Below are 60,948 nucleotides of genomic sequence, written 5' to 3'. Positions count from 1 at the left end.
AATTCTCATTATCAATCTAAAAATATAAATAAATCTTGAATTCATATATTTATATTTATTTATTTCGTATTTAACGGAAGTAAAATTTTTGCCTAATACAAAACATATTTTTTGATTTTTTGTCAAATTTATATATAATTTTAATTAAAATTTTAAATTATATTATTTTTGAATTTTTTTATATTATATCATTATATCATACTTAAAATTGTATGATTAAGTTTTTAAGTAACCCTCTAGCAAGTTATAGACTTATGGGCTCTAAAAGTATAGTATTTCAAACGGGGTTGGGCTAGGGTTTACATTTGGAGACATCTGGGCTCAACTATGCTCTAGGCATTGTAATTACCAGTCCATTTGTAGGGATCCAATTGGAAGCCCAAGCCCTCAAAGTTCGTGATTCATGATTCATTGGACACCGAGGGGCCGTTTCAAAGGCGTCAATCAAACAGTAGCGAGCTCTGCTTCAGGTCAACCTTGGAGCGAAGCAGCGAGTAAGCGGCCGCCTTTGGATGCCTTGCTTACAGTCACAGGTAAACTCGCATTTTTGTTTCTATTGATTTTCAACTGATCAGTCTTTATTATTTCTGGGTTTAGATTCATTTCTCTTTCTATTATCTTCAATTAATTTCTTGTTCTGTTATATGATTTTTTTTTCTGTACATATGAATCTAAAGGAGTAAATTTTTGTATTTATTTTTTCTTAAATTTGTATGGTTAATTTGTTGATTTATGGGGGCATTTTGATTTGTTCACTAACATCAGTTTACCTTAATTTCCAAAACTAATGCATAAATTTTTCATAACATGGTTTTATTTTACTTCAGAGTTCAGATGTATGATTTCCTACATACTATTACTACTTAAATTCTCATTTTGTCTTGTAAATATTGTAGATTAGTTGAATTTGATACCAGTTTTACGCTCATCGGGATTGCGATTGTGAAACATCAAGATGGTATATGAAATAACTGAGAAACAAAGTAAGCATAATTTTTCTTGTGTAAATATGAGCACATATGGACTTTGCACAGATTGGCTTTACCACTTTTGGATATGGATTGTTGAAACATTATATCTCTTGCAGTGATTAGACATTTACCGTAGCACTAACTGCGTAGAAGAAATTTGTTTTGTTAATTGTAATTATCGTTTGATTGGGTATTTGATGTACGTAGGCTTCACCAAAGAGGATTTGTTTGTCTTAAATTATGGTTCTTGTAAAAAATGATCTTAAATTAACACCTAAATTCCATTTTCATAAATTCGAATGTCATGGAAGCCTCTAATTATATTTGCATGGTTCTTGTAATAACCTACCTTTCATCACTGTGTCACTTTCAAGCATTGGTTTTGGGTCATGAGCTTTAGATTTTGAAAGTATGAATAGGTAGTTGGTCCTAAGCACACATGAAATGAAGTTTTATTAAGTGTTAAATTTACCATGCAACTTGAACAAATTTTATATTTTACTGGATTCATTTGACATCAACTATTTCTATATTCTCTTGAGGTCTTTAATTTGGTAATTTAACTTTGGGTTCTAACATGAGAAGGTTTGGCTTTAATTTGCAGAGGTTGGCTTGGGTCTTATCGGCTTCGGCATTTTCTTCTCATTTCTTGGTGTAATTCTCTTCTTTGACAGGGGTCTGCTTGCATTAGGAAATGTAAGGCTTTCTTCAGAAACCACGTACTCTGATGTAGATTATATGACACAATATAATAATTCATTATATTTCAGTATTCTAACTTTCTGGTATTATGCAATCAGATATTGTGGTTAGCAGGGGTGGCAATTTTGATTGGTTGGTATTCTACTTTGCAGCTTTTCACTAACCGAAAAAACTTCAAGGTATCAAATAAAAAACATAGTGCTAATTCACTAGTTCCATAATTCTTAGAATGGTTTTAATTTCTCAATGTTTATTAATTGTAATAAATCATTCTGGGGTTGATCTCTTTCTCCTTTCTTATACAGGGTTCTACTTCTTTTCTTCTGGGGCTCTTTTTCATATTTGTTCGTTGGCCAATAGTTGGTATAATCTTGGAGATATACGGTTGCCTTGTTCTTTTTGGGTTAGTTTCTTGTCTCATTATGAGCTTTAAATAAGAAAGCTTGCTTATGCTGCTTGCTAAACTTTTCTTGCACCATTTTTTTCTTCTTTTAGTGGCTTTTGGCCTTCTGTAAGTGTCTTCCTCGGTCAGATTCCAGTTGTCGGATGGGTTATACGGTATCCTTTCATGGTATGTTTAAGAACCTTTTCTGGCTACGTCATTCTACTGCTTTTCTTACAAGATGGCTTGGTAGAACAGCATATTGCTTTCCCAAAATTTTTTAGGTCACTATTAAATGTGTGGAAAAACATATAGTCCATCTTTGGTTGCAATAAGTTTTTATCACTTTCCATATGAATATTACGAGATTCACTTCTTAGGATCCTTATTATTGTAGTTGTTGGCTGTTGCCCATCTACAATTTATAATAAACTGCTATGACTTTCTAAATGTCTCTTCTTGCTAATCACAAGGAAACTTGTGTGAATAAGTATTTATGCATGCACATGTTAAATGGTGCATCATGTAGATATCTGATCTGACTATTTTCTGTTGGCAAAATAGTTACGTTTGCTATTTGTTAGTGACTACAGTTCCTTAATCGCTTGAGAAGGGGTTCGGATTGAATACATGGTGTGAACTATCTGATGTTAATCTTATCTAAGGTATTATTTGGATTTTGGAGTTCTATATTTCACTGTGGTTTACATTTAATTTCAGAAGCTTATGACGCTTGTACATGAAGACATAAGGGAAGCTTATACTTACAAGGAAATCTAGTTACTAAAGTATCATACATATAAGGTTATGGATACTAGAGGATGATAAGTGATAGAATGATAAACTTTTCCCTTGAATTGAAAGACCTAAACCTAATCATTTGCTTGCTTTTTAACAACAACACAAAGTAACGGTGAAAGTTCTGTTCAACATGTAGGCATGACTTATTTGAAAAGTCAGAGATTTAAAGTTCTACTACAAGGTCCAAGAAGGCAAGAAGTTCAGACAACAATGCATAGGTTGATTTGGCAATTTATATTTTTTGTCTATATCTTGAAAAGGATCGGCGAAAGAGGCTATATTGCAGGTTAAATTGATCTGTGTTGTAAAACTTGTGTCAATGAGATAAGTAGTACCCCAACTGAATATGTAAGTGTTTGATATCTGTTGCCTTTGGAAGTAGGACTGCAAGAATTTATCTTTAGCAAATTACTCAAATCTTGTTTCAAGTTTGATTTTATTTTTCTTACTGAAAACTCCATTTCAAGAATTATAGTATTTTAGTTATCAAATTTGAAGCATCGTCTACATTAGTTTATGTAAGCTAAGCTTCCTGTAAGTTTTCCATGATTGGAAAGGGAGACAGAAAAGAAGCTGAAACAGATTTTCATTAAGGATTCATGATGTTTGACAAAAATTTGAGGAAAACAAAGATGAAAATTTAAGGGAAAAACAAAAGAAAAAACTTGTTGTGTTGCTGCTGAATGGTTGAAAGTAGCATAGTACACAGCTGAAATATTAGAAACAAACAATTGTTCACACACAATAACTTTAGGCTATTATTTCTTGGTTGTAGCTGAATAATTATGAACCATAAGTTTCAACCACATACATTAGATGTAGGGTCTTGATTGAGCCAAAACCTTACATTTTTTTTGGTCCTGGAGCTGGAATCCCATCTTCGCTTGAGGGCACAAACAACACCCATCCGATTCCTATGATATCTGGGTTTTGAATTAAATTTTTGTTCATTCTTAATATGTCACTTACATTAGCAGATAGCAGAGAAGCAATATCCCATAAAGTATCATTTTGCTGAACTGTATATGTCACTATGATTTGAGTGTCACTTGCTGCACACCCGCACAACAGATGCATGGACACTATGTTTCCCACAATAAAATTTTCTTCTCCGAGATCCAAAGCTTGTCCACTGTATATCTGAGTTGAAACATTTATAAACGTATCGTTCTGTTGAACTACATAGGATGTGTCGTAGAAGTATGCATTAGAGCCATTAATATGTATGCAGGAACAAGGCACTGATGATATGAGATAATCTTGCTTGTTTCCACGGAAAATGGGATCGATCTGGCATGAGCTAATATTGTAAAAATTGGAGATTTCATCTTTTGGCAGGGCCATAATCGATGTGGTATAACGAGGCATTACATGTCTTGATGCTTTTGGAGCAAGCAAGAGGGTACATGACAGATGATGATTCCAGGGAGACCTTGGAGGCAAAAGCTATAGAAGATGATTCCAGGGAAGGAGATGATGAGAAGCCATGATGAAAAGAATTTTTGGAAGGTAACAAAGAGAACGAAAATGGATGACTCTTTGCCTTGAGTCGCTTGAACGGATGATATAATGTTGGACTATTGGACTCTTAGTTTCAGTAATCTGAATTCAAATCATGACAACTTCAAATAAAAAACAAAGAAAAAAAATGATGACTTTGTTGTTTGTTCCTATAGAAATGCCCGCCCTTTTTCAAGGTTCCTTCATTCTGGTTTGCTGATGGGTGATGTCTTTATGCATATCAGAAATATCCGCCACTTTCCCAAGTTTTTACAAGAAAAGTTTAAGATTGCCTTTGCCACTTTCCTAAGTTTTTTCAAGAAAAGTTTAAGATTGCCTTTGGAACTTAAGTTTGCAATAATCATAATAATTTGGATTGCAAATTTAATATAAAGTGTATAATAATATTTTAGGGTATAATACTGGCATCTTATATTTTATTCTTCCAATTCATTCATATAAGCATTACGATTTGTTATGGATATGGTTAACAAGTGTTTAAATACTAATTAAGATTTATGGATCTGGTTAATGAGTGTTTATAAATACTAATTAAGGTTAATTAAATTCGTGAGTCTTGCACACATCAACAAATACTAATATGTAAAAAATGGTAATAGGTTTTTTATTTTTTAATTTTTTTTTATTATTTTTTTAAAGTAAATTGATACCATATATCTATAGAGGCTAGTGTATACACATTTGTCATGGTGCTTTTTTTTAAAAAAATAGTTTTAATTTAAATTCATAAATTTAAATTTTATTATAAATTAATTATTAAAAAAATAAATTTATTATAAATAGTTTGTTGAAAAAATATTACAAAATATCCCTCAATTCTTAATCTCTATTTTTATACTTTGTATTGACATACATAAAAAATATAAGAGGTTTTGCAAGTAAAATAAAAAAAAAAAAATTAATTTATTATTAATTATTTATCATATTTTATTTTTATCAATTATGCTGATTTTATTTTTATTTATTTTTATTTTTATTTTATTCTTACTGAATTTAATGAATTATCATATTAAAAAATTTTAAGACTTTCTTGGTAAAGTTAATAAAATCTTTCATACGTTTAAAATTTAATTTTAAAATATTATTTATGTATTTATTTTTTCTTTTAAAATTTTTTAAAAGTTCCTTAATATTTTGGTGGATTCAATAAAATTCTCATCATTTTAAATTTCATTTTAAAAAATTATTATTATTTTTAAATAAACTTTTATCCATAGATGTTCAAATAATTAACATATTTTACATTTCAATATGTTTTTATGAACTTTATTTTTTAAAATATAGTTTAATAAATTAATATAATAGCAAATAATATAAGTAAAATAAATTATTTGATACATTATCAGTAAAATTTTTTAATTTTACAAATGGGTTAACATGGTGATACATATTTCACTTTTTTTATTTAATTTTTTATTTTTTTAAAATATATCTTAAGTACATGTATCAACTTATTATCTATTTATAAACATCCGATTTGATCCGAGCCTAATCCAATTAGGTCTAAACCAATCCAAATTTAGTCCAATCCCAATTATCTAAGTTGTTGTTGTTATTGTTATTATTATTATTATTATCCAAATTTATGTTTTATCTTAAGTATTTATTTATCTATTTATTTATTATTTTTAGTTTCTGTCTTTATCTGATTTTTTATTTTAAGTATTTATTTATTTATAAATTCTATCTTTATCTGATTATTTATTTTAAGTCTAATTTAATTTAATTGTATTTTATTATATTTTTATCTGATTCAGTTATAACAAAAAAAAAAAAAAGAAGAAGAGAAAAAAAGGATAATGGAAAAATTGAAAATTGGTCGGAGAAAAGGATTGGTCATAAGAAGGATTTTACTCTCTTAGAGTGATAATTCATTTAATAAAAACATTTTTTTATAGATAAAATACAATTTTAATTCGATCATAAGAATGAGATTTTGATTTTTGAAGAATTTGATCTTCATCCAAATAAAAATCAAGTTAAAAAACTATTCTATAAATAGGTTACAATCAATAGCAAGTAAACCACAGTTAACATAGAACAATCAAGAGCAAAATAAAGCAAATCATACGGGAAATAAGAGAAAATATAACATATTAGTGCATAAGCGTTTAAGTTTGGAGATTTTGTGGATTATGGATCTTTGCTTTATTTTTAGGAAAAAGATAGATTGAATTTATTTGAAAAGGGTTTTCGGAAGAAAAGTTACTTTGGCAGAGAAGGGTAAAAGAAGAAAAGAAAAATTTTTGGAAAATTTTCATGTTCCGATGATGTTTTTCGATGAAATTCATATTTTTTGGCCCAATTCTAGCCAAGTTTCCAGAATTCCATGTGATTTTTCAGAAATCAATAAAGATTCAATTAGAGTTCTTACTGGCTAGAGAAAGAAATAAAGGAAATGATAAGAGGAGAGAAAGAGTAGGGGAAAATCTAAAGAAAAAACAAAAAAATTTGGGATTTTATAAATGACTTAAATGGTGTCGTTTTGCCTTTAAGCATATCTCAGGATTTGTGTGTTTTCATTTTACTCAACCTAATCTGTTTCGCCTAATTCGACAACCCACCCCTGTTATTAAACTATGAAGTTGAGCCAAGCTGAACTTGGGGCCACACCTCTTGAGCTGTCTTTTATATCTTCAGTCAAGCCTTTTCAGTCGTTGAGCCTAGCCAATTTCTTTGTGGTATTTTTTATTTACTTTTATTCTATTTTTTGTTGGTTTATTTATTTATTTTGTCATTTGTTTTTTTTTTAAATATTTTGCATGATTAAATGTAAGGAAAAATTAGAAGAAACAATAAAAAGTATATAAAATAAAACTTTAATAAAATTTTAAGAATAAATAATAATTATCTAATGATGAAATTTTTAGAAATTACAAATGGCTAATTTTTAGAAAATTTTAAGGTGAGACATTTTTTCTAAATTTGACCTAAATGGAGAAAAAATTTAGATAAAGTTTCAATAACAATAATTAATATTTATTTTTATTTTTTTTAAAAAATTAATATTTATTTTTAATTTAAAAAATAAAATATATAAGGAAATTTAATAAAATTTTGGGATTGAAATTAACAATTATCTAATGATAAGATTTTTAAAAATTTCAAATGATAAATTTTTTATGAAATCTTTAGATTAGGTATTTCTCTAAATTTAACTCAAATGACAAAATGATTTAGACAAAATTTTAATAAAAGTAATTGTATTCCTTCTTAAATTAAAAATTAAAAATATATAACTTAAAAATTTATGTAAAAATATGTGACAATCATCTAAGAATGAAATCTTAATAATAGAATCACAAATGACTGAACTTTTATGAGATTTCTACGTGAAAGTTTTTTTTTTTTTAAATTCAACTCAAAAGGTGGAAGAATTTGGATTAGACTTCCAAAATAATTTTCATATTTTTTTCTTTTTAAAGATTAAGAAACAAATGACAAATAACAAAAGTTTAGATTCTAAGAAAGATATTTTTAAATTTAACCCAGATAATGAAAAATTTAGAAATGGAATTTGTAAGATATTTCTAAATTTAGCCAAAATTGTGAAAAATTTAGAAATGAAACAGTAAAATAAAAGATAAATTTCAAGGATGAAATTTTTAATAATTGCAAATGGATAATTATCGAATAAATTTCTAAGTGAGAAAATATTTTCAATTTTAATCCAAATGGTGAAAGAATTAGATATATTTTTAATAAAATAAAATTTTAACAAAAAAAATCAAATGATTAAGTTTTTCCAATAACAGAGCTTTTTCAAGAAAATAAATGAGATTCTTGAATACTCTTGAAGTAAAGAAGTATTTTTAAAAATTCTGTCATATTAATGGAGAAATCTTAAAAATTATTTTTAATATTTAAATATTAAAATTTAAGACCATTAAGACCATTGACCCTTAGGATAATTTAAAATAAAATGGTACTGTACTTTGGGTGAGTATGTAAGGGCGCTATAACATTTTTCATACATAATTAAACTCTCAAACCCTGTTCTGAAATATAGACCAAAACCTATTATTCTAGGAACCTTGAGTCAAGTTTAAGATTTTCTTAAAATGATAGATTCACTTAGCTGACCAATCACACCTTAATAAAAGATTAATGGTGACTGCTTTAAGTTGTATCTAGCTATAAGTCTACAGATTTATACGTTATGATAGTTTAGTGACTCTACTAGGGACGTATAGAGAGTTAGGCCATAAAATTTTAAATTTATCTTATTGTTTGGTTTAATGATCTTAAAATGTAATGATTATGTTATTCTTTTACTAACATTTTTTCCTTTGTTGTCTTTTATTTGATTTATGAAAATTTGGGTTAAAAACTATATATGTTCCTTTACACACATTATCACATGTATTTGCATTATATGAGCTTTATACCCTGACTTTGTCTCTTTTAGGAGAGAATAAGGTACTTATACTCCGTGAGATGATAATCTCTATAATGGCTAGTGATATACTCTCACTCAAATTGAATCCTTTCTATTGGTAGCTTGTAATGGGTGAGGATTAGAATGTCTTATTAGTCTGTGATGGATAATAATGTAATGAACAATTTGAAAACCTTTAGTAGTCAAAATCACTTAGCCCTACATATAGTCCACATTTAAGATGTCAACTTTAAAATAGAGCCATTCTTACCCGTTGATAGATGTAACATAAAATTAGGACCTAAGAAGGAATAATTTGTGTCATATATTGATTATTTAACCATTTTATTTGTTTAACTTTATGCATCTGTATCATTTGATTTGTTTGCATTATCATATTGTCCGTTTAACTTTATGCATCATTTTCATTGTCATGTTTAACTTTGTGCATATAATTCTCATATAGGAAATACTTACCACATATATGTTATGGGTAAACCAGATCTCATGGCTATATTTATCGAAGGCCAAATACAATCAAAGTTTGCATCAATTCATTATGAATCTTCTCACCAATTAAAAATTAAGTTAGAGAAAGACAAAAAAAAAAGAAGTAATTCTCTGTTCGAGGGTTTTGTCTCATTGTTGCACGAAAGAGTTCATCTCGATCTCTAATGAAATGACTTACTGACTTAAACAATGTTTGAATAAGCATGAGTAGAATAAGACAAGAGGTATTTGAGAATAGATATGGGGATACAACTTTACTGCTATGAGTAGATGTGAACTATAATCTGATCAGAGCCATTCTATAGTTTCGGGATCTTTTTTATAGGTGTTTTGTCTTCAATGAAGTAGATATGGTGCTAACAATTGAAGAGTACATGGTCTTACTTTACCTTGATTTGCCAAACCCAGACAAAATCTATTGGTCAAACAAGGTGAGTTATCATAAGAAGCTTGTGCAAATGTTTGGATTTAGCTTGCTTCAAGTTGACACATATGTTAAGACAAAAAGTGAAAACAAAGGTATTTCATAGAATTTTTTGTGAAACTTAATTCATGAACACTTAGGTGATGATCAAGGAATAACAACGATAGCTATAATTTTATATGGACTGGTGATCTTTTCAAAAGTCTTCAGATATGTTGATATTACAGTGGTAGATTTTATTGATCAGATAGAGCATAAAGTCAATGCGGTACCAACTATTTTGGTAGAAACCATTCGATCTTTTAATTGCTGTTGTAAAAATGGCAAAGGATGATTCAATAGGTGTGTAAAACTGTTTTATGTATGGATGAAAAGTCATATCGAATATCAAGAAAGCAAGTTCCATAAACCGCACCTTCATTTCAGCATTTTAATCAATGAGTTTTGTTATAGCACATGGCCAAAAATGAAGTCAAATGATGAGTGGGTTTCATATTTTCGTACGCTTTATAGCCAAAAGATAATTTGGAGAGCATCTTGGATACATCATGAGTTAGTGTTGTATAACTGTGAGAATTAACTTGGGTTTTCTTGTTAGGCTTATGGGGTGCTATTACTTATGCCTTAACCTTAGTGAGAAGACAATTTGGATATAAATATTCTAGAAATATATGGACTCAACTAGTGAAATTTTTTTTTTATCGAGACAAGGGCATAAGAAAAAATTAAAAAAATAGAAAAGGCATAAAAATAAACCATCAAGGTTAACCAGATGGGGCTTACATATGATGTTACTTCTGAATATTTTGTATGGCATACAATAAAGAGCAATGACATTATGCTTCCTTAAGAACAAAAGCTTGACCATTATCTAAAGCTAACTCCCCAAGATCTTTTGTTGAAGATACAAACTGCTAAAAAAAAAAACCCCAAAGTAAGATAGATGAGTTAAAATAAGAAAATAAGTGATTGAAGAAGAAAATATGAGAAAGTTTGAAGCTGTAGGAGTAGAAAATCCATAGCTTCAATAAACATAAAGATCAATGAAAGGCCTTATTCAATAATTTAGATAAGACACATTTGTTGGTCATACTTGAGCTTGCTCGACTTTTAAAAGAAAACGAGTTATTGAAAACAAGGGTAAAGAAAGGACATAAGGCCTCTATTAGGGCGTCTGATATTGCAAGAGATAATGGATCAATGTGCAGCACAAGTAAATGCTTTGATTAATGAATGCAAAAAATATGTTGAACAAAGCGAGCAATGGAAGGACATATGCATTGAAAAACATAAACATTTAAGGCATTTATTCGATTAGTTATGCACAGTTGTAGACAAAACATCAAAAATGGAAGAAAAAATGGAAGAATTGAAAATAGTGGTGTAACCACTAGGAGCTCATGGGTAGTGATTACTTAATTTCCTAGATGAGGCATAAGATTATTACCAATAAACTAGAAAGTTCAGAAAGAGGCCTTAAAATGATGTTTAGGAGACATTACAACTGATGTTTATGACTTTAGAATATTATTTTGGCTTTGTTAGGATGTAATTTTGAAACTTTACTTAATAAATTTTCAAACTAAGATTTATTTTATCAATGATAGTTATGTGACAAATATTATTAGTGCATTTCATTCATGCATTAAAATACCGTACATGAGCATATAATTTCTAATTATAAAATTATGGTATTAAATATTCAAAGATAGATTCCTCTTTGAAAAACCCTAAGTAGCCTATTCGCCATAAGTAATAGGTCATGGAGTAAAAAAAGGTAAATAATTTAACGATATAAAAAAAATCCAAGAAGAGCTTATGAGGGAGTTGAATAAAATCTTAAAAGCCCTGAATAAGTTAAGTAAAAAAAAATGGGTGAAAGAAGTTCCAAGTCAGCTAGAGCGTCTCGTGCAAGACATAATTGATCCTCAGTATCTTTTTGAATTTAGCCCTCATCAAGGCTAGCCTTCTCAAGGGCCACAAGTAAACCTCTCTGGGGCATATCCATACACCTACCCAAGGACACAATCTACTATTGCACAAGGGCATTTCTAAAGTTATTTCAATCCAGTCTTGGAAGAAAATATTAGAAGCAATCCAGGTCCTTAATTTAGATGATCCAAAAGAGAAGGAAAAATTGAAGATAAAGGTAGTCGAGTTTTTAGAGGATTCGAAAGCTAATAAAAAAATGAACATGCTCAAGGAAAGGTTGTGACCAGCGGAAATAATCTATTTCTATAGTTCCATGAATGTTGTTAGACTTTGTTTATTCCCGAACATTGTCATTTTTTCAAAATTCAAAGTTTCAGAGTTTGAAAAGTATACGGTATAAAGTGTCCTATCACACATATCACTATGTACTGTTGAAAGATGCCAGCTTACGCCAACAATGACGAGTTGCTAATTCATGTGCTCCAAGACTGTGTGATGATTTTGCCATAAAATAATATGTTTAGCTTGATTGATCTCACATTTACTCTTGAAAGGAGTTAACCAGTGACTTCACTAAACAATCTCGTCATATAACAGATTTAGCTTCTGATCGTATTTTTTTACAAAATATCAAAAAGAAAGTGATTGAGTTATTTAAAGATAACGTTCAAAGGTGAAGAGACATAGTTGCTTAAGTTCAGCCATATTTGACTAAAAAAGAGACTATGGTGCTATTGTAAGTATTTTGAAAATTTTCTATTATGAAAAAAATGATAGAAAATGCAATAAAAATTTTTATCAACATGATAATCTCAGGTGAAATCATAAAAAATGCCATAAAAATGGTTAATTGAATGGGAAAAAGTCCTCTACTGTTAAAAAGGTGTAAAAAAAGAAAGAGAGTGAATATCAAGTTATGAGTTTCAGAAGGCAACAATTCAAAAATTATTCTCTTTATTTGCCACTAGTCTATACCACATATTATTCCATTGTAAATGCTTCAACTTACTTATATTAACTAGTCTTGCAACCATATTACCTATCCATGTATCAACCAACATATAGACCGTCCATTAACTTATACACCTAACCTACTATAAGATCCCTAATCCGTTTAACCACTAAACAAATGGTCTTTAAGAGCCATAAAATACCAGAGAAAAGCTTACCTTTGATCCTATCATCATAACCTATTTTGAGTTATTTCAAGGACTCATTAAGAACCACTTACTCATCTCTAGCCATGTACAACCACTGAAACCTCTCTTATCCCAAGTGATATTATCCTACTGTTTACTGTGACTACCCTTTTAAAAACGCTGGCCATTTTAGTGAGAATTGTCTCGCCCTAAAGCATAAGGTACAAAGACTAATTAATGAAGAGATGGTCAATTTTGTTACAAGTGGAATAATAACACCAAATGTCAGTGGCTATCCCTTGCTCAATCACAATATTAATGCTCTAAGTAAGGACAAAGAACACCGTATAAAGAAGAAGGTAAAAGAAATCAAGACTTCTTACAATCAATTGTTTGATGCCTTGTATGAAGCTAATATAATACATTTGATGGATCTATATACTTACCATAGAAGATGTATGCCAAACCAAAGATGTAAGTACCATAATGGGGTCTCTGGCCACTCTATTTAATCATGCAAAAAATTTTGCTATGAGGTATAGAAACTTATGGATTCGTACCAAATTGAATTTTTTGAAAAAGAGTAGCCCAAGTTAAGCATTGAGAAAGCTTTAGCTGAATTTTTTATCTATGCAATTGACGAAGAGAATGAAAGGGATTGGGGATAAAAAATACAGGTCTACTCATGTCTACCAAGCTATGAGCTAAACAATTAGAGTGTCACTTAGATACTTACTATCCTTGAAATCTATCCAATGTGATTGTAACTTCCAATCGTTTATTCCCAAAGGCATTGGGATAGTATTTTATGTATGGGACATTTATTTTTTATTATTTCAATAAAGTAATAGGCAGATGCATTTTCATTCATTTCTTTTATTACTCTCAATTTACACTTTCATCAAGCTAAAACATCTTGTCAACATTTTTTATTTCATTCTAATTCAAGCCTTCAAATGAATATGAAGATAATCATGATAACAATTCAAGATTTGATTTTGAAAATAACATTCACGTCAAAATGATTGATAAGTTAGGATTGTTAATCTATTGGGATTACTAAGTAAAAGAAAATAAATCTAGTAAAGAATTTTATTCACTGAAAGATGATAGTGATGCCGTATGTGAATTTTGTAATGGTTCATTCATAAATTTGCTCTTGGTCAATAAATGATCTTCATTAAGAGTATTCATGCTTGAAAGGAGAAATGACCACTTTTCTTCTACCTTTCACAAAAGGAGTAAAATTTTTCTTTGTTACTTCATTTGAGCTTATTTAAATTTTCTTTTAAAAACTTTAATCAAGGATCACCCCCATATAGAGGGCAAAGTTTGAAAAACATGTCCATAAAAAGGGAAAAGTGAAGGCTTTTAATGATTTTAGGGGTAAAGCTCTTTTACGCTTAGATCTTTCATAAGAAAAATGTAAATTAAAAAAAAGAAAAAAAAAAGAGAAAAATGATTAGAAAAAGAGAAAAAATGACCAAAAAAAATAAAAAATAAGTAAAAATTAATGGGGCAAAATGTTGAGGTGCTTTATATGAAAAGAAATAATCATTGGTTTGATTATCTTTTAAAATACATTTTGGGCCTATTTATCTATTTCTTTCATAAATCTTCACCTTAACCTATATTACGATCCTTAAAAACTTATTTTGATCAAATGTAAATCTTCAAATTAGAGAATCATAAATTGAATTAGGATAGATTTGTAATTAGATTATTTGAGGTTTTGATTAAAATGTTATTGATGGATAAAAAAAAAGAGAGATAAAGAGGAAAATTGTTAAAAATATGTGCAAGTAAAAAAAAAACAAAGCAAGAAAAAGGAAAAAAGAGAAAAAAAAAAGAAAAAAATGGAAATAATTGAAAATGAAAAAATGAAAGAGGGAAAGAAAAATGAAAGCTCAAATCGAAAATCTAAAAGGGCGATTTGAGTAAAAAATGGTGCATTTAAGTTGAAAACCTGAAAAGATGACTTAGATAAGAAGAATACAACATCATTTGGGAACTCACCATCATAGAGGCTAGCCTATTTTAAGGAGTTGATATTTTAAGTGCATCAAATGGTTGAGTTTTCAAAAAAAATTCAAGATGTATTATTATGATTATTTGATTATTCATTTTGGGCACTATAGTCCCAATAATCCATATTTGTAATTTTTCCCTTTTAGTTGTTCATGGCTAAAATTGTTTCGTCATTTTTTTCAAATAAAAATACTTTATTTCATTCCTTATTTGGTTTAAAGCCTATGTTTCATTCTCAATCCATTTCTGTTTTTTCCCCTTAAATACCTTATAATAAAAGAAATGTGTGATTGTATTTTACTTCTTGCAATTAAAGTAATGATTGATAAATGAATAATAACATGAAAGATTCCTACACTACCTTGGAAAAGTTGAAAGTAGTAAAGGCAAAGATGAAATGCTCAAGGCTTGGTAAGGACACTAAATTTAGAAATGGAAAAGAAAGATTTCTTTAAAAGGAAAAATGTAGTTGCTAGCATTGAATAAGAGAAATGATTGAGAATTGAGTCGATTTTGTTTTATTACTCAAAGCTTGAAAAGTTTGAGATCCAAAAAAAAGAGTCTGGAGAACCTATGTACCATAATTGAAAAAACATTAAATGATATTTACATCACATGCATTATATTTAAGAATGTCTAATGCATAAATCTAGGAATTAGGAGTAATGCAAGATCTGGCATGGAAAAGATAAGTATGAAGACTTTCTAATGAAGGAACTTCAAATTTTCATTTGAGAATAAACTTATAAGGTAAGATTCTAATCATTGAAAAAAAAAAAGATTCCAAGAAAACCAATCATGATTAAGGAAAATTTTTGTTGTATGCCTCTATTTATGAGGAGCCTTTATTTGCAAGTTGTATGCCTCTATTTATGATAAGCTCTTATTTTTAAAATTGTGTGCCTTTATTTATGAGGAACCTTTATTTTTAAAATTGTATACCTCTATTGATAAGAAGCTATTATTTTTAAAGTTATGTGCCTCTATTGATGAAAAGCCTTTATGTTTAAAGTTGTGTACCTCTATTTTTTAGTAGCTCATTGCAAAAAAAAAAAAAAAATTGAATAATTTGGATCCGGAGGAAATAGATCGTACATGTCTTTGCACAATTTCTGTTACACAAAAAATACGCAAAGAGGAACAACTGTAAACACACTAATTAATCCAAGCCCAAACCAATTGGGCCTAAACCAACCTAAATTTAGTCCAAGCCCAATTATCTAAGTTATTATTTATTTATTTATTTATTTATTATTATTATTATTATTATTATTATCCAAATTTATGTTTTATCTTGAGTATTTATTTATTTATCTATTTATTTATTTACATTTTATATTTTTAGTTTTTATCTTTATTTGATTTTTTATTTTAAATATGATTTCATGTCATTATATTTTATTGTATTTTTATCTGATTTAGTTTAAAAAAAAAAAGACAAAAGAGGATAATGGAATAATTGAAAATTGGTTGAAAAAGATTTGCCATAAAAAGCATTTGACTCTCTCAAAATGATAATTCATTGAATAAAAGCCTTTTTTTAATGAAATAAAACCTAATTTTAATTCAGTGATAAGAAATAGGTTTTGATTTTTGAAAAATTTGATCTTCATCTAAATACCAATCAAGTTAGGAAATTGTTCTATAAATAAGTTCCAATCAATAGCAAGTAAACCATAATTAGCATAAAACAATCAAGTGTAAAACACAACAAATCAGACAGAAAATCAGAGAAAAAATAATAGATTAGTGAATAAGGGTTTAAGTTTGGAGATTTTGTGGCTTCTGGATTTTTATTTTTATTTTTTTGGAAAAGGTAGATTGAATTTGTTTGAAGAGGGTTTTTGGAAGAAAAAGTTGCTTTGGTAGGGAAATGCGAAAGAAGAGAAGAAAATTTTTTCTAAAAAATTTTTATATTGCAACGAAGTTTTAGGTGAAATTCATAATTTTCGGCTCAATTCTAGCTAAGTTTCTAGAATTCAACGTGAATTTTTTAGAAATTGGTAAAGATTCAAGCGGAGTTCTTATCGACTTAAAAGAGAATGAGAGAAAAGAAGAAGAGCAAAAAGAGAGAAAGTAGGAAAAAATTTAAAGAAAAAACAAAAAATTTTAGGATTTTATACTTGACTAAAACGATGTCGTTTTGCCTTTAGGTAGACTTCAAGATCCACGTGTTTTTATTTTACTCAACTCAATCCGTTCTGCCTGACCTGGCAACCTGCCCATGTTGTTAAATTATGAAGTTGGGCCAAGCTAAGCCTGTAACTGTGTCTTTTGAGCCATCTTTTGTATCTTCAATCGAGCCCTTTCAACTGTAGAGTCGAGCTGAACCGATTTTTTTATGGTATTATTTATTTATTTATATTATTTTTTAGTTGTTTTATTCATTTATTTTTTTTGTTTTTAATATTTTGCACGATTAAATTTTAGGAAACATTAGAAGAAATAATAAAAAGTATATAAAATAAAACTTTCATAAAATTTTTAGAGTAAATACTAATTATTCAATGATAAAAATTTTAAAAATTTCAAATAGCTAATTTCTAGGAAATTTTTAATTGAGAAATTTTTTCTAAATTTGATCCAAATAGAGGAAAATTTTAGACAAAGTTTCAATAATAATAATTAATATTTATTTTTAATTTAAAAATATAATTAATATTTATTTTGAATTTAAAAAATAAAATACATAAGCAAATTTAATATAAAATTAACAATTATCTAATGATGAGATTTTTAAAAATTTTAAATGGTAAATTTTTTTAAAAATATTTAGGTAAAGAATTTCTCTAAATTTAACCTAATTGATGAAATGATTTAGATGAAATTTTAATAAAAATAATTGTATTTCTTCCCAAATTAAAAATTTAAAATATATAACTTAAAAATTTATGTAAAGATACATAACAATTATCCAAAGATGAAATCTCATGAAAAAAATCACAAATGGTTGAACTTCTATAAGATTTTTAAATGAAATTTTTTTAAAAATTCAACCCAAAAAATAAAAGAATTTGGATGAGACTGCAAAAAATAATTATCATATTGTTTTCTTTTTAAAGATTAAAAAATAAATGACAAATAACAAGAGTTTATATTTTAAGACAGATATTTATAAATTTAACCAAAATGATGAAAATTTAGAAATAAAATTTGTAAGATATTTCTAAATTTATACCAAATTGTGAAAAATTTAAAAATAAAAATTTAAAATAATAAATAAATTTCGAGGATGAAATTTTCAATAATTGCAAATGAATGATTATCGAATAAATTTTTAGGTGAAAAAATATTTTTAATTTTAATGAAAATTGTGGAAGAATTAGATATATTTTTAATAAATGAAAATTTTTTTTTTAAAAAAAGCAAATGATTAAGTTTTTTCGATGATGGAGCCTATTCAAGAAAAAAAATAAAATTTTTGAATACTCTTAAAATAAGAAAGTATTTTTAAAAATTTATCAGATAAATGAAAAAATCTTTAAAATAATTTTTAATATTTAAATATTAAAATTTAAGAGCATTATAACCACATACCCTTAGGATAATTTAAAATAAAATGGCATTCTCTTTTGGATGGCCATGTGAAGATATTCTAACTTTTCTCATATGTATCTAAACTCTCAAATCTTATTTTAAAACGTAAATTAAAATTTATTTTTTTAAAAATTTTTAGTCAAGTTTAAGATTTTTTTAAAAGAACACATTTACTTAAGTGATTAATCATACCTTAATAAAATATTAGTAACGATTCCTTCCAATTGTGTCTAACTATATATGTCTACGGACTTATACATTATGACACCGCTTATAGAGTTAAATGGTAAATATATGTTGCAATCTAAGGGATACATTTCTTCTATAGTCCTTGACATCCTTTTTTTTTTTTTATTCATTTTAATTTTTAATTTTCGAATTGTTTCATTTGAATCTTTAGTCTTTTAAACTAATTTCATTTTGATCCTTATGAAACGTCTATTCATTAACAATTGAAAAAATGTCCACATGGGATTATCAATAGAATAGCCACCTAGCATGCAGTGTAATTTAGAACATGAATATTTAGTCAGTATTAACAAAATTATTTGACAGAAGGATCATACATATAGAATAATTTTAAAATTTTAGAAATTCTAATGGAACAGTTCAAATATTAGAAACTAAGGTAATACCAAATAAAAAAGTAAGAATAAATGACGAAAATTTTAAATAACGAAAAGTATAAATATTTTCAATATTATAATTATTGTGCAGGAATTAAATTTAAAATTTACGTATAATATAAAAATTAATAGCATAATTTGACCGACTAATTAAGATTAATTAAATTCACAATCCTTTCATAAAACAACAAATACTAATATGTAAGAAATGGTGATAGGTTTTTTTTTTTTTTTTTTTTTAAAGTAAATGGGTGCACTTTCATCATGGTGTTTTTTTTAATAATTTTAATTTAAAATTCATAAAATTTGAATTTTATTATAAATACATTATTTAAAAAATAAAAGTATTATAAATAGTTTGTTGAAAAAATATTATAAAATATCCGCTAATTCTTAATCTTTATTTTTATACTTTGTATTGATATGCATAAAAAATGTAAGAGGTTTTGTGAGTAAAACAAACAAAAAAATTTTTAAATTTTATTTATTATTAATTATTTATCATATTTTATTTTTATGAATTATGTGATTTTACTTTTTTTATTATTTTATTTCTTTCTTGATGAATTTAATTAATTATTATATTAAAAAAATTTAAGACTTTCTTGGTAAAGTTAATAAAATTTTACTTATGTTTAAAATTTATTTTTAAAAAATTATTTATGGATTTATTTTTTCTTTTTAAAATTTGTAAGACTTTATTAATACTTTGGTGGATTCAATAAAATTCTCATTATTTTAAAAATTATTATTATTTTTAATCTAACTTTTATCATTAGATGTTTAAATAATTAACTTATTCTACATTTTAATATAATTTAAAAACTTGATTTTTGAAAATATAATTTAATAAATTAATATAATAGCAAATAATATAAGTATGAATTTAATATAATTTAAAGAATTTTTAAAAAATAATTTTTTATTGGATTAATTTGGATTTATTGTAACATGTGTTGGATGGCATCTAGATGAGGCCTAAAGTAGGAGGCCTATTTAGTTTTTCCCCACTTTTCCTTTTTATTTTTATTTTTCTATGTTTTTTATTATTTTTCTAAAACTATGCATTTTGGATTATACTACATAATTAAATAAAAAAACCCCTACTCTTGCTTTTCTTTTGCTTTCCATGTTCCATGAACTTTTAAAAAACTCACCCATATCCATATTTGACCACTTTCAAATAAATCTAACAATATAAAATATGTCATATTAACATTTTATGAACACGATACGAATAAATAATATAATGATGATACTGTTTAAAATTTTAATAATAATTATATATAAATTTAATAAAATAAAAAAATATTTTATATTTTTATATCGACACGAATTATGACACATAATTTTTGTATAAATACAATATGAATATATGAATTTGAATATTTTATATGATATAAATACACAAATCATCTATTTACTTTCAAATACTCTTTTATTTTTTAGATCCCTGCTTCTTTTTATTTTGCTTTTGTATTGTTAGTTTTGTTTTATTGTTGAAGTTGGTTATAAAGGCATTTTGCTCCTTTTATTTTGAGAAAATCGAATCTGTTTGGATAATACCAAATAGATTCTATCCTTTTTTTCTTTATTTTTATATTTTTGTTTGATTTGTTACTTGCAATTTTGATTATATTTTGTCTGATTATATTTTTTATTATTTTTTGTCTATTTTTCAAGCTAAAATTTCAACATGAAGAATATAAAATTTTTTTCTATTGTTGATTTTAGTTATAGTTATAGGTTTGAGACATTAAAAAAAATTGGAATTTTAATTAAAATCCAGATCTTCTTTCTTATTTTGGGAGTAATGATTTATTGATTTTTTTTGTTATTTTCAAAAAACTTTTTGGATTTAAAACAAATGCTATTAGATGAATAATTTTCGAATAATCCAGTAATATGTAGACTTTTTTAATTGCATTGAATTTGGTCGAGATTAGTGTCATGCTTTAACTGTTAATAATAATTATAGACTGATTTTAACAAATAGTTTTTACTATAAGTTTTAAATTATTTTAATTTTATTTATTTCTTATTTTGACTTAGGGGTAAAGCAATCGTTTTATACTTTGATAACTGTCAACAAAACAATATGAAAATAATTTAAATATATAGTATAGATAGATTCTTTACATTAATTTGAATTAATTAATTATAACCTAAAATAATATGTAAAATAGGGCTTACAATAGTTATTTTCTTAAATGGTTTTACGAAGAACAAATAAAATTATATTGAAAGGATTAAAAGATATTTTAATGACGGGCATGCACAAAAGAAATAAAAGTGTAGGCTTCGATTGTGTTGCGAAAAATAATTTTTTAAAAAATAATTTTTGAAAAATAATGTTTATATTTTCAAGTGTTTGTTTGATATAAAATTGATTAGTTAAAGAAAATTGGCTTATTGGTTAATGAAAAATGAAATTATTTTTGAGGAAATTATCTTACAGATTTGAAAATGAGAAGATATTTTTTGAAAAAAAATTGTCTATCAGTAGAACTATTTATTAATATTTTTAAACATAATTTTGCTTATAAATAATATTATATTAATACATAAATAATATTGTTATAATATGTTAACAAATAATATTATATGAATAAATAATATACTATTAATGTAATATATTAATAGATAATATTAATAAATAATATTATATTAATTAATAAATAATATTATAATATATTAATAAATAATATAAATAATAATAAATGGTTTTATTTTAAGTATTTTTAATATTAACATAATATTTTAATATTAAATGTTATTATTAAAATATAATTATTTTTGTATTACTAATTTTAATAATAAATAATTTTTAATTTTTTAATAATCATATTAATATTATTTTTTAAAAAAAAGATTTTCCAAAAATAATCAAACAACATAAAATATTTTTTATTAATTCATCTAAACAACAAAAAATCTCTTTCAATTTAGAAAATATAAATAATTTTCAAAAATTATTTTTTAAAAATTATTTTTTATGAGTGGTAGGACAAAGATGTACGAGGATGAGAGACATATACATAAGGACCCCAACTTCGATGCATTAAATGGTAAATATGTGTTGCAATCTAAGGGATAAATTTCTTCTATAGTCCCTGACATTCTATTTTGGTCTCATTTTAATTTTTGAGTTAATCTTTTAAATAGTTTCATTTTGATCCTTATAAAACATTTATTCTTTAACATTGGCATATCGAAAGAATAACACGTAGCATGCAGCGTAATTTACAACATGAATATTTAGTCAGTATTAACAAAATTATTTGACAGAAAGATCATACATATAGAATAATTTTAAAATTTTAGAAATTCTAATCGAACAATTTAAATACTTGAAACTAATGTGAAACCAAATAAAAAAGTAAGAATCAATGACGAAATTCAATAAGTTTTATCAATCCAAAATTTAATTAATTCATGTAATTATATTAAAAAAATAATATTTAAAAAATTTAAAATTTTTTATATTTAAAAATTACAATTTTTTATAAAAAAAAATATAAATTTGATCAAAGAGTAGCTGGCGAAAGATGCAATTTACGAGGTCATAAATATTAATGGAATAGCTGAGAGCCGAGAGGGGGGTTGCCGGTATAGATAGAAACCAAATGAGCAAGCAAAACATTTAAAGAGTAAAACAATCAATTGGGGGGGGGGGGGGGGGGGGGGGGGGGGGGGGGGGCTGTTTCATGCCCCAACAACAACCTCCAGTGAAGAAGGTGCTGCAAATTTATTATTGTTTGTTGGCTCTGGTAAACCTCTCAAAGCTCCCCTCATTTATTCCCGCCTCCTTCCAAAAATGCATCCCCTTTTTGGCTTAATAAAAGCTCTCACATCTTCAAAATCTTGGTGCTTGCAAATTTCAATAAATTTATCGGTTCATGGATGTAAATTCTTTTATAAAATAGGTCGTAATTTGAAATAAAGTAAAAAATTAAAAAGTTAAGATTTTAATTCAAACTTACAGTTGAATATTATTTCTTAATACTAATTACATAAACTAATTAAATTAAAATTTAAATTATACGTATTGGTATCAAGCTCCGAAATAAATGTTAAAACCCTGAAATTACAAAAAAAGAAAGAAAGCGATTAAGAGTAAAGACAATAAATGTTCTCTATATTTATATTGCAACGTTTAAATCACGACACAAAAGATGTCAGAATAAAAAAAAAACAAGAGTGTATAAGAAAAAAAAAGAATGAAGTGGTAATATTTAAATGTTTCTATTTATAAAAAAAAAGTTATGAATCCCTAAAATAAAGAGGTGACCTAATAGAGTTGACATGATATTGTAAGTGTCAGGTTCATCCAAAGATTCAAAATGCTTTTAATTATATGTTGATAATCTGTACTTTCTTTTGATCCTATTTACTTGCAATCAATTAATCCTGATTATATAAGTATGCTCATGAAGTTCAAGGATCATATATTTCATTAAATTCAAAAAAAATAAAATTAATTACAAATTTATTATCTTTGTTTTTCTAAAATATCATCCTAACTAGTGTTACTAGACATTAATATATTTTTGTTAAAGCTAGGAACCCTAAAATCGAGTCATGCCAAGAAAAAAGAGCTAAACATAAGTGCATTAATAAAGATGAAGTATGAAAAAAAGATTGATTAATCTTTGAGTAAGTGTGAATTTTAATGGGGTTGATATATATATATATATATATATATGTCACCCTCGATCCATTAAATGTGAGGCACCTACAAATGTCAGACGAAAATGCATGCAAAGTAATTGAAACCCAATTTGTACGTACATAAACCTTCTTGTATGCGCAAATACAGATCCAGCCAGTCTTTTGCTTTCCTCATTTACTGCAAAAATTAAGGGTTGCATCCACCAGCAAACATAAAAATTTGCTGCATTTCTTAGTAGCAAAAGTTGTTCAACCAAATTCATCTACACATACGTTGGTGGACCCGAAATCATGCACTTATAGTACCTCTCGATGTAGTTGATTGTTGGTCAGAATACATATATATATATATATTTATAGAACCCTAGGGAAAAATTAGCTTAAATATTATAAATGGATTTTGCTAAAGTGCGAAAATGTTTATCAAATGGAACCTTAATTAGGCCTCATTTAGATTATTCTACTGCGTCGAAAGTGCTACATTCCTTAATCTTACTGTCGTTATGTTATAATCTCATCAAAATCATTTTCACCGTTAATCCAAATGCAAAGTTTAGTGATTGTAGACAGTAGTGAGTTAAACTCTTTGTGAATAAATATCATACTCCAGCCATGCATGGTGTGCCACGGTTGTAGAGTTAAAGGACTGAGTAGCTGAGATGAAATGGTTGTCATGAAGTTTGAAAAGGTACAGGAAAAAATAGGTGAATTGCCAGTCTGATATTTATGGTTTAGGCTATAGTACCTTTCGGATTCAGAAAAAGTCTTCAATAAATTGCATCCTAAATGGTAATAATCATTGTTTCAGGTTATCTAATCTCAAAGGTCACCTCATTTTTTATAAGAGAAACAGTTGATTTCTCTGTTGGCACCATTTCTTGTATATTTGTCATGCAACTGCGTACAGGTAAACGGCTATCAATTTCAAATTCTTACTGGTAATTAATCCACTGAACTGAAGTCATGAAAATTTAAGATCAAGAAAAGAGGGAGTTGGAGGAATTTATGAAGAATTTCCAACAATTTAAATGGTTGGGTTTTGAGGTTGTCATGTTTAGTTCATTTTAAATGTAAGAAGAGAGCAAGATTTGGGAGCATTAAAGTGATTTCTACTTGCCACTTTTAATGCTTGGTCTGTCCTCCTTTTAATGGGGTTTGATGAACCCAATTTAAGAACCCTCTTAAGTATACACACTCTCCTTGCATGACTACTTGTGCAATCCATTTTCTGTTTGATGATCATCCCAATGTTTTAATTTCTTTCATTGGTTTTCTCTTCTCTTCTTTCCTTGTTCTTACTATCCACTGCAGCAAAGAAGAAGATCAGGATTTGAAGGAGTTATTGCTGGTTTTTTCAAGGATATTATGGAACTTACAGAGCTTTCTTTGGCTTCAAACCAATGTGTTGCTGCTGACAAAAGCTGCAATTTTAGTTCATCATCAGATCATCAGGCTGATAATTTCAACATTCCTTCAAAGAAAAGGAAGTTTTTCCCTGATCACTTGCTCAATGCTGGATCACCATTTCAAACTAGTGTTGATCTTCAAGTTAAAGACCCTCTACCTCTAGACTGGGAACAATGCCTTGATCTTGAAGTAATTTTTCTGATCTCTTTCATTATTAATTCCTGTTACAACTGTTTCAATGGTGAATGATGAGATATTGTTTGTTTTAGACCTTTATTATAATCCTATTTCTCACATGCGCATGCGCGGACATACATATATGTCTGTGTCAATATTATGATCATTTGCGATTTCATACAGGAAAAATAAGAAATTCTTTAGAATAATATGTTTGTTTCTAATAACTCAACTAATGATTTGAAAATCTGGGTTGTTTTGATACTTTTTGCAGTCAGGTAGAATGTACTACATGAACAGGAAAACCTTGAAAAAGACCTGGAACTGGCCTACAGATCAGAAGCTAGACCTTGAACTCAACATCTCACCACATTCCAATGGCTCCGAGCAACACGGCGGTTCTATGTCAGTTGAAGACAAACAACATTCCTCAGGCACTAACATGGTGGCTTTGGCATGCTTGAATTGCCATCTCCTTGTCATTCTCTCCAAATCTTCCCCTGCTTGCCCCAACTGCAAGTATGTCCACTCTCTTCCTACCATACAAGCTCAACCACCAAAAGTTTCAACCGTCAAGTCTCCCGCTACCTTAAGCCTCTTGAACTAATCCAAAATCCATCAATCATGTCAAGGTGGAGGCTTTAAGGCATGGAATTATTAAAATCAAAACCCTTTGACAGAACTGGTAACTTTTAGTATAATGAGTTTCAAGGCTGTACTCAAAAACAGTAAATATAATCTGGGAAATAAGTGATCCTTATCATGTAATTGACTTATATATTCTCATTTTGTTTGGTAAGAAGCATTAAATTTGTAGAATGAAGGGTGTGACCAAATATCCGGGCCTTTCAGCAAGAAAGTAATGAGATTTAGCTACTCAAAATTTGCAAGTACAGGGCTTTCAATGACAAATATTGATGTTTCCCCCATTCATTGTCCCCCATTTTGTGGTACAATTTTTAGTTTATGTTTTCACCTTCCCAAATTCATTATTTGATTTATATGATTATTTTCAAGAAATAACATTCAACAGATTCGAAATTCGAATCTCATCATTTATAATCTTTTTTTTTTTTATCCCTGAACAGCAGATTCTCATGTAAAAAAAAATTCCATGAGGTTACTTTGCAATTAATATGTAATGGTATACATAGTTTTATAATGGGATTTTCAGCGTATTTAACCACAAAATTCTGCCTCTGCTTAATGGGGTCACCCTTATGAATATGTTGAGCAGGCTGACATATTAATTAAGGGTTGTTTCAGTTCCCAATGTGCTTGGGATCAGCTATCACTCGTGTGATGAACCCAAGTGCCCCTGAAGTGGAACCAAATGCATCCATATAGCCAGATCTGTAATCATTAAGCCTGTAAGGTTTTCAGGCTGCATTGCATTTAATCGCCAGGACATTTTTCACCTTCTTCTCTTCAGCAATATTCAAACCTACTCCTTTTGTGATCGTAATTGCAATAACTAAATCTGGCGGTGAAATTTTTTATTTTAAGTTACATTTATAATTAAATATTATATTATTGAATAATAAATTAATAAATTATAATTTAATTAAATAATTAAACTCACACACAATTGGATTGAAACTTAAAATTTTATAAAATTATAATTATAATTTATAAATTTTTTTTTCAACCACAGTTTTTTTTTAATCATAATGACTAGCATGACATGCTTTTGGAAAGCTGTCTAAGGCATTTTTCTTGATAAAAAAAGAAATTATATTATTATATTAATTATTTAATTATTAAATTAGAATTGCACGCTCACACTAAGTAGGTGAAAAAATGTTTTAAGCATGAAAAAAGAAAAGTTGTGGGTAATTTTTTTATTTGGAAAGTTATTTTTTTAAAAAAATAAAATTATATATATACCCATAATTTTATTAATCTTTTAATAAATACCCTAATTCAGTTGGTATGATTTAATTTATAACACCAAACACTCTGTTAGAGATATTAATAATAATATAAATGAATATATGAAAAGAAATACTTAAATTTACAAGTGAGTTTAAATTTATATATATATATCTAAAATATATTTTAAAAATATTTTTTTTTATAATTATTAAATAAAATGATAATCTTCAAATTAAGCATCAAAATTTTATATAAAAAAAAACTTTTAATATATTATTAAAAATATAATGAAATTATTTATTATTTTCTCTACTAATATTAAAGACATTTATCCTTTAAAATACTTCGTACATGTAAATAAAAATAAAGAAAGAGATCCGAGAATAAAAATAACAATACAATTTATTAAGGATATAGTTATAATAAAATAAAAATTTGTAATTTTAATTTTATTATAATAATAAATGATTAAAAGTTTAATTTTATTTTCCAATAAAATTTAAAAACTTATTAAGATAATTTTTTTTTTATCTCTTAATAAGCAGTGATGTTAAAAAATAGAATTAAAAAAAAAAACTACAGGGTATATATTCACGTATATATACGTAGCTGATTTGCTCACGTTTGTTGTTTGAATGGTCCGTAGGCTCCAACGTCAAATATAAGCGGTTCCAACGAGGAACAAATAGCTGAGAAAAGCTATAACCAGAATTTCACACCTTCCCCATCTCTTCCAATGGAAATCCTCAGTGCGTGAAACAACCTCCAACCACAAATTTCACGTTCTGCTCTGGATTTCCATTGCATCAAAACAATAAACCACAAAGAACACATATTTATGCATTTCATTGTTTTTAAATTTGATTGAAAAAAGGAAAAAAGAATAATAATTCTCGGGAATGTTGGAAAGCTTGAGATTAACGTCGATTGTTCTCGGAGTTTTGAATTTAGTGGTGGTGGTGTTGGGTGGAATTCTGGTAGCCAGTACATACCCAGGATGTGATCGCCACAAGATTTTACCAATCGTCGCGGTTTCAATGTTGGCTGCTGTTAAAATCGGGACGATGATCAAACTAGGAATTGCCCAAGAAGCTACTGCCAAAACCATAACCGATTCTCCTTCTGAAGCTGACGACCTTGACGCTGTTATTCGCCATGACAGACGGGTATATGCAGCCCTACTCTTTACCAATCAATTAACTTTTCTTATGGCTTTTTTCTAATGTATATATTCAAATCTCAAATGGGTCCTTTTTGTTTTTGGATTGAATAGGTGAAATACAAAACATGGCTTGGTTGGAGCCGGTTTGCCATGGTGGTTACAATGTTGCAAATTTTGGGTGCTTTTTATCTTATGTTTAACGTGGCTAGATATGTTTCTCAAGATGCAAATGTTTCAAGTCAGTGTTTTGTAGGTAAGAATGGTGTGGATTTCATTCTTTTATTATACATTTTTATCTTTTTTATATGTTATTATTTGAATTTCTGAGTTAATAAAGCAAAGTAGAGAAGAGGAGATCTCAACAAACGTTAACTGAGTTCATCAAATTTCCAATACTTAAAACTGTTGATCCTATAGTTTGTTGTTTTGTGATTCTTCCATAATCTAATTCAAAGTTTCAGAAATACTCTGTCAAGCTGGTGAGTTAATTTAAGATTGACTGCGCAGGCAGGAATATAAGTATAGTGATAACTTGATAACCTTTGAAAGACTTAATTTTAATCAATATTAAATTTTGAATGAAAAGATTTTCCTTTCCTAGTTTTAGTAGAAACTTGCCCTCATCTTTGGCAATTTTCGTAATGCAGGACTGGCTGCAAGCAGTAGCGCATGGAAGCGAAAAGTTATGCTTTTATTTATGATCACGGCCTGTTGTATTGCAATTATGCAGTGTTTTGCTGGATCTGACATCTTAAAATGGAGGTTTTTTTATGCAACCCAAGATGATGCATGGAAAGCTCACTATCAAGAGGTATTTGATTATGGAATTCGTGAGGCTTTGTGCTGTCTGGGGCGTGTTGAATACTTGTAGGTACCTTTACAATTTGAAATAAAATGGAGATATTATCGTACAAGCCATTGGATTTTTTTTATTAAATTCTTTCGTTTCTTTGTCTAGAACTGTGTTGGAAGACGATGAAGTATATTCAGTAGCAAAATTACTGGGTGATCTTGTTGCTTACCGTGCATCAGGGACTGGTCATTTGGAACTTTTGACAGGTTCGTTTTCATTTTATGGTTTGCATATTATACATCAAATCAAAAAGGCATTTTGCAATTTCTGTTTTCTTGACATATTGATCAATCTCTGTCGTGAATATTCTTGTGAAATATGTGATTTACTAATGAGCTTCTCTGAAAACTCAGGGACAGTACGGAAATTTGTATACGTTAACCTTTGCTAATCTAGAAGCTAGATACTGTGACTGTTATTAAGTCTAGGGGTTTGCACACGTAACTAGATACTTGATATCTGTACAAAGATATGGATCCAGTAATCAGATGCGTCCCACATGTCAAATTCTAAAAAATTGCAATTCTTTTATGTTTCACAATATAATGAATTCTAATCTTGATATGTTGTGACACCAGAAGAGGTTATCCCAACTTCAATTTCTTTTACCAGCATTATTGTTTCTGTTCTTTTTCTGGTCCTCTGTGACATTTTGCAGCTGCTGCTATATTTTTCAAGCATCTATACTTGAAAGACACTAAAATTGGGCATGCTTTATCTAATAAAAGAAGCAACTATTTTCTTATGAATTTTAGCAAGAAGGCTTAAGCAATATCTATTTCTTATATGGAAAATTTTGTTGGGATTATTACTTGATCTGGTTAAATTCTTACATGTATGATTAATAGTATGCCAACCGTCACTATTTTATATGCTTTCTTTCTATGGGAGTCAAAAGGCAAAAAAAAAAAAGGGTTTTTTTTGGGGGGGGAGGGGTCTGTAGATCTGTCATTAATACAGTCAGTAGCTACTTTTCCATAGTTTTCTTCCACTATTACACTTATTTGCATGACACCTGAGAAGCATCATCTTTTCAGGTCTAGCATTGTTGCAGAAGCATGGCCAATCCCGTAAATCCCATGAATGTTTTGTTGAGGCACCGGTAGAACATGTGCAAGTGGCTGCAGCTTTTCATAAGTTTGCTGAAGCTGCTTATACGGTATTATGATGGAGCATACCTTTTGATTATACTTTCCATAATTTCCATAGTAAACTTAAGCAAAGATTTACAAATGCAGGGCCCTTTGCTTGATTTTGGAAGAAATCCTTTTGTATTTCCATGTGCGTGGCTCTATAGGCAAGGGATTTTGACCCCGTGGAATCGTAACAGGTTGTTAATATAGAGGCAAATTTCACTTGAGCTGCATGATTATCTATATAGCATGATCACACAATTGTAGTTGTAAAAAGTTCAGGATATAAAACCGATGTTGATGCTCCTTTTGTTTATCAAGTTTTCATTTTGTGCAAATTTACACAATCTTATGCATCACATGCTTATGTTAGATATTTGCATGCAATACTTATTCATATTTAAGGATTTAATTTGTACTGTTAAAATAGTAGCTCTTCTCCCCTCTGTACATGTTAGTAATATCTTCTAGAGTCTGTTTTATGCCTCTTTCTTTATATAAGTTCTTCTTTCATTGTTAGGCGTCCTGCCCTTGATGGTGATAACTGGTGGCGAGGTCATGCAGCAGCATTCTTAAAATTTGTCAATTTACCCCCTGAAGTACTTCGGCGAGGTCGTGTTTGTCAAGTAAGTTTACTTTTATTGTTTTGACTTAATCTACATGTTGTAGCATGAACCAGTTCTGATATGTTTATTATCATATGGCTGTTCTAGGCTCTGAATTAAATAGTTACTAGGATAATAGTTTCCAGAAGGTAGTGTTTTAGTGACCACCTAGGTTTCTTCCTGTTTTGAGTATTTATTGCATTTGGTGATTTAGTTATAGTTAGGATATAAACTAGAAGGCTGCTGAGTAAATTGGTTTTTTTTTTTTTTTTTTAATCTTATCTTTGATGCATGATGTAAATTTTTTCTTCTTTTCTTATGCAATCCTAACCATATAGGATATGCAAGCCTACCCCTCTTCACGATGTTGTGTAACCCTATCCTTACAGGGACAAAGAGAATTGAAAATATTACATTGAATAAAAATTTATCTTATCTGATCCAATTCTATGCTCCAAAGTCCAGATGTGGCTTAGAAGATTGCAAACATGCATAATCTTTCAGTTCTGGTGATTTTCAATCATTGTAAGGAATGAGATAATAGGTCTTCACTTCTAACTCCTTGCTACTTTCTGTACCAGAAAAAATGTGAAGCTGCATATTTTGTTGTGGTTTTACATCATCTAAGATCTATAGTGATTGCTGTACGAGGAACTGAGACCCCTGAAGACCTCATAATTGATGGTTTAGGCCGGGAAAGTCCCCTGTCCGTGATGGATTTGGATGGACTGATAAAGTTAGTCTCTCTTTCTCTTTCTCTCTCTCTACCTCCTCTTCCTTTGTGTGTGCATATGTTGGTGCATGTGCATTGCAGCATATGCATGTGCCAAATTTACATACTCAGATTTCCACAAATGCTTATGCATATGGTTGCTGCTCTCATGACTATCTGCCATCCAGTTTAATCATTCTGATCTGTTTCTGGAATGTGGTGACCTGCTGAATTAGTATCTTTGCTACTCTAAACAGTAGCCAGTACCTAGTGGCATCTGTTCTCATGGCATCTGCTAACTGAATTATTTGTTTAGCATACCCTCAAATTTCCAGAAAGTTTGAACAAACACACATCAGTTAAATTAATTTAAACATGTTATTACTTAAAAATGTGTTTGTGCAATTTGTGCTTATCATGAAAGCTGAATGCCAAGTCATAAACTGGAATTATACATACTTTCTATCCAAAGAATTTGAAGTGGTCTGTAATACTATTCTAATAGGATAGTGCCCAAATAACCCTCTTCCCTATTTTCTTTTGTGATGCTTATTATTGAATTGCAAGTTGTGAACTTTTCTTATCTTTGTCCTCTGTTCTTTCTCTTGTTTTCCATGTTTTTAGTTGTTTTTAGCTTGCTCTACTAACTTCTCACATTAGGGAGAGATTGAGGGAAGTGAGAGACAAAATGTGAATTCTGAACATGCTCCTAAATTTACACATTATAGATTTGACATGATTTGAAGAAAACCCATTGTCTTGTAAGTAGTCTTCATCATCTCTATAGCTGGTCTTTTTGCATGTTAATCTATGTTAAGTAGTTTTTTTAGCTAATTCTTTTTTTATCTTTTTCCTTTAAATACAATTCTTGTTTCAGTCTAGAAAATAAAACATATAAAGCTGCATAGATCCATTGGCAGTCAGTTTTACAGTTACTCTATAATATAGAATATTCATGTACTATGAGATTCTTTAGGGTGATTTCTTCAACATTTATTGATGTTAAGCAATAAAATGAAAATTCTGATGTAATGCAGTATGAGATGTTGTATAGGCACCTTGACTTGAGAAATTTCATGACAAATTTATAATAAACCCTCTTAGAGTCATGTTTCATCTATTTAACAAAACTTTAATGGTAATATACATTGCACAGCACCTTGTGCTGTTAACTGTGGCTCCTATTGAAGCTGTTGACTGTTTTCATATCTTATCAACATAATGTTGCACCAATGTACAAACTCAGTTTATTGAAATGTACAGGTGTGCATAATCGAAATCATTTATCTTATGGTTTTCAAAATGATATTAGAACTTCTGTATTTATATTTTTTGTCAATGGAATACTGTAGTTGAAATATGTGCTGTATGTGAACTAAATGATATTTGTGAATTTTTTTGGTACAAGAGGAGATTCCTTTGACTTGAACCTAGTAAGTACCTTATCTAGAAAGTCATGTTGCCTTGCACTTGAGCTGGGTTTAAGTAATATAATCAAGCTCAGCTCGTTAAATTTCAATAAACTTGTTTGGCTAAAGTTTGGTTAAATGAGCACAGTTCAAGATCGTGAAAGAGAATCAAAATATCTGTTCCCTATGTTTCAAATCAACATCCAAAATTAATTGATGATGAGATGATAATATTGATTATGATGATAAATGCCTTTAATGAACAAAGAAGTTGCAAAAGTAGGAACCAAGTTATCGAAGGTGTAGAACTGGCATATCATATAGCTCAGTGCAACTTAACCAAATAAATTTTAGGATCCTAGGATTCTAGTTTGGAGGAGGAGAGAGGTATGTGAGTAACTGTCCGGTGAAAACAGAACAGAATGGAAACAGTGGTGTGGACTAGGGGTTTAAATGATTAAGGGAGGGGAGATGGGAGCTGCAACTGCAGCACTAGATGGGTTGACAAGAGTGAGAATTAGGAAAAACCAACCCAAGTATTAGGATATTACATTTCCTTAGAAAATAAACAAGTAAAGAATGAGAATTATAAAACTATAATGACCCAAGCTGACAAATTTTTTAACTTGACTTGTTTATTAAGTGTTGTTTTTAAAACTGTTCAAACTTGTTAATTTAACTTAATAGCAAATAAACCAGGCTTGTTCGTTAGCTGTTCAATGAAATTATTGGTTCATTTACAACCCCAATGATGATATCCACCAAATGGAATTTTATCATTTTAAGTGCGATCTAAGATATGAAATTTTACAGGATCAATGCGCTTCCTACTGAAATTCTTTTCTCTAGGATTGCCTCATTCTTTCTTCTGGCTTTGCCAAACATCATAACTCTTTTTCCCTCCAAATTAACTAATAGCCTCACCATTGGTATTAAAATATAAGTATTTATGCTATTCTATTTTGTTTTGTTTACTGGTGTCTCTAACCAATTTCACATGTTTTCCTCTTTGCAGTAGCAGTTATATTGACCCTTCTGTCAAGCAACGTGTAGAATCATCTTTCCCACACTATGGGCATTCAGGTATAGTAGAAGCTGCCCGGGATCTTTACACACAGATTGAAGGATTCTCTGGAGGTGGTAAGGAGATTGCTATTTTTGTTCTTGTTATTAGCACAACTGCTTTTAGTGTTATTGCTACTATTACCATTTTGAGGTATATTTTGACAAGCGATGTAAAGGAGTCAATTCAGAATTCTCACACCAAATTTATTGATTTGGTTGAGCAGCTGGTGCTCCAAAATTTCTCCGGATTTTAACAAGTACTTTGGAGGTCCCAAAATTTCAGCACCATTTCCATCTTTCCGGCTGTCTAAAACTATTGTCCTTACAGAGTCTTCATTGCCCCTGCCTTCACTAAGCAGTACCAACATTACCATCTCACCTAAAAAAATCATCACTAACAGAAGAAACTCACTGCTTCCAACTCTGTAGAGTGATGTCCTCCAATGACCAGTTTATGCTACCGCATTCTTATCTGTTACACTGCACCCTATATACACACAGCCACAATTTTCCCTTCTGTTGTAGGTTGACCATCTGTTGCAATATTTTTAGAAGGGTTAAAAAGAGCAAAGCCTAAAGACTACAAAATTGAATCTATTTTTGGTTTTAATTTATGCATAAACATCTGTATGGTCCTGTTAAGTTACATTTCATTTTCCTTTGATTTTGTGAGCGAAGATCACTGTTTTACTGTCGTGATTTGCTGAAGGCAGTCTACGGAAGTAGTCCATGCATTTTATTTTTCATGTTGGTATTGCATAATTAGATTGAGACATGAGCTTTTATTGCCAAGAAACAGTTCATTTATAACATTTCAAATATAATGTGCTTTTAAAGAGGTTTTAATGTTAATCTTTCTAATGAGGGGACAGGGGACTGACAGGACAATTGCTTAAGCCAAATGCTCAAAAAAAAAAAAAAAAAAAAGAAATGGTGTAAGAACACGAGAGAAACAAATGAAAAGAAGATACTGCATGTATAAGCTGTAATTTTGCTAAATCAATTCTAAACTACAGTGTATTATGCCTTAGCTTTCATATCTGATCTCTGTGGAATGCAAATGGTGATGCAGAATGTCGGTCAGGTGGCTTCCTTTCCTCATTGCTGGGAACTGGATGTGAATGTGAAGGTTATAGCATACGAATAGTTGGGCATTCCTTAGGAGGTGCAATTGCTGCATTGCTAGGAATAAGAGTACGCTTTCCCTTGCTCCACTGATGTGATATTCTGCAATTTGTTTATATGCCATGCTGAATGATTGAATTAGACATAAGCCCATAAAAACAAGGTTTAGATAAACATCTATTTTGTGCCCACTGAATATGGCCATAATATCCCCCTCTCACTCTTTTTGCATCTTCTCTTCAAAGTGCAGATTGTTAAGTGACTTGCATGTCAGTAGAGATCAAGATGAATCCATATTTATTAACCATGGGAAAGTAGAAAGGAGGGTAAATTTCACTTAATATGACCTGACTGGTTTCTAAAAGAATCTCTCTACTTGAATTTGAGGATACTTGCTAAAATTTGAAAGGACTTGGTTGAATAGCATGTAAATTTTAGGTTATTTGGGCCCTAACTTATGAGATTGGATCACTTTACGTGATTTAAAAGGCATCTACATTTATGTTTCCATGTGTTCTAGTCTTCTAGATCATCCTCCACAGAGTTTTGTATTATCTGTGTCTTAAAGGTATATTTCATCTTCAAACTGTTTCATTTCTTCTGAAGATATGATGCATTGCTTTCTCTTTGGAAATGTTTGTACAGAGATATGTACCATAATGTTCTTTTGTATCTTCATCCTCCTACCCTCTAAAAGATCAATATGAATTGATAGATTTGCTAGTGTATAAAATTTGAGGGAGTGAGGGTCAAACTGCTCCCACCCCAGTGAATCCATCATTTAGCAGTACCATAATAAATACGAGGAGAAAAGAGAAGGAAAAGACAAAAAGAAATTAATAATCATTTCTTTAACTGGAAAAGCTTGTTTCACTTACTATTTTATGCTCAAGTTTTTTTCCTTTGCTTTCCATGTGCAGCTATATCAGCAATTCCCAAATTTACATGTTTATTCCTATGGACCTCTTCCATGCGTTGATTCAGTTGTGGCAGATGCATGTTCAGATTTTGTAACAAGGTAATTCTGAATGCAATCATGCTGCTAAATATTTAAAGGCAAGATAACCTGTTTTATCCAGAAATTTATTGTTTTTTTCATTGTAAGTGTTTGAGCTTTCTGCAGCATTATACACAACAATGAATTTTCTACCCGCCTTTCAGTTGGATCGATCCTACGGCTTCGTGCAGCTGCAATAACAGCACTATCAGAAAATACCAAAACTGATATGGCCTTGATTTTCAGACTTGCACGGCAATTTCTTTATGCAAGCAATTCTCATAGAACTAAGATTGAGGCAAAGGATACAGCCAAATATTCTTCTGGAACAAGCACAGGTGAAGTATTGAAATGATAGTAAAGATAACTTTGTGATTATTCAAATAAATGACATGAGATAGAAAAAATGCAAAATTGCTAATTTGCCATCATGGTAGAGGGCAATCTTTTGCTGCCACCTATCCATGGAAGTTGAACCTATTTGTATGTAAAGTTTGATGCTTAAACTATGGGGGGGGGGGGGGGGGTGCATAAGTTTTACTAAAGGATTGACTACTTCTGCAGAGATCAAGGATCAAGGTCAGGAGTTTTCCCTCTGTCATGAGACTGACAGGAGACAAAATCTTGTTGACATTGCCGATGACGATTTCATCAATCCTTTTGCTGCTGATCTAAACCAATCAGATGATCCAATATCTCAGTTTATGGAAACTGCCTCCAGATCTGAAAATGGGTCATCCAGTGGTCCTGTTGAGATGTTTCTACCAGGCCTTCTAATTCATATAGTACCTCAACAACAAAACTTAAATAACTTACTGTGGAATAGCTGGAGAGTCCAAGAGAACATGAGGAAGTATAAAGCTTTCTTAGTAAACCGAGAATACTTAAAAGATATTGTAGTTTCACCTAATATGTTCTTTGACCATCTACCCTGGAGGTATGACTACTGATCTCATTCATGCTTATTTGATCTTTTTTCCTTATAACATTTTGGTTGAAAGGAGCAAAAGTTATGATAATTTTGATTTTTCTTCAGATGTAACAATGCCATGAAAAAGGTCTTGGAAGCTGAAAATGTCGCAGCATTGGATGTATCTCACATTGTGTGACTCACATCTTTTTGAGGCCAACTAAGAACGTGATGATATTGGCTGTGGTGTATTCAGCTCCGTTGATTTTATTCATGCTACATCTGAAGTGTAGTTTAGTGGAAGAGGAAAACACTGACTGCCATCTGCTAATGGAGTATCCTGCAGCTCGATACTCTGTATCTGGAAAGCGTAGAAGAGTGAATATTCAGTTCCCTTTTCTTGCACAATCTGGAGTTGAGGTACTGGTTTAATTTCCAAATTCCATATTCTGTCACCATGGCTTTGATTCAGAAGAAGCTTTAAACCCAACTGACCCCTGTTTTGCTATACTCCTTTCTCTCTCCCCCCACAACTACCTTCAGAAGAATGTAATTTAAATACTAATTTGGCTAAAATTTTGCCCTGTATCTAAACAAAATAGCTGATACTGCAAAAACAGTTTCTTTTATTGTCAAAGGACTCATAGGCTATCAAGTTGGTGGGATCGTGTTGTATAGTGTGAACTACATATAAAATGTATAAAAGTTACAAATTTATAGTGTAAGCATCAATTTAAGTAAAGTTCATTCTTCATCTTCATGAATTAACTTATATTCTTGGCTATAGTTGTTGATTTCTCTCCGATCACACCGAATCGTCAGATGTATCAGCTTTTTTTGAACAAAAAAAGGCAAATACGACAAGTTTTTTACACCTTGAGATATTGCATTGCTTCCCATGGAGTAGATCTGTCAATTTGTGTACACTTGTCGTTTCTTTCATATCAAATATGAAAATTATCGAATCATAATTCATATAGATATAAAAAAATCAGAACATATATTTTGGTCTTTGCTAAATCTGTAAATGGTTTTTATCAAAATTTTAAATCTTTTCTCTTTAATTTTTTTTATATTGTTTTTGTGTTGTGTTAGTGTCTATCTAAAATTGTCAAAGTCTACAATTGAGCGCTTGACATCAGGTACTGTTAGCATCAAGATGTAACACTTGCACCATTTGAAGTTTAGGTTTTCTTACTACCAAGAACGCAAGAACTGGTTTCAGCGTTGAATATATGTCTTTAGGATGAAAACCAATGGTTTCATGATCAAACATTTGAACTGGGTTTCCAATTCTTGATATGAAATATGACTTAGATATGTCAATTTTTTTTTTTTTTTTAACAAAGGAAGCTGTAACTTGAAGATTTTGTGTTTACATGAATCGGATAAATTAAATTTTCAAATTTGATACGTCAATTATATTCAAGATATTAGAAAAAAAATTTGGATATTAAACCTTTCTCTCCAAAAAAAATAAAATAAAAATCATTACTATTAAATATAATTTATTTTCTTAATGTTAACAATAATCAAAACTAATACTCTTATACGATTATTTTTTAATAATCCTAAATAATCCTACTCTGGTTGCCTTCTAAATGCAATTTCATCGACCTAATCCTTACTATAAAAAATTGTCTAATTATCAAAATTGTCTTATAATGTAATTGTTTCATGATTTTATTATTATTTTTCTTATTATTATCTTTATATACGGTAAATTTAATTTAATTTTCAAGTTATATTAATCATTTTGTGTTTGAATATTTTTTATTAAAGAAATCATAATTTAAAAATATTTTAAAAATTATAAATATTAAAATTTAAATATCAGATTTATTAAATAACATCTAATTGGATCAAATCTATGTTACGAACAATTTAACCATAATATGGACACATTTTCGAACCGAATAGACGTAATTTCCTTTTCATGTCGCCTCATTGTTTGAAAAAGGTGTTACGATGAAACACATTGCCCATCTTTTTGTCACAGGCTTCTTCCCATTTCTAGCTATTTAGGTCAAATTACTAAAACACATTTCCATAATCAAAACGGTTGAACCAGCTTTTACAATGTGATAATTATTTCATTTATGATAAAATTTTTAACATTATTTTAATATTTTTTCAATGTACATGTAAACCCTTTAAAAAAGGAAAAAAAAACTTTTAAATATAATTATAATATCCATTATTAATTCACCATTTGTTTGGTTTTAATACTTAAGAATTACCTTTGGTAATTTTCACTATTTGAAACAATAAGCAAAAGTGGCTTAGGGTATAAAACTAAATAAAATTCTCCAAAAAGTAAAAAAAAAAAAAAAAATATTCTTAAAATATCTCATAAATCAAACTGTTTCCTTTTAACATGGAATTTAAAATTTTTAAAAATTTTAAGTTCTATTAGTTGAATCACAAAAAATATATATATATTGAAATATCTTTTTGTCCAATGATAATTTGATATCTACGATCCATATTTACGTAATTTACTCCAAAAAATTTATAAATTTTAAATTTTAAATCTGTAATTTTTAAAAATTGCTCCAACATGCATATCATATGAATTAATATTAAATTGATATAATTTTAATTTGATAAATCAACAGTTCACATTAAGATGTCCTCACTTACCTAAAAAAGTGGAGAGCAAACCATTCACAGTAAAATCTAACTAGGACATGACAATCCAAAATCACACTTAGTAATCAATTTTGACTTTGTAATATTGAATTGACAGTGAGAGAGAGAGAGAGTAATAATCTGTTTTTTTTTTCTTTCTTGCAAAAGCCTAAAATCTGCAATAGATTTTGTAGTGAAACAAAGTGACAAGAAAACAACAAAAATTTCGTCTCACCCCATGAGTATCACGATCCACAAAAATTTGAGGTAGCCGAAGGACAAGCCTTCACATCAAAGGGACCATTTTTTTTTCTTCGACGCTGCTATCATGTTGTCACCTGATTTTAATTGCAGAAGCCACCACGAAATACATCAAAATAGTTACCTTAATTTTTGTCAATTTGGCATTGTTTCTAGTTTATCCTATTAAAAAAAAAGTGAATTTTAATTTAAGTGAAAATTATAATTATAATAAACCTAATGTAATTATTATTTTCCATAAAAATAACCAATAAACTAATTCGCATATAATTAAAAATATAATTATTTTATATTATAATTATAATTATTTTAAACGGACATAAATTATTTTGTTAAGCTTGCGACTGAAATTTAAAAATTTCATAATAAAAAATTAAATGAGATAAATTATTTTTTTAATTTTTCCTACCTTGAATTTTAAATTAACGTGGAAGAGACAATGAAAGACTTGAGAAGGCTCACCGCCCAATTTCTGAAAACCAACCTATCAAAACAAAAGTACTAAATAAGACACTTGCTTTATTGCTTGTCAGCATTTCATGGTGCTGGGCTGTTTGTCAGCATTTCCATGGTGTTGGGCTGTTGGGCGGTTTCTCTAAAATTTTCAGACATTCAGATATCTCTTGTCGTGTCAGAAAGCTAAATTTAACATGGACATGACGTAACAAATTTTAGAAAGCCGAAATATTGTTTTGCCAATTTCATGTTCCACGCTAAATACCCAACCACTTTTCTAACAAACAAAAGGTAATGAAATAAAAACGGCTAATTAGTTTGAAATGCCCATGTGGGTTCAAACTGAATGTGTAAAATTTAAATTTAATTGGATAAAAAAATTATAAGTGTCAAAATTTAATTTTCAAATTTATTAAATGCATATTATTTTTTAAAAATAATTATATAAATTAATCTAATAAAATTGTAATTTATAATTTTAATGTCTTAAATCATAATTTTGTTTTTTTCAAATATCATGTATGCAAAATATAAATTATGAGTGTTCGATTTAATGATTGATGATGTAAATAAAAATATTTAAAGAATTGAATCTCTTGTCTCCTAATAAAAATTTTCTAAAACATAGATAATTAATTTTTATGTTAGGAATTTCATATTAGGAAGTTTGAATCAATGCATGATTACATTGGACAGTCACCTTCCCTTGCTCAAACTTAAGAAAAAAAAAAAGAGCATTAATTAATAAATAATATGACAAATTAATTAGGAGTATAAAAAAAACTACTTAAGACCATTCTTATTTTTTCTTTTTGGTCACTAAGACCATTCTAATTTTGCAAACTTGCCAATTGCCATAAAAATAAGACCAAAAAGAGTAGAAACCAAGAATTCATAAAAGAAACCATCAACAGAATAACAGATATATCATTTTATTAATATGAAAGACATATATGACCAATTATCCAAAAAGTCCAATTCAAAATAACTATTTATTCAAAAAGTCTAAATTAATGAAAAAACCCAATTTGGGTATTTGAAAATTCTATTATATCACATAATTTCCTTAATTATTTTATTCTTTTGGAGATATCCCATAGAAAAGTAGTAGTTGATGTCAATCGTTACTAAGGTTTCATTGCGATTGAAAAAAAAATTAATGTAACTACGAATAAAAAAAAATTTAATGAGAAATTTATGTTAATTTGATTTCATTAAAGTTGATATTTGAATTTAATTGAAAGTACGATGAGCTTAATCACCAATGTGATGGAGTCTAAACAGGGACTAAAGTTATTACATAGAAGAATATTGTTGTTGCAATATTTTTAACCTTAATCTCCACTAAAAAGAGGACCACATTGGAGGAAATTTTCTTTGATCATCTTGCCTTCAACAAGTTCATTGTATGGATTTTTCTGTTCAAACTCTACTAACTCTAAAAATGACAACTATTTCATGGCGGCAATGTGAATCTCCCTAACTTGATAGAGAAAGGAAAAAAGGAACAATTGAAAGATCAACCCACAGTCAAGTAAACAAAATCCCAAATATCTTATCTAAAAAAAAAGGGATTTCAATGGTTTTGCCCCCATTAGAGATAATGTAATGGTAAAGAGTAGGAAAGTGTGCCTTCTAGGAAAAAGCCTAAAAATACTTTAGTAACAAAGTTACGAGTTTTTTTGAATAATAAAAGGTGACCTTGCATGAAGTAAAGGCCAAATACAATGGAGAATGAGACTATTTTTTTGTTGATAGGAGAAAATGGGGAGAACTCAATTCAAACCAGGATTGAAAAAAGACTATAGAAACGTATTAGACTAGACAAATTTTTTTTTCTTTTGCATGCTCGTCAACAGCCTTTTTGTTTCTTTATTTGCAGCCAATAAAATTAAAATTTACTTTTTAACGATTAGGGCTTGACAATCTTGAATGTAGAAGGCAGCCATTTGTATATATGTTTATCAGCAGCATTGCCTCATTTCCATGCAAATTCATAAAATTATCTTTGCTTTTCTGCCCTAAGACATTGCTAAATCATGAATGTAATATACTCTTGTTACTTTCGGTTCTTGATTGGGACATTACTTTCAGTGTGTGGTTTATGGGAACCATTCATGTCAATTATTTGATAGAAAAAAAAAAAAAAAAGCAAAAAAGCTTTAATTAAAGTTTAGCTCAACTTTCTATCAGACAGAAAGTTTAGTTCAATAAAGTTTTTAAATTTTGTGGACAAAAATAAAAGATAATCATGTATTATTCCTTTTTATAATTTTAATTTTTTAAAATATATTATAAAAATGCGTATTAAACTTTTAATCCCGTTGATAGAGTTTAAAAATTTTACCGTCATGAATTGCACGATAATTCATATATATTCATCTTTGTCACTAATTTGTATATATCTTTTCAGTTCAATTTGTAATGAAACATTTAGTTAAAGATATGGAAGCATTTAGTTAATTTGAGTTGTAGAAGAAGTAGTTTTTTTTTTTTCCTCATTTCCTCAAATACTTGCATAACTTATTAATACCAGTCCAAGTCCAAACATTATATATTTTTTAAAAACTTTTCTTTCACATTAATTCTATATATTTCTCACTATTTTTTCCATTCACTTTATATATTTTCTAGACATATCAAAAATGTCAAAGCTAGTACCATGTTGTACTTCATTTTACTTCTTTTACTCATTTTCTTTCTTAATCACTATTTTCCAAGATCAATGGGGAGAAATCAAATTCCAAAAAATGAAAAGTCTATAAAAAGAAATATTTGTACATGATCAAATTTTCTTTTCATATTTTCCATGAGCATACCATTATTATTCAATGTTTTGAACAAGAAAAAGACAGTGGAATTCGTTATTCATATGTAGTTGAATTGGACGGCCAAAGAAAATTCTTCAATTTTCCTTTTCATAATTCCTTTTCTCTTTTTTTTTTTACTTTTTATTTTCTTGGCAAGAATGGCTAGAATCGCAATGTGTAGTGAGCCAGGCTCCGGGCTGGGGACACGATCTTTGCATGGGACCTGACAAAATTTGTCAGCCAAATGCTATGACCTTTCTTTCATCGTTACTAAGGCTAAATGTTATTTTAAAATTTAATTACAAAATAAAAAATTTTCTCGTTCATCGATGATTTTATTGTCAAGATTATAAGAATGATACATACTTTTTAAAATATAATAAAAATTTTTTAAAAATAAAAAATGTGATAATCTCGTAATTTCATTTGAAGAGTTAAAAAATTCAATGTCATCCTTAATTAATATTGTTGACGGTGTTTTTGGGTTGTCATAACTAGAAGGAAAAAGATGAGGTAGAACAGAAATATGACTGTGATCTGCAACCAGAAAACACAGTTAGGGATCATTAGAGTTGTTACTCTAGACGTGCTCTGACACTCAAATCAGTCCCGAGGTAAGGAGGGAAGGAAGGAAAGAAGTTGGGAAGGATGAAGTGTGTAGTGGAAGTTTTCCATGGAGGAAAAGGCTTGGAGTGTAATGGTTATATGGGTAGTCTTCCAATTACCTTATGTGTGAGGCCAGTAATTTGATTGAGATAGTGAATAGTTGATAAGATATTTACGTGAAATTAAAAAAAAATTCATTTGGGTAGCTATTAGTCACATTTAATGATCTTAAATTGGTATAAATCATATTTAATAATTTCAGACAAATTAAATGTCAAGTAATCAGTTCTAAAATAACTATTTTAATTGGATTTCCATGAGACCTTGGCGAATCTTTCTTTTGGTGAAAGGTAAGCTATTTCTCTGGAGTTGATAACGTGACTATCTAAACATAACTTATTTAGGCGACCCTAAGACGGACCAAGTTGACCAAATTTTAATCAAATTGACCATTAACCAGTTAATTTAGGCGTAGCAAATATAAATTTGCATCTATAATTAGTTCTATTCTATTGATTATAATCATGACAAAGGCTTTTCATCATTTTTTTTTTATATTGGTAAAATCAAAAGGTTGTGCCCAAATTTGAAAAAAATGCTAAATCTTGGAGTGAAGAATGTGATAAAAGATTAGATCATAATATAAGCATTTAGCCTATGTGAAACAAGAAAAAAGAATTAGATATCATAAGGTCGAGGACTAATTTGATATATTGTACTACATACTGTTCTATTTTGTTATGAAATATTATTGAAAATAATATAACAATATCGACCATTAATGAAAATATTATATGTAATTTTGAAAGTTTACTTCAATTTTATAACGTAATCTATCCGATAAATTTATATCCAATTACATGTTAGATTTATGAACATGTGTGTTAGTTAATTGCGTGTTTAGCTCTTTGGATAATTGTAGTTATAGAAATATATTTGATTGATTATATAATTTTCTAATCCTTGTTTTTTAAACTTAATTTTACCTTTGTTTATTAATATTTACAAGCAAAACTTTTAGAAGGCTCTTATTTTTATATATTATTTTTAAAGCAAAAATAACATTAAGCAATACTTATCAACAGGGTACTTTCATCCTTAATATGCTTATCAGTATTAATGAATAACTGCTTTTCTTTTGAGCAAGAAACACTCTCATCCTGAACCTTTAAAATGTCGATCCCATATTAACTGAAACTTTTGATAAAAACTTGAAAAAAAAAAATTGACTAATGGTAAAAATATTATAGTGAAAAAGTATATATGAGTATATATGTATAGTAAGATTTTATCTTCTTAATTGCCAAAGTCTCCTTCTAGGTTTATTTTATTTTTTTTTCTAAATTATTTTTTGGATTTATATTTAATGTACTATTAGTGTATAAATTTATATATTATCAATAAATAGGTCACCTCATTAATAAGATAAATCAGATAATATCATATCATTAATGAGTAAATTTTTAAAAGTTAATATTTATTTATTATGCAGTGACATAATTTGATTTACTAATAATATATAGAATTTATAACTGGTAATAAATAAATAAAAATTTTTCGAAAATCCATTTTCGGAAGCTTTTAAAACTTTCTGAAAATAAATTTTTAGATTAAATAATTTCATTTACAAAATATTTTTTTAAAAAATAAAATGTGAAGAGAAAAGGATGGGATGCATTTAGCAACATTCAAAGTTTTTTTGAAAGAAGCCGTGCTCCCTACCTGCTTCTGGCTTCGTCCCTGCTTGTCAGTTGAACAAATTCTTCGAAATTGAAAGACAATCTATAAATGTTTAGATGTCATATTTTATCTGTTCTATTCGAATTTCTCGGACTAGTAGATTTTGAGGAATCTTTTATCTTCATTCAATAAGAGGGGTTTACAAATTTTATCAAGGTTGTTGGCAAGCAAGGCATGCAAAGCAAAGAGAGTCAAAAACAGGCCACCATATACAAAATGAAGCAAAGAGAAGGCTTCCCAAAAGGAAGCCATTGGTGAAGCACTTACCACTCGCCTGAGTCTAATCTATCTAAAGTAGAAAGGTTTAGAGCATGCGCTAAAGAGAAAAAAAGGTCACTCACCGCGTTGAATGACAAACTCAAAGTGTACGTCGAAATCAAGTAACCGGTTTTTTTTGGTCATGTGTGTAATTTCACAACAAATCTTTAAGCCTTTTAACTGCCAATTTGTCGGCCAAATTCCAAACCTTTTGCCTTCCCATGTCACTTTTTTTTTAATTTCTGTCCCTAATTGCCCCTCTTTTCCGACCATATATTACCTATATTTATTAAATATTTCAAGGGTTTTAAAGAAAAAACCAAAGAAACTTGGAACATGATATGGGAAATCCAAATTAAAATTAAAGGGATAATGTTGACTACCAAAAATAGAAAATATCCAAAACATGCTCTTTGAAGAGTGTGAAATGCTAACAGTCTGGACATGTAATTTATTGATATAATTTTTAATTTTTAATTTCATTATCAAAATTTAAAATTTAACATTTTAAATATATAAAAATAAAGTAAAATATCACCGATAGGCCCTATCTTCCCCATATGCCCAAATTAATATTATAATTTATTTAAAGTAAAACCTCACTAGACTTCATTGGTTTAAATTTAAGAGGAATTTTAATTAGGAGGTGAAAACAATAGTTTAGAGTTTTCTAGAATTGATTTTTTAATTAAAAAAAGAATTCAAACTTTGTTCTTAATACATGATCAGACCATATACCAACTACTCAAGTCAAACATTTAATTGTTAAATCTTACTTTATAAACTTGCTAGACTAATAATAAAATTTTTAGACATTTTAATATGTTTTAAAATTTTATTTAAATAAAATATTTAAATAATTAAAAAGTTTATTTTCGAATTTAAAACTAACACATTTCCCATTTTTTAATTAATTTTTTTAATATACCATATCTTGTGAATCTAAACATTCCATAAATAAAATAATTTCCATGTAAAATAATACTAACATTATTATCTTCTTATCCATTGTTTTGTTGATCATCAATAGATGACGTCATATACTTTTTTTTCCTTTCACGTAATCAAAATTTACTTTTATACGTATGTATTCAACTTCCCATTTTTTTCATTTAACAATTAATTTCTTTATGAAAAATTCTTGATATCACGATCAAATCAAAGTTATATATATTTTCCGATGTCTAATAACTTGTCTGTGTACAATTCTCTCCTTAATTGTTACATTCTACCATTCCAAAAGTTGAACGTTGACAATGTTGGATTAAGTGAAACTCTCTGATTATAACATTTATTCGTAAAATAATGCATTTAAAATTTATTTTCGATGAATTTGAAATTTATTTTATTTTATTTAAATAGTTATATATTTTAAGAAGTGATATTTTTATAAATTTAAAAATTAAATTTTAATATATGCAATCTCTTTTGTTATTATCAAATTTTATTTTATATATATATAATATTTTTTACATAAGAAATAATGTTTAAAGAATAAAAAATTAATATATTTTTGTTAATGCTCCTGGCAACTGAGACTGTCGGTATATCCGCAATCAAGTCAACCAAACAAAGTAACGCCTGTGAAAAAGTTTTATTTATATATATAGTAAATACATATTAAATAATACTGCATATTACTAATTTTAAAATTATTTCATTAATTGTTGACAAAGGTTTTAAACTCCAGAAAGTAAATTAGCAATGATACATATTAATTAAAATTTATTTAAAATAAAAAAATAAAAAATAAAATATATAATAGGTTTTTTTAATGAGTTAATTTTTATATATTGTTAATATAATTTTTTTAATTTCATTTATAAAACTAAAAAATTATAATATCATTAAATTTGAAATTTAATTCAATTAAATAATATAATTATTTTTAAAAGGATTTAATTAATATAAAATTTTAATTTTAATATCTATAATTATTTTTTATTTAAATTATGATTTTTTTTGGTAACTATATAAAAGCCAACTGTATTTTTTTTATATTGTACTGAAAAGGGAAACTGACCAGCCGCAACAATTTAAGCCCCTTTGAAACCCAACCGACCAGTTAAAATATAAAAAAAATTTTGAATGATTATTTCAGTCAAACAATCACCCAACGTGCTTTTTTTTTTTTTTTTCCTTCTCTTTTTCAATTTTGCTCTCTCAATTTCACCTTGGGAGAAACACTGTTTCCCGTTCATTAGCTCTCTCTCTCTCTCTCTCTCTCTCTTTTCTCTCGAAATCCCACACCGATCTTCCTCTCTATTTCCTCTATATATATCCAACTCCTTCCTCTTTGCTCACACAACTTTAGACAGCCTCTGATTTCCCTCTTTGTGTCTGAGTTGTCTCTCTCTCTTTCACTCCTTGAAATGGCGTCGAAAGTTTTGATGCCAAACTTAATTCTAAACCATGTTGCATTTCCAGGGGATCAGGCTCAATTGCACTCATTTGGGCAAGTTTGTTTGCCAAAAAAGGAAGGGATTTCTTCATCAAGACAATCTGTTATTGCTAACAACTCTGCAGTAACGCCAGCATCTATGGTCGTCAGTATCAAAACTTGTTCTATCTTATCTCATTTCTGGAGAGAGGTTCAAGGTTCAAATAACTGGGAATATCTAATTGAACCATTGCACCCTCTTCTCCGAAAAGAGATTATTAGATATGGAGAGTTCGTTGCAGCTTGTTACAAGGTCTTTGATCTCGACTCCAACTCCAAAAGGTACTTGAATTGCAAGTATGGAAAAAAGAGCATGCTAAAGGAAGTTGGGATGGAGAATTCAGGTTACCAAGTGACCAAATACATCTATGCTACACCTGATGTTAATATCCCAATCCAAAATGGGGCTTCATGCGGGCGTTGGATTGGATATGTAGCAGTTTCATCAGACGAAGCTGTTAAAAGGCTGGGGAGAAGAGATGTGCTGATTACTTTTCGAGGAACGGTTACAAACCATGAATGGATTGCCAATTTCATGAGTTCACTCACACCTGCACGCCTCGACCCGCATAATCCGAGGCCAGAAGTGAAAGTGGAGTCTGGGTTTTTGAGCTTGTATACGTCAGATGAAACTGATAGTAGGTTCGGGCTTGAAAGTTGTCGAGAACAGCTTTTATCTGAGGTTTCCAGGCTATTAAACGAGTATAAAGGCGAGGAGTTGAGCATCACTTTGGCTGGTCATAGTATGGGGAGTGCTTTGGCTCTTCTTCTTGCATATGATATTTCAGAGCTTGGTTTGAATAAAAATGATTCAGACCAAGATCAAATACCTCTCACAGTCTTCTCCTTCGGGGGACCAAGAGTTGGGAACTCAAGTTTCAAGCAAAGGTGTGAGGACTTAGGAGTGAAAGTGTTGAGAATAGTGAATGTCAATGACCCCATTACAAAGCTTCCAGGTGTGTTATTCAATGAGAATTTTACGGTTTTGGGAGGGAGATATGAGTTTCCATGGAGCTGCTCTTGTTATGCTCATGTTGGAGTTGAACTAGTCTTAGACTTCTTCAATGTCCAAAATCCTTCATGTGTGCATGACCTTGAAACCTATATCAGCTTACTCAAATGGCCCAAAACAGTGCAGATTCAAAAGGAGGGTGTTGATTTCTTGAATAGGGCAAGGGAGTTGCTCTTGAGTGCCCAGAATTTAAACATTAATTTTCCATGGAAAGATGCTGCAATCAACATGGTAAACATGGTTCAATCTCAAAGAACCTAATTCTTAATTATTAGTACTAATTACCTCAGGATAGGTAAAGAAACCCCCCCCCCCCCCCCCTTGGCCTTACATATATTTTTTTCCCATCATTTTTAGTCAATTTTTTTTAAGGAAAATGGGATTCATTTGTGAAAAAGAAATTGATTAGTTTGTACATTTAGGGGAAATTTGTTGTAATCTCTGAGAAAAAATTCAAGAGGTTATCTCTAGCATATAACAAAGTGTAGAATGGATATATAATTATTTAAAGACTATTCTCCTTGCTTTATAAAATTTTAGTAGTCTTGATTCTTCTCTTTTCTAATTAATCTATTTTATTTCTCTTTGTTTAATGTTTTATGAAGTTAAAGATGGAAATCTGGGTCAGAAACGTTGTGCTTTGATTAGGAATTTCCTCCCCTCTCTCCTTCTTCTTTCTCTTTTTCTTACAAACTCACTATAGGAAGACACCTTAGAGAATGTCCATGCAAAGCACAAAATATATGCACACTAAAGCCTGATTTGGATGTGTGGAGGGAGCCATCCCACCATATCGGTTTATGCATTTTATGATTGAACTTCATGTCTAAGTATTTGGCAACCCTAATTTTTTAATCAGACCAAAATTTAATGTAAAATGGAAATGAGAGGAAAAAAAATCCTAGTTTAGTAAGGTGCAATAGCCTTAAATTCCTAACATAAAACTCTCTTTTTTTAGTTTACATTTATAGAAGTTTCAAAAAATAATTCAACCTGACAGATTGTTTTGGCAAGAGAAAAAAAAAAAAAAAAACCTACCATATTTTCACTCTCTACAGGTATGGTAGCTTAAGAAGAACCTGACTGGAATTTGGTAGGGAGAGGATTTAATAGCTTGCTTAAAGTGTCTGATTGAACTTCTCATCCTTATCCCTCGGGATTTTTTCACCAGATAAATAGCTTGCTTATAGTTTCTGATTGAATTTCTTGTTTTGGGGTTTGATCGTATATTTATTTAAATAGATTCAGATATGTGATTTGTAATAAATGATTGATTTTTTTAATAATATGATTATGCAACATAATTTGAATGAAAACAACATATACTAGCATGAAGTAACAATTTCATGCAATCTTTTTTCATTCATATGAAGGGAAAGACTTTCATAAAATTTTAAGGTGAAGTTCATAAAATTTTTTATTAAAAATGATTTAATAAAAACTAAAATCAAAAATTAAAATCAAAGAATTGATAGAGTTCAATGAAAAAATAATTAATATATAAAATATCATTAAAAATATAATTTGTAATTCAAATTTTATAAATACTTATTTAACATTAAAAATTTTGTCAAAATTTTTACAATAATACCTATCTAAAAAATATATCAAATTTTATAATTTTTTTTCAAAATTTGCACACTTAATCTATATAATAAAAACTTTTGATCTATTGTTTTTATTTTCAACTTTAATTTTTATTAAATAATTTTTAATAAAAAATTTCACGAATTTTACCTTAAAAGCGTCTCCTAAATCTTTCCCTCATTCCTTAGCTTCTATACCTTTTTTGTTTATATTACTTTTTTACATAAAAAAGTAACTATAGTTTAAGTATATTTTAATTAATGAGTTTATATTTAATACATTATTAATGTATAAATTTTATACGTTATCATTTAACTATATAATATTATCTTATTAATGAGTAAATATAAAATTTTATAAGTCACTAAAATAAATACACAAAATTAATTTTTCAAAAAATATTTTTATTAATGAGATAATATTATATCATTCGTGCATAAAATAACCTTAACTTTTATGTTGATCACGAAGTAGATACTTGGACGTTTCTTTAGGTAATGAGATTTACAGTTTCTTTTTTTTTTGGAAAGAGTAGTGATCTATGATCATATATATAACAGTTTTTGGACAATAATTTCTCAAATGGATTATTAGATATTGACTACAAAAGGACAAATAGTTGTAGACCGGTGGCATTAATATTTTGATTATAGGCAAGTGTTTTCCTTTTGATGTTTTCAAAAATCATGGTTTCATTTATGATAATATTTATAACTAGGTAATTAGTGTTCAAATACCATAAATAAATATAATTAATTTAAAGTTTTTTTTTTTTTTGTATTTGTTACTTTAATTACCTTTAATCATTATTCTTATAAATTGTAAATTATATATATATATATATATATTTATATATATGGTGACCAAAGATATTAAAATGGTGATAAAGTAAATCAATCTCAATCCACAGAAATTGAGAGCATTTTAAGCACATAAATATAATAAGGATTACTCTTTCTATTGTACAAATAATTTTAAATTAAATGTCTATTTAAAATTTACTATGATATCAAAATAAACGTCGTCTCTAATTCATGGTCCCTTACATAATAAGTGTCTCATGCATATATAAGACATGCTTTCCTTTAATCTTGTTTCAAAATTTGATCAGCTGACATTTGATGATCAATCATGAATAAATAGTCCAGATGTTGTTAGTTAGTGTCCTGGGTTGTTGATTCAATTATTCAAAGCAATATCTTTAAAGAAGCAAAGATATGTTCCTAAAATAAAACGTTTAACTTAATTAATTTGGGCATTTCGATTAGGACAAAGACAACAAGCAAATGATCCAGCTAAACCCCCACAATTCTTGCTGTATGAATAGCGGGCATGACTAGACTTATTTTAAGGGTTTTGACTAAGAAAAATGATATTAACATGGTTTAGAAGAAATGAAATTGGGTTAAAATCAAAATTGAAGTTGGAATTAAAGTGAAATTAAAATCCTTTTTGATTTAGGGTTTTTATAATAAAATCCTATAAATACAAATCTTAGTGAAGCAACACAAATACACAGAAAGATCAGCAAAAAAAAGTCATACGCAAAAATCTAGTGAGCTTTGAAGAGTGTTTTTTTGGAAAAATATGAAATTTTTAGATTTTGGCAATTTTTTTAGTTTTCAGTGAAGATTTTGGCAAAGTTTGAATTTTTTTGACGAATTTCCCAAATTTTGGTTAAAAATTCCAATGAAGATCGAATTTTTTTATAGTATTCCGACGAAAAATCCAGATTCCAATGATTTGCTGATGAAAAATTTCAAAATCTGATGAAGATTCAACCAGAATTCTTCTCGATCTAGAGAGAGTAAGAGAAAAGAGGAGAGGAGAGAGAAAATGAGAGGGAAAATATGAAGGAAAAAATAAAAATTTAGGCTTTTATACCTTACTCAAACGTCGTCGTTTTTTACGTTTAATTTAACTAAGATTCGCACGTTTTGTAAGCGGGAGGTTTGACTTGAGCATTTGACCCATTTTTAACCCATGTTTCAACTGTTGACTCCAACTGAGCTAGGTCGTGAGCCGAGTCATTCTAGTCATTTTTCCTTCGTGCAGTCAAACCACACACCTAAGCTGAGTAGAACCGGTTCCTGTTTTGGTTTTATTTTATTTTATTTTGTTTATTTATTTTTAAAGCATTTTTACATAATTAAATTTTAGAAAAAAATAAAGAAGAAAATTAAAAAAAAGATAAAGTAAAACATTAATAAATTTTTTGAGAATAAATAATAATTATTCAATGATAAAATTTTTTTAAATTGCAAAATGTTAATTTTTGTAAAATTCTTAAGTGAAATTTTTTTAAAAAATTTATCCCAAATATAAGAGAATTTAGATAAAATTTCAATAATAATAATTAATATTTATTTTCAAATATTAAAAAAACATAAATAAAATTTTGAAGTTGAAATACAAATTACCTAATGATGAGATTTTTAGAAATTTCAAATGGTAAATTTTTTAAGAAATTTCTATGTGAGGAATTTTTCTAAATTTGACCCAAATGGTAGAATAATTTAGATAAAATTTCAATAAAAGTAATTGTATTCTTTTCCAAATAAAAAATATAAAAATTAAAAAATTAAAAGTTTGGTTGAAAATATTTGACAATTATCCAATGATGAAATTTTTAGAAATTTCAAATGATAAATTTGCTAGTAAATCTCTTGGTGAAAATTTTATTTAAATTTGTCCCAAATTGTAGAAGAATTTAAATGAAACTTTAAAAAATAAGTGTTATATTATTTTCTTTTCAAAAATTAGGAAACTAACAAAGGTTTTTTTCTAAATAGACCTAAATGATAGAAAATCTAGAAATAAAACTTGTAAAAATTTTTTAATTGACCCAAATGATGAAAAATTTAAAAATAAAACTTGTAAAATAAAAACATAAATTTCAATAATGAAATTCTTAGTAATTACAAATGAATAATTATTTAAGAAATTTCTAAGTGAAAAGATATTTTTAATTTGGTTCAAATGGTAGAATAATTAAATATATTTTTAATAAAAAACTAAAATAAAAAAATGATTAAACGTTTTCTGACAATGGAACATCTTCAAGAAAACAAATAAAATTCTTGAATACTCATGAAGTGAAAAAATATTTTAAAGAATTCTACCAGATTGATTGAGAAATCTTAAGGATTATTTCTAATATTAAATTTAAAATCATTAAAATCAAGAGCTTAGGATAATTTAAAATAAAATGATACCGTACTTTGAATGGACATGTGTGGGTGTTATAACATTTTCTATATGTAACTGAACTTCCGAATCCTGTTTAGATTAGTAAACTAGAACATATTCTTTTAAGGATCTTTAGTCAATAGCTTCTTAAAATGATAGATTCATAAGTTGGTCAATCATATCTAGAAAAAAGATTGATGGCGGCTCTTTAGGATTCTTTCTCTAAAAATTGGACTAATTTTATGTTCTCTGTATTATCAAAATATATGTTTTTAAAAGTGTTTTAAGGTTTTTTTTTTTTTTTTTACAAAGTACAAAGGTTTGAAATAATTTAATTTGCATTAGTGTTGAGTAAATGAAATTTGATAGTATAAGCTTTGAAATGAAATTAGCAAGTGCAGCTGATTGCTCTTTGGTTGGCAATCTAACTACCCTTTTCTTTTCACATTTTATCTGAAATTTTGTTTAGGACAGCCAACTGATCTAAGGTCAGCAGTAAAATGTACAGTAAGATTTTATATTTTGAATGAAAAAATTAGCTATGGCATTTGAATTTCCTGACTGGATCATTTGTATTTCCTTGCTAAAATTCTACAATCTTATCCTTTAAATATGATATTTTATTCCAAAAATGATGATTCTTCACTACAGCGATGCCTATTCGTAAAGAAATATTGAAAATACTGATTGGAGTTTATAAATATTTTCATTAGCATTCATTTAATACAACTTTACATTCAATCTCCGAAGAATTAACCCATTCTCTCTCATTCTCATTTTTTGTTCAAAAGTTCATATGTGTTCAAGAAGAATTTGAGGTACAATCTTGTTTTTCTTTATTTATACATTGTATAAAAAGAATAATGTTTCAAATAATTTAATTGCACCATAATGGAGAAATTACTATCTTAAAATTATTTATTATTTCTTCATTATTTGCATTAATTTCCAACCAAGAAAAACAAGTTTTTTTTTTTTTTTTTGAAAAAATTCGAGGTAATTAGATTACATAGTTTTTTAAATCAAGATAAGTTATGTCATACTTAACAACCTTAAACAGATAGCTGGAGATCATATATTAGATATTATTCAAACAAACGATCATCCGCTAGACTCAAACGTAAGATCTTTATGTCAAGGAGGATGATTTTTTGCTAATTAAACAAACCACTTGTTGATAAAAATATAAGTTTTAATACAACATTTTTTCCAAGTAGTTAAGTTTTTCTTTTCTTTTTCCACTTCATATGATTTCTTTCAGTTACATATTTAGGTTTACAAAAGAAACAGACAAAACGCTACCCATAATAAGGGTCAAAAGACTCGTCTTGTTTTAGTCTTCGTATGTGCCCCCCATGCACGCTTAACATGACTCTTCGTCCCCAATAAATTAATTCTCTACTTGGTCAAAGTTGATCACAGCTGTAACATTCTCAAGTCAAACTTTGTAAGGACTTTAATTCGACATTCATCATCGATGTAGTTTTTAAATTTTATAAGACGAATTTAAATATATATAATTGAATTCTTTACTTTTTGGTTTAGTAGTTAAAGATGATTTTACAAGAACATAAAAATCTTGATTTCGATTCAATATCTCTTTTTTTTTTTCCTCTTTGTAAGGGTTATGCCTTTCCCTGAATCAATATATATATATATATATATATATATACGAATTTAAATATATATAATTGAATTCTTTACTTTTTGGTTTAGTAGTTAAAGATGATTTTACAAGAACATAAAAATCTTGATTTCGATTCAATATCTCTTTTTTTTTTTCCTCTTTGTAAGGGTTATGCCTTTCCCTGAATCAATATATATATATATATATATATTTGCACAATTGATCCTAGATCTCCATTTAAGTGACATGGTTTCTTCATTTATAATCAAGTCACATATATTAATTATACAAAAACTTAATATCTTTTTATTTGATATTTGAAATTATTAAAATTTGAAATCTGATCATAAAAATTAAAAATCCAGCATTCGATCAATTAAAAATTTAATATCTTTGTGTCAAACTAATTGCTCAAACATTACCAAGTAAACTTGTATATCAATTTTCATCAATGTATTTTTCTAGCTAGACTGTACAAATTTTTTTTTTTTGTCTAAAGACAATGCACCGTTAACTAAAGTTATTCGAATCACTTTTGATGTATAAAGTCAACAAAATAATCAATTGGTGAAAGGCATACATAATGGAATATGGATGTAGATTAATGATGAACTTATACGCGTGCAGAGGATAATTTTGACACAGTTTCCACAGATTAAAGATAAATAAAATGCTGGCATTGGAAGACTAACTAACGCAGCAGGAGAAAAAAATTAATGTCCATGCATGGAATGCATGAAGTTGTTGTATTCCTAAGTTGTACATGCATGTCATAACCTTGACTGTCTTGATTATTATAGGCATCGACATAATTGGACGACCAAAAAGGATTTCTTGACTCAAATCCTAAAAGATAGAAATTTGCCATAAAATTTTCAAAATTGGCTAGATATTATTTAATAAAAAGAAAAGTTTTAACAAAAAAATTTTTTTGGTAAGCAAATTAGTATACTTATAAATAGTGAGTCTTTATAAGTTAGGTATAATAAAAAATGTAAAAAAGTTTTAAGGTTTTACGATGTTAGATATCTCATAAAACTAAATGAGATTGAAAGGATTCAGTATATGTTTGAATGTTTGTTTGAGTAGGATTGAGAGGGTTCAATATATGTTTGAATGTTTGTTTTACCAAGTTAGACATCTCATATAATTAGGTAAGATTGAAAGTGTTCAGTATAAGTTTGAATGTTCGTTTGAAATGATATATATAAATATATATTTGTTTGAATTGAGAATTATTCATCGGGCCATAAAACAATGTTCATGAGTATTGATTGTGAGTGAATGATTGATTTGATGGTATATTTATAATTTTCTATAGCTAATAGATCTTTTCTTTTATTTGTGGATGCATATTATTTTGAGTTAGGCTAAACCACACAAAATTATTGTCTTTTGTGTAAATACTTTATATTTTAGTTTCGCTTCTATTGACTTGATTATTTAATTGATTGGAATTTTTTTACCTAACAATTGAAATCAAAGCTATTGTGATACTAACACTCCCCTCCTATCCTTTTTGCTTTTCTTTCTTCTTTCTTGGCCTACCTTTCCTAGGAAAGGGAAAATGAAATGAATATGATAATTAAGGAAGAAGAAAGTTTAAGCTAAGTTGCATTATGGTTCCACTAAGTGATAATTAAGATTTTTTCTTCATACATAGTATATATTAGTGGAGAAAAATAATAAGTTTTTCAAATTAGGAGTACAATTTGTTAAATGTTTTAAGGCTATTCTATTTCATGATTTTTCTTTTTATAAAGGATGCTACAATTGCAAAATACAAAAAACAGTTGTATGTGCTATAATTTAAACTACAAATTTATTGTATGTTATCTTTTAAGAATAATTGAATAAATCAATTAAATAAAGTCTTGAGTTTAAGATGTTCATGTGTATAGTATATTGCTTGTAATGATCGAACTATTTATAATTGTGTTTGTGTGTGTGTGTGTGTGTGTGTTTTTTTTTTTTTTTTTAATCACAAGCAAGCTAGGCAATGATAAATCTTTATTCCTAAAGGTTCCTTCTCTATATATACTTTATATTACTAAATACCCTTCCATTCACCCTTCATCATTTTAATTTGATGAGTGAAATCAAGAGAAAAAGATTAAGAAAATAATTGTTTGAGATTGAATTGAATTGTAGATTTGCCTAGATTTTTAGAATTCAGTTGCTTTCAAATCTAATTATAAATATGGTATAGATCATTTCACAAAATGGAATCATGAGAGGAAAGACTTATATGAAATTTCTTAGGTGAAATTCGTAAAATTTTTTACTAAAAATGATTAAATAAAAATTAAAATCAAAAATCAAAACCAATAGATTAAAAGGTCTTGTTATATAGATCAAGTATGTAAATTTTGAAAAAAATTTTAATAAATTTTGATATGCATTTTTTTAAATAGATATTTTTAAAAAAAATGTTAATAAAATTTTTGTCACTGAATAACATCGATCAAATTTAAATTATAAAGAACATTTTGAATAATTTTTTATATATATTATTGATTTTCATATTAAACTCTATCAATTTATCGATTTAAATTTTTTAATAAAATTTTTATTAAATCATTTTTAAGAAGGAATTTTACAAATTTCACCTAAATAACTTTATGTAAGTCCATCCGAATCATGAGATGTAACATCCGAATCATGAGATGTAACATAGGCTGTTCTTACAATACAAATCAATCTAATTATAATTTTTTTAATTTTTTATTTACTTGAAAATAATGAAATATTTTAAATTTGGGTTTGTGTTTGGGGAAATTTATATTCTCTTTACTTTCTCTCTCATATCAAAATTTTACGGCAGCTCTACAATGTATGTATGTCACCAATAGGTCGAGCTTAGCTCCCTTGCGTGACTTCTAACCAAAACTTGGAGAATTTCCATTTTTTTTTTACTTTAGATTATCAAAATTAAAGTTTGCTAACTAAAATTAAAAGTTCAACATTCTACTAAATCAAATAATTATTAATAAATATTTTTATTTGCAAATGATGAAATTACGAAAATAAAAATTATATATCCATGCCCATAAAAAAAATTGAAATTTTAACATTTGACTTCTTACTTCCAAATTTTAATGTTTTGCAAACAAAGATATTCGAACATTTATCAAATTAAACCATTTATTCTTTGCACACTGAAATTACTTGAGATATTATGCTTTCACTTACGGATAATAAAAAAATAGCAACAATCATGTTGTCTAGATTGATAGAATTTTGGACTATTAATTTTAATAATCAAAAGTAAATCTATAATAATCTCAAATACCAAAAAATTAAAACACTTAAGAATTCATTTTTATACACTCTTATTTTATTTTCTTATTATTTTATTTATCTAAGAGATACAATGAATTAATAATCGAAGCATGTTTCAAAGCATCAATTCCAGTATTTATCTTCATGAAAGCACATTTCGATTGAACCGTAAACAATCTAGATAGATTTGAACTTCAACAAATAGTAATTTATGTTTTGTTTTCGAACAAAGTTTTTCTTTTTTTTTTTTATTATTTTGTCTAACCATTTTCAGACGGGAAATAAACTTGGACATTTTGCATAGTCTTGATTTAATTATTTTTTAAACAACAATAATCAACATGATATATACAAGTACAGTACCAAATATATTGGAAACATGTGACACGAAAGAGACCCATGAACGAGAAGAAATAATGTAAAATATACGTGGCAATTTTAAGGGCAAAGGGAAATAACCAATAATGCATAGTCATCAGTCATACAAGGGCAACTCCAATTGTTCATGCAAATTATTGTAACCGACCTAAATTTAAAAAAATGAAACACATGGAAATTGATTCTATCCCTGTATTTCACTGTCTCCAAGGGTCGCAGTAGCCATGTCTGCTTGCTATCCATGAGTCTTGTATTTGTAGGAAAAACTAAAATTCTTACAAGAGTCTGATATTTGAATAAGAAGTTGGGGCCAAAAAAAAAAACAGAAATAATAATAATAATAATAAAATATTAAGTTTGTGGAGAGCATTGGTTGCGTATTTATATTATAAAAATTGTCTTGTCAGAGGTGTTTCATGCAGCAAGAAAAATTGGCAGCTTGACGGGTCTAGAATGCTTAAATTTTAACATGGTTTTGGCAAAAATAATTAGTCGCTTATATTTGAAATTTAATTTAATTAATTAATTAATTAATTTTTTTAAAGTGATATTTAATATATTTAGATTTGAGTGTGAATACATATAATTCTTTTTTTAACTTATCAGATTATGATCTCTTATATATAAAAAAAATTAATTTGCTTCAATAATTACTTAATTAACAGTTGTTTAGTTTTTTTTTTTTAGAATAATAGTTGTGTAATTTGTTAATAAAATGCTTAATTTTTAATTTTAATGTTTAGAATTTAATTTTTAAATAAAAAACTCCAAATTTTTGGACTTTGATAAAATATATAGTGTAAACACAAATTTCAATTTTCACAAAAATAGAAAAATACAAAGGTAAATTGGTAATTAATTAGTCTAAAGAAGGAGCTATCTAAGTCATTTTCTCCAAAAAAATTTTCGTCTTCTTTTTCCTCTCGAACTATACCTAATCAAGAATTCAGCACTTGAAGGATCTAATATTTTCCAATGCCTATGACTTTCCAATTCATAAAATTAATATCAAATATTTGCGTCTGTTTCCATTTCAGATTACTTCATCATCGAAACCACATAGTTTGTATGTTAATTTTTCTTGAGTTGACCTGAGAAAAATTAAACAGAACTAATCAAATTAAATTATAGTATAATCTGGAGGGAAACTGTAGAGATTTACCTATGATTTCACAACAAAAAAATTTGTGTAACCCTGTTTAAGTGGCTGCTGAAGAACCAAACTATGATGATAATTAAAGCAATAGAATATGCTTAAATCATCATGATTCTCCTGTTAAGATTCCGACCATGAACATAAATAATTAATTAATACCAATTATTAAACCAAAATAAATTGATTTTGAAACTTTCAATGCCGATTTGTGGGACCATGTATTTGACATTGGATTTTTTTTGTTGAATAAATTCACCTATCATTTTGAATGTGACATCCTCTGATTCTGTTTGACATTTTTTTTTTCTCGAGAATCACAAAATTGGGGCTCTAAATGTTCATACAATAGAATATTGAGATCAAGTTGTTGACTAGCGTATGTGGGATACTGCGGAATTGTTTCAAAATACCGTATGTTTAGGTTGTTAAATCATTAATTAAATTTCAACCATGTCAATGTGTT

General features: G+C 28.2%; 3 protein-coding genes and 1 pseudogene across 4 annotated transcripts; all 4 read left to right on the top strand.

The window, feature by feature from the left end:
* The first annotated feature begins 403 nt into the window (after positions 1-403).
* On the top strand, positions 404-4,562 carry LOC111307768 (vesicle transport protein GOT1). Its single transcript, XM_089751458.1, has 6 exons — positions 404-533; positions 1,576-1,667; positions 1,772-1,852; positions 1,979-2,076; positions 2,169-2,244; positions 4,195-4,562. The coding sequence occupies exons 1-6, from the start codon at positions 404-406 to the stop codon at positions 4,234-4,236; spliced, it is 519 nt and encodes a 172-aa protein (XP_089607584.1). The 3' UTR covers positions 4,237-4,562.
* Positions 4,563-24,849: 20,287 nt separating this feature from the next.
* On the top strand, positions 24,850-26,172 carry LOC111307035 (uncharacterized). Its single transcript, XM_022905101.2, has 2 exons — positions 24,850-25,218; positions 25,481-26,172. Exons 1-2 carry the CDS (start codon positions 24,988-24,990, stop codon positions 25,811-25,813), a joined length of 564 nt encoding a protein of 187 aa, XP_022760836.2. The 5' UTR covers positions 24,850-24,987; the 3' UTR covers positions 25,814-26,172.
* A 1,600-nt stretch (positions 26,173-27,772) lies between these two features.
* LOC111307767 (lipase class 3 family protein) lies at positions 27,773-37,812 on the top strand. 2 transcript variants are annotated; one of them, XM_089751435.1, is made up of 14 exons: positions 27,773-28,247; positions 28,355-28,496; positions 28,891-29,110; positions 29,202-29,302; positions 30,134-30,255; positions 30,335-30,426; positions 30,750-30,855; positions 31,416-31,570; positions 33,971-34,092; positions 35,093-35,214; positions 36,066-36,163; positions 36,269-36,480; positions 36,707-37,079; positions 37,179-37,812. In XM_089751435.1, exons 1-14 carry the CDS (start codon positions 27,981-27,983, stop codon positions 37,249-37,251), a joined length of 2,205 nt encoding a protein of 734 aa, XP_089607561.1. In that variant the 5' UTR covers positions 27,773-27,980; the 3' UTR covers positions 37,252-37,812. The 2 variants fall into 2 exon arrangements, with proteins under 2 accessions (XP_089607561.1, XP_022761694.1); XM_022905959.2 differs by having other exon boundaries at positions 33,971-34,095.
* A 10,218-nt stretch (positions 37,813-48,030) lies between these two features.
* LOC111307251 (galactolipase DONGLE, chloroplastic pseudogene) lies at positions 48,031-49,706 on the top strand (annotated as a pseudogene).
* Positions 49,707-60,948: the final 11,242 nt, after the last annotated feature.

Source organism: Durio zibethinus, chromosome 22 (genome assembly GCF_047325235.1).
Source record: "Durio zibethinus cultivar Kanyao isolate XHJ-2024 chromosome 22, ASM4732523v1, whole genome shotgun sequence".
NCBI classification, from domain to species: Eukaryota; Viridiplantae; Streptophyta; class Magnoliopsida; order Malvales; family Malvaceae; genus Durio; species Durio zibethinus.
The sequence above is the reverse complement of the archived record's forward strand: the minus strand, read 5'-3'. Positions and strand labels throughout refer to the sequence as shown.

Excerpts from the sequence above, each read along its gene's own strand:
- LOC111307767 (XM_022905959.2), top strand. The coding sequence starts at position 27,981 with ATGTTGGAAAGCTTGAGATTAACGTCGATTGTTCTCGGAGTTTTGAAT. Across the intron at positions 28,497-28,890 it reads TTCAAGTCAGTGTTTTGTAG|GACTGGCTGCAAGCAGTAGC; the intron begins GTAAGAATGGTG and ends TTCGTAATGCAG. Across the intron at positions 29,111-29,201 it reads CTGGGGCGTGTTGAATACTT|AACTGTGTTGGAAGACGATG; the intron begins GTAGGTACCTTT and ends TTCTTTGTCTAG.
- LOC111307768 (XM_089751458.1), top strand. The coding sequence starts at position 404 with ATGATTCATTGGACACCGAGGGGCCGTTTCAAAGGCGTCAATCAAACA. Across the intron at positions 1,853-1,978 it reads CTAACCGAAAAAACTTCAAG|GGTTCTACTTCTTTTCTTCT; the intron begins GTATCAAATAAA and ends TTTCTTATACAG. Across the intron at positions 2,077-2,168 it reads GGTTGCCTTGTTCTTTTTGG|TGGCTTTTGGCCTTCTGTAA; the intron begins GTTAGTTTCTTG and ends TTCTTCTTTTAG.
- LOC111307035 (XM_022905101.2), top strand. The coding sequence starts at position 24,988 with ATGGAACTTACAGAGCTTTCTTTGGCTTCAAACCAATGTGTTGCTGCT. Across the intron at positions 25,219-25,480 it reads AACAATGCCTTGATCTTGAA|TCAGGTAGAATGTACTACAT; the intron begins GTAATTTTTCTG and ends TACTTTTTGCAG.